The following is a 70,488-nucleotide window of genomic DNA, read 5'->3' on the forward strand; positions in this document are numbered from 1 at the left end:
TATACTGCTGGCTGCCACCCCTGCTGCCCCTCGCCGCGCTGGCACATCAGGGCCTGTCCCAGAAGCCCAGCTTGGGGCCTGGACTGGGCTCAGCAGGACCTGGGCAGGACAGGCACTGAATGAAAGAACCAACACAGGGGAGGTTCCCCTAGGACACGTTTCCTTTGTAAGCCCAGAGACCTTGGAGACTGACCTTCCCACACCTGGCCTGCAGGTGAGCTAGCGGAGCTTCTAGCAGTTGTGAAGAGGATGCTGCTTTATCATCAACAGAAGGGGGAGATCCCAGCGGAGCCGCAAGACTGAGTGAGGAGGAGGCAGACACGCCCAGGGCTCTGAGGCCAGCTCAGGACTGTGATCCTGAGAAACCTGGAGCTCCTACCGCATGACATCAAACCCAGGGGTGCAGGACGTGTCACCCAGCAACCCAGAGCCCTGGAGCTGGGCACCTCCAGATGGATGCGGGGAGAGAACACTTTGGAAAAGTGCCCCATGGATGGGAAAGGCGGGCAGCCTGGCAGGAGACGTGCTGGCAAGAAAACCCATTTCTGGAGCTGGAGGACATGTTCAGGGGCCATACTTTCTGCAGACAAGGCCGTTGGGATTACTTTTACTTCCTTTTAATGTAAACAGAATACACAAACACATTAAAAACCCCCACGTGACACAAGAGAATACACACAGGTTTATACATAGGTATTTACAGACGCTTGCAGATCAAGAGGGATAGGGCACCTCTGGCGAAGGGAAGCTTCTCTTCCCGCCTCACCCTGTCCAAACCCAGTGCTGAGGGAGCCGCAGGAGCCTCTGCAATTGCTTCTGGAGGAAACTCAGCGGGAGGCTGGAATGACATCAGAAACCCCCAAAGCAAAAGCAGGACTCTGACTTTTTGGCCCTGGCCCCAATGCTAAGTGTCCTCCCGGGCAAGCTGGATCTGCCAAGGATCTGTATGTCTCAAGAAGAGTCAGTGTGAGCCCCGAAATTCAGATGCGATGGGATCCCAGCTCTTCCCAGCCTTGGGCTGAATGAGAAATGAGCTGCAACCAACCATGTCCGAGAGAGGAGGGCAGGAGGAATGGAGAGAGGGTGGCAAGCAGAGATGACGCTCCCAGGCAGGATGCTGGGATCAACCAGAGGCCAAGCCCGGAGCCGTCTGGGGAGGGCACAGTGAGGTGGTGCTGCCACCTGGAGGGGGCTGGGCGCACTGCAGTGAACCAGGACAGGCCCTGGGCATCTCGACACATCACCTTTCCTCTTGGGTCCTCTCAAGGAGCCTTATTGCAGCAGCTCTTCCCAGGAAATGGGCTTGGAGAAAACCTCCCTTTCTAACCAGAGGTCATAGTTCATCTGGAAGTCCTCAGGGAGGTCCACCCGCTGGCCCAGGACGCTCTGCAGGCAGTTGTCCACAGGCAGGAAGTCGGGGTTGCTGTGGGCCCGGTCATAGCGCCGGGCGTTGAAGCGTTCAATGTTGGCACGGAGGGCACACTCCTCTGCTTGGAAGTCCCAAGGCCGGGCATCCAGATCTGGGACAAAGCAGGAAGACATGGTCAGGAGCCAAGCCTTCACCGCAGCTCGCCTTACATTCACAAGTTAAGGGCCAGGCCACACCCCCACTTGACATGATGTCAACTTCCAAGCCCCACCCTCAGCAACACTGACAGGACTTCTTTCCTGGATACAAGGGAAAGTCAGGTGAGAGGAGAAAAGCCAGATCTACCAAGGAGCCACAGGGGTGACACACTGCTCTGAAAGCCACCTTGTCCCTGGCTCTCTGGATCAGAGGAGGAGCGTGCAGGTCCCTCCTTAGCTCATTCTCTCGATTCCCTGTCCAGGCACCAAGTCACAGGGTGCTGGGCCAGGAACTGAAATGATGCGGCAGCATGGCCAGGGGACACCTAGAAGAACCCACTTTGCCCAGGAGGCCAAGGCGGCTGCCCAAAGGGGAAGAAACACGTGGACACGGGACAGTTGGGGCCTGTGTGTGCGGGGGAGGCACCCTGCCAGGGGAAGGCACAGAAGAGGGGCACAGGCTATGTGCACAGATTGAGTGCCCCGTGTGCCCAGAGACCCGGAGTGACGGCCTGGGCTGCAGAGAGGCTGGGTCCGGTTAGAGAGGAGGGAGAGAGGGAGAGCAGGAGGGAAGGAGGGAAGGAGGAAGAGGGAAGAATGTGGGCCTCATATGCCACGTTTGAGAGTTTGGCTCTAATTCCAAGGGCAATCGGAGGCCAGTGAAGGCCTTTCCTCGGAGTGCCCGCAGACCCGCACTCCTGAAAGATCACTGGAGCAGAGTCTGAGGCTGGTCAAGAGCTGAGAGAACTTGTGGGCAGCGGGGAGAGAAAAGACAGGAGAGAGACTTATGACAATTTCTGGAAAAGGCAGAACTTCGAGGGAGGGACAGAGGACTGGGGATGACCAGACACCGTGTCTGGACAGCTTCTCAAAGTCCTTCCTCGCGCTCCCACCGGATTCCTCAGGGCGGCCTGGAGCAGAGGGGGGGAGGTCGCCGTTGCCCGACCCCACCGCACCCACTTGCGGGCCTCACCATTGCCGTAGGCCCAGTCGTCGTTGAGCCGGTGCCGCACCTTCTGGTAGATGGCAGACATGGTCTTCATGTTGCTCTTGCGCCACTGCCGCCCCAGGTACTTGGTCTGCACCTTGAGCAGCTTCAGCACGTACAGCTGCATCATGGCCTGCTTCACCTTCAGGGCCCGCTTCAGGATGGGGGCGGACTTGAACACCACCAGCATCTGGAATGGCACGGGCGGGCACAAATAATGCCTGCATCACCAGCCGCTGCTCACCCCGTTTGCGGTCACGGGCAGGGTGACCAACTGTCCCAGCTTTCCCCAGACTAAGGGGCTTGCTGGGACACGGGACTTCACTGCTAAAACCACCAAGTCCCGCTGGCCACCCTAATTATGAGTCGTTTTGGAATCTGAAGAAAGCTATGAATTCCTTTAGAAATACTGCTGTGTGCACGTCCCTACAATTCCCGGCCCTCCCCACCCAAAGGCATCCACAGGCTCGGGGTAAGGTGGACTTCCAGACCCCGGATCGAGAGGAGGCCCTCCTGTGAGTGGAATGGTTCCAGCCCCCAGCTCAACTTGTCAAGGAACCAGGAATCAGTCCTTAAAATACAATGGTGCGGCTGCAGGAAAGTGAGGAGGAAGGATGCAGCCACAGCAGCGAGCCTGCCCCGGACCCCTGCTCCTGCTCAGGGGAGGACGGGCGTGGCACTCTGTCAGCTCCAGGATCCACGCTGACTCACCATCGTCCTTGAATGCTTCCACTTGGTCAGCTTGTTCAAGATCCGGAGGAGATTGATACAAGAGAAGAGGTTCCTCCAGCAAAACTGGTTATTGTCGCCTGCTTCCTGCAGGGAAAGCCCAGGAACCACCACCCTCAGGGCAGGGGCTCAGCAGCTTCCAAGGCCGGCGCATGCATGACCTCAGAACTGCAGGTCTCCCTGCCTGTGCCGGCACCCACTCCTCTCCTCAGCCCCCAGTAAACTCCATCCCTCAGAGCAGTGCCCACAGAGTTCCAGCGAGGGCGAGAGAAGCAACTCGGCCTGGTGAGCTCTGGGTCATCAGCCCCTGAAGACCATGCTACCAACAAAGGAATCCCTACCCCCCAATCTTTCTGCCCTATAAGGTCCTTCGCCACCCTTGTATGCAGTTAGTGTTTTAAAAGCCAGGCACTCGACAGGGACCTCATCTGTGAAGACACCTCCATCCTAGGTGGGGGAGCCAGGCTCTGCACCACCCCGCCTCACACCAAAGGGACAGCCGGTAGAGCCTGGCCACTCACCAGACTCTCGGCAGTCAGCTCTGGCAGCTCGTGCACCACGCAGTGAGGGTAATCCAGGACGGAAATGCTGTGAGGGCAAGGGCAGGCAGGCGCCCACCATGAGCAAAGGCTGGGTCTGGCTCTGCTCTCCTCTCTCACTTGGTGGGATGCAAGCGGGATCTACCTTGTCTGCACCGCCCTGGTTTCCAGCTCTAAGTGAGGAAGCACCTGCTCCCAGAGAATCTGTAGGGTCCCTCTGGCCAGAGACCAGCCTGACATTGTGTAAGGGGGGAGACCCTGCTTTCCCCGCAGCAATGCACCTGGGCTGGGGGAGACTTGTTAAGGCAATGAGTGCATGCCACGCCCCTCGGGAGACAGTGTCGGCTGACAGCTTGCCCTGTGATGTACCACACTGATGAGCAGGCACTGCCAAGTACAGGTGCATCAGGTGAGAGGGATGGGGGCTGGGAGTCAGCAGACAGGGGTGACAGCGCACATGGCTGAGCTCCCTAGGGAGAGCAGGCAGCCTGGCTGGCCTCCTCAAAATAAATAAATTAATTAATTAAACTTAAAAGGCTCGGGACAGCGAGGGCTGTACTGGGGCCCAGGATGAGACCCTTCCCACCCAGGCACAGACTGAGTCACGTGTCACTAGACAGCTAGACTCAGATCGGACACACTGGTGTTTTCCACAGGCAGGGACCATGCTTCATTCATCTCTGAGAAGCCTGGCAGAGTGCTAGCCTGTCGGTGCTGAGTGGGTTCAGTGGGAGCGGCCAGCTGGGAGCCCTGCCATCTGTCCCTGTGCCCCCCTCCTGAGCCCTGGTCCCTGTCACCTGTTCTTGGCAGTGATGTAGGACATGATGTTTTGATTGAAGAACTTTAGAATCAAAGGGATGCAGTTGGCAAACACCAGGTGCTGGGCCATGTATTCAAACTGAAACCAACAGAAGACAATCAGCACGCCCCTGGGGGCCGTGCGTCTCTCCTGTCTTTCCTCACAGGAGAGAAGGCCTCGGCTGCAAGACCGAGTCCGAACGTTTGTGCAGAGCTCAAGGGGTTTGAAGGCCAAGGCCTCCGCTCTTCAGGGCTGGAAGGAGCACTGCCAGGCCGTGGCCAGTGGACAGGAAGAAGGCAGGCCTGGCAGGTACCTGGTAGACGTGGTTCAACTTGAAGTGCTTGAGCAGCAGCAGCAGGACAGCGGAAATGGCTTTAACAATGACCTCTTTGTGGCGGTTCACATCCACGCCCAGCTTCATGCTCTGCAACACCGTGGTGCTGAAACACAACGGCCGGGTGAGCCAGCAGCTTGTTCAGCGCCCTCCTAGGTGCTCACAGGAGATGGGATTCCTGAGCCTTCTCTGGGCAAAGGCTCCCACTCCACCCCCACCCCGTGGACACCTCAGGTCAGGCCCAGGGCTCCTCCCACCCAGCTCCCAAGCTCAGCACAGTTCTCTTCCTGTGATGTCCAAACACATCCTTAGCCTATTTCCCTGCCTTTCCTCCATAGTGAACTTCTCAAGATCCCCCCTAAGCTTCTGCCACTACAGGGACCGTGTTCTCACGCGTGCTCTGTGGAATACTACCACACGGCACGCTTCATGTTATGGGGAAAACTTAGGAAGCATTGAGTTAAATCAGTTTCTTCCTTTTTTTTTAAATTTATTTTTCAGTTACACTTGACACAATATTATACTCATTCCAGGTGTATAACATAGTGATCAGACACTTAAATCGGTTTCTTGATTCAAGACTTCTCACTGTAAGTCTTTTAAGAGGAGGTACAGTATTTGACTCTGGAACCCCCTTTCCAAGGACCATCACAATGGCCCAGTGTTCTGACACCCCCTTTGGTATTAGCCAAGCCCTGCCTCCGGCCTCACCTGCCTTTCACCCCAGACTCAAGGAGCCCCGCCACCAGGGAGCTGGGCGGGATGGGATGAGCGGGCAGGCAGGAGGCCAGGTCAAGGCCTCGTCCCTCTCAAAGGAGAACACGGTCTCGGTTTGTCCTCTCACATCAAACAGAGGCAGTCAGTGCCCCAGGGAAGAAGAGCCCCGAGGATTTCACTGTCACCTGAGACACTCACAAGTGGCCCGCAGGCCAGGTACTGTGAACGGGAAGAACCACCCCAGTGGAGGCTCAGCTGCTGGCTGGCAAGATGTCCAGAAGCTGCATCTCCACGTCCTGATGTCTCAGCCACACAGCTTTGGGGGGTTTTGGGAAATGTCGCCCCAGCCCGACTCACTCTGCAGAGGGGTGAGGACTCTCGCGGTCACTCAGGCATCCACTCAGGGCAGAGTCTACACTAGAATCCAGGTCAGCTGGGCTGACCTTCCCCCCAAGCAGCAAATCGAGATATTTAACCCAGTACTTTTTTTTTTTCTGAGCCAAGAATACCCTCAACTTAACCTGCAGAGAAGTTGAGTCAAAAAAAGGAAGCAACCTCCCAAACCTGGGGACCGAAAGGGAGACACGGCCCCGTTCTGTTGCCCCACCTGCTCCACACACAGGGGTGACAGTACTCACGGCATCTCCTCAGGCAGGACGTCGGCCAGGATGTTGATCGAGTCGGTTTTGGCTTTGGAGGTGGGGGCTGCAGCCAGCAGGATCTTCAGCAGCGCGATCTGGGAGGATAGGGGCGCCCAGGCGCAGGACTCAGCCCGGAGAGGTGGTCCTCCGCAGGGGCCCGGGGCAGGGCCCTCCGGAGGGACTGAAGGCACTGGCAGGGCAGGCTGGAGCCTGAGGAGGGCACTCACCATGTACTGGGGCAGGCTGGGGAGCAGGCCTTGGTAGAGTGTTTCTGCAGGGACTTGCTCGACTTCCTCTTCTCCCTTTGATCACAATGGTAGAGATACAACCCCAGCCCTGACAGTCTCCTGAGCCAGCTGACTTGCTGGCTGGAGGAGGAGCTGTAAGTATTGATGCAAACAATGATGCTGATAGTGACAGCAGACCTGACTGACACAACGTGCAGGCACTTTACTTGTAATAAGTCAATGAATCCTCCCTACACTCTGTGAGGAGGGTATGATTATTATTGCCATCTCCCAGGTGAGGAAACTGAAGCACAAAGACATGCAGTCTCCTGCAAAGTCGTCACCCACGGAGTGGTGGCGTTCGATTCAGAGGTGGTGACTGGCTCAGAGCCTGTGCTCTTAACCCTGCACCAGATAGGCTACCCCTGCAGGAGGAGCAAGATGGGTGTGGGGGGGGGGTGCTCCGAGGTCAGAACCAGGCAGCACCAGGCAGCTTCAAGGTCTAGGCCCAGCACTGCGCCTGGGAAGAGCAGAGGGATCCTGTTGGCTGAGGAAGGCCCCAACTCACCCCTGAAAGAGGAGAGCGAAGGAACTCCTCCTCCATCTGCGCCTGGACCTCCGCGATCGACGTGTACTTGTGCTGGGGAGAAGGGGAGAGGCGCTGGGGAACAGCTCCCACTCTGGCTACACGCCCCATACCCTGGCAAAGACCCGGGCAACTTCTTCAAACTATCTTCTCCAAGAGGGAATCTCCACAAAGATCCCTAACTAACCTCCTGAACCCAAAATACTTTTCTACGTGAGCAATTGCCTCTTTTTTAAAAAAAAATATTTTTATTGATTTCAGAGAGAGAGGGGGGGAGAGAGATAGAAACACCAATGATGTGACAGAATCATTGATCGGTTGCCTCCTCAGCACCCCCTACTAGGACTGAGCCCGCAACTCGGGCATGCGCCCTGACCGGGAATTGAACCATGACCTCCTGGTTCATAGGTTGATGCTCAACCACTGAGCCACATCAGCTGGGCAGCACTTGCCTCTTAAAACCAGTGGAAAAGCCCACAAAAGATTAGGAAAAAAGCAAATTAAGGGAGAGACAGGGGCTTTCACATAGCTATAGTGACAGAAAAATGAGTCCAAGCAGAATCAAGTGCTAAGTATTCAGGATCAAGTACTCAAAAAGCTTAGGTGCATGGGGCCCACTCAGCACTAAACATTTCAGAAATTCATTCCAAAAACATAAACATTTACACTCCAGATGGGTTGTTAGGGAGACACCTCTTTCCCACTCTTGGTGTTCCTTCCCCTGTGGAGGGATGTGGGTGTGCAATACACCCCTGCCCCTCCCACACACCCCGCCTGGCTGGCTGGGCAGAGAACAGGACATTCTAAGCCCACCCCTCTTCTGCTGTTCTCTTTAGCAAAAGCCTGTGCACTCCTCTGCTCCTTGAGCAGGCCTGGCGGGCTCCAGCACTGCCTGGCTCTGGGTGGGTGAGTCTGCCTCATTCGGGAAGTCAGGGCTGGGACCCCTATGGCTGCTGTGTCCTTCGCCTCATTCTCTCATCTCTCTGCCAGCCTTAAAGCTGGTGTTTCTATCTCCACCTGCCTACTCCTCTATCTCAATCGCCTTAGAACTTGAGCAAGGAAAGGGGGCTGTTTAGTGGGGCCTTAAAATTCCAACAACTGTCAGGTAAGATAATCTTGAATGAGCCACCAGTTAAGTCCCCAACAAAGGCTCAGCTGGAGTAAGTAGAATTTACGAAGAACTGCTGAGAGGTACTGCCACCGTCCACCCAGGCCTGCAGCCCAGGCTCCTTCAGGCCGACAACAGTCTAAATGGCTTCTCCCAACGGGCCGATCTCACTTCACTCACTTGGGACCAAACTAGGCCAAAAGCTCACCCACACCACCTACCTGTTTCAGAGTCTTGATGCTTTCGTGGATTGGCCTGGGCAGCCCCACCACTGTGTTCGTGTCGCTGGAGGATAAAGAAGGCCCTGTGTTAAGCCCAGACATCAATCCGCCTGGGTCCCCAAACACCAAAGGCCAAGAGAGTGGATTTCTTGTTAGCTTTCTTCAAAAGGAACTCAGATCACACTCACCTGCCCAGAGTGTAACCTATGAATTTGCTGCGGCTGGACTCGAGGAACATCTCAATGTCTTTCTCTCTGCCCAAGAGAGAGAGCAAGGCTTTTACTAAATGTCATTTCAAGGTGTCATGGTTCATAAAATACAGAACATCCAGAAATTGTGGAGACAGAAGAAAAAGTCTCCCTCAACTGTTTTTCTTTATGGAAAAAAACCCTGAAACCTTCAGACTATTTCAATGTCCTTCATAATGTTGAATCAATGACCTGAAATTATATTATGTGTACTAGTAACTTGTTTACGGTACTTGTAAAATTAGTGATACATTGAATTAAAAGCATACTTTATTCAGATATTAAGACCTTTGCCAACAGAACTCCTCGTTTACAATTTTTACAACGAGAGCTATAAGCTACTGATTTTTTTCATGAGTCACATTTTCCTGTCAAACAATCAGCGTATCCTGCATTTTCTGAAGACTTGTATGCATTCCCAACATGGATCATGGAAAACTGGGGCTTTACCTGGATGGAGAAAATGACCTCTATATCCTCTCACATGTCCATCTAGTTCTTAAGTTGGAGCCATTTCAAACAGACGCCATTTCTATATATCAAGGTGCCTTCCTGCCCACTGATTCATGCACGTACATCTCAATACCCGAATTACGGCCCCAAAGGAGCTCTTCCTTAATCTGTAACTTTTCTGTTAACCATATACAACCCCAGGGGGGTGGAGATGGGGTCACTTAAATGTCCTTGTTCTCATTTTCCCACCTCCTTCCTTCACTAGTTATCATGTCTACCCAAGAGCGAGCTCCGATTACCACTCCAGAGCCACACAAGGGCCTCTTTGTGCAAAGCCAGCCAGGCCAGCCCCCGAGACCCGGGCCAGCACAGGGGACTTTAAGAGAGCCTCATCCCAGAGCCAAGCCCAGCCTGTCCCAGCAGAGGACCTCACGTGACCCAGGCCAGGTGCCAGGCCTGTGGGTGTGAGAGCCCTGGTTTCAGGCCAAGAGCTTTCCGAAGGTCTGAGACTCACCTGACCTTGGGCGCCCATGGGAGCCCCTTTGGGCAGGTAAGCCTGTCGGTCTGGGGGTGCTGTAGTGGGGGAGGCATCACCTCGTCCCGCTCGAGGGGGAACGTCTCCCCCTCCAGGCTGTTGTCGTCATCGTTCTCTTCTTCCTCCTCTCGAGCGTCGTCGGCTTTGTAGGGGTCCCGCTCGTTGAAGGCGTCCAGGTTGTCCTGTTTTATCAGCGCCTGGAGACAGGGGAGAGCAAACGAGAGCCCACTGAGGAACCAGGAAAGGCCGAGGAAGCTACAGAGGTTACGACACAGAAAGGGCAGTGAGAAACCAGACAGGAAGTCAAGGTTGGGACCAGATGACAAATCATGTCTTGCCCTCGTCCCTCCCGGAGTGCCCACTGTAAGCTGGGACCCTGCACCGGGGACAGTGTCCCTGCCTGGAGGTCTTCATCTGACCAGCTGTTCAGAGGCCATTCCCGGCCGAGCTTGTCTAGGGACCAGGCCACTGAGTGCAGAGGACCTTGGGAGCTGCAGGGACCTGTCGCCCTCACCTTGTGCTCCCGCCGGCCCCGTTTCTGCTGCTGCTCGATGAGGTCGGAGGCAGACGCGGGCGGCGAGGCGGCCCTCATGTTGCGGATCACTTTGATGCTGTCCTCAGGCAGCGGGGGCAGGCCCAGCATGGTGCGCTTCTCGGCCTTCATGCTCTGCAGCTCCTCAAAGCCGCCCAGCGTGCACTGCATCGGGGGGGGGGGGGGGGGGGGGGGGCGGGGAGCAGGCCGGGGTCAACACGCCCACAGGCTGTGCCAGGCGCGAGAGCACCATGACATCTTTACGTAGACCCTCACGGCCTCTGAACAAGGGACTAGATCCACCCCCAGGAGAGTTCAGTGAAGCTGGGAAGGGAGAGGAGAAACGGGGCTGACCGAGCCTAGTGCACAGACACGTTCAGCTCTGTATGTTCGCCATGCTCGTCCTGTCAAAAAGGCAGACTGGAGCGCCTCACCTTCACGCTCCACAGGGTTGGCCATTCTGAAAGGGAGGGTGACCCCAGGGGGAGTAGTGGCCCAAGCCCCTCTCCGGTCCTGTCCCCTGGCTTCCCCTTCCAGCAGGTGCTCACCAGTACTGTCTTCCAGAGCAGCAAGAGAACCTTCTTCATGGGGAAGTGAGGGGCGTGGCCACTGCAAAATTTGGTCACCATCCCGAACAGCATGATGGCGAATGGCTCGTTGTTGTACAGCGGGGAACCTGGAGGCGACTACAGGCGTCAGGAGCACACGCAGGAGCAGGACCCTCCCAAGCCCACCAGCCTCAGCTCGAGGAGGGGCCTCAGGACAGGAGCCCCGGGGTCCTACCCAGCTCGGCCCTGAAGGTCTGGCGCATGGTTCTCCACTCGGCCTTATCGCCCTCACACTCCTGGTGAACGGTCTCCACAATCAGGTACATGATGTTGAGCAGGACCCTGGGGGTGCGATAACAGGGCGGAATGGGGGGTCAAGGGAGCACCCTGGCTTCCTCATGCGCTGACACGAGAAAAGCCTGGGCGCAAAGGCTGGCAGATGGAGGGCTGTAACCTCCAGGAAACTGAGCGTCCCACGGAGCACGTGGGCTTCCTTCTGTCCCATGTTGCTAAGGTGGGACCAGATCTGGTCTGTATTTCCACGTCTAGCAAAGTGCTCACTCAAAGCAGGGGCTTGGCAAATGGCTGCTGAATGGATTAATGTGAACAATGGCCACAAGCATTTACTGCCCTGAGCTTCCTGGAATGAAAAAGACCCAGCGGTGGGAGAGAGCTGCGGAAGTGGGGGCTGGATCCACCACAGCAGAGCAGGGTGGAGGTGAGAACAGGATGTATTTACCACGGAGAGGGCAAATCAGGAGCGAGCAGCGTGATGCCCGGGACCCTAACTACAGCGAGGACACCACCAACACCCGGTCTGGAAACTTCCAAAGGCACAGAGACAGGTTCTAATCCTCACAGATCCGGGAGGTGCTCTTGCTCTTGAGCAGCTGCGATTACTTCCTGTGCAGCCACGAGCATCATGAACTCAGGACTAACCCTAAGTAGGTGGGGGCAGCTGTGCACGAGAAGGTGGGAGTGTGAGGAGTGGCATCCAGTGTCCCACCCAACAGAAAAGCCACACGGGGTTCTCAGCAGCACTGCGGTTCTCTCACGATTTCCTCTGGGAGACTCAACCCAGAGCCCCGCTAGAGTGCCCCCAGCAGGGCTGAATAATCCCACCCAAGCCCATCACCCCCACAGGTCAGGGTGTGAGAAGGAACGCGTACACGGCCCACACCGAGAACCTAAGGACGCCCCAAACCCTGCTCTGACCTTGCTCAGGCCAACCGGCCTCACCTGAGGTCCGTGCTGTCAGCCAGGGAGATGGCCGGCTTCCTCACCGCGCTGCTGCAGGCGGCGCTGTTGCTGCAGGAGAGACTGAGTCAGTGCTGTCCCAGAGGGAAAAGGGTCCCTTGACAAGGGCTGCCCCACCGGAGATAAAACACCGCGATGTGTGCTTAGACTCGGGCCTTGGACCAGACTCTCAAGACTAGTTCCATAACCTCCCCCGCCGCCCCCCGCCCCTCCCTGCTCGGGCCCCTCAGGACTCACTCTATTTCCATGTTCAGAAGCTCCACCAGCGCATGGAACGTGCCCACCTCCAGGAGCAGGAAGATGTTGTAGCGCATCCAGGACTGCACCTCCGCCTCTGAGCTGCACTCCCCGAAGGTGCCTGCAGACAGGGCACAGCTCAGAGCCCCTCCCGCATCTGACTGGACCCGGTCACTGAAGGAGGGGCCCACGCCCTGGGGTCCCCTCAGTACCTTGGGCAACGTAGAGAATTGCCCGGGCCACCTTGAGTCTCTTCTCCCTGGCAGTGACTTCCAGGCCGTCCAGGAGCCTCATGGCGTGGGTCCGGTGCTGGTTGGTGTCCAGCTCGGTCCACTTCTTGTCTGTCACTGCAGGGCAAGAGGCCAGTTCCACCGGAGGCCAGACAGCCTCACAACGGCGCGGCACCAGCTAAGCCATCAAATGTAGGCCTGCCTCGGGACAGAGAGCTCAGAGAGCCAGCCACTCTCCCCATCAGGGCTCAGGTCACCCTGCTGCCCGAGGAACCTCCATTTCCAGACTGAAACGATGCTGGTTTTGGTGCAATTTTAATCACATAAAGTTTCTTTTCTTCCTAAGACTCACAGTCTGCAAAGCCACCATCAGAGGACTTACAAGCCCACCCTGAATGGCACACCTGGCCTGGCACAGTCCTGGCTCAGCAGGCTCTGCAGGCCACTCCGGGATGACTGAGGTCACTGGGATAGATGACTAGGAGGAACCCTGCAGCTCTCAGGACTCGGGTGAAGGAACCAAGATGTGGAGGAACCATCTCACCATGGATGTGGAAGTCCTCCTCGAAGCATTTTCGGTTCATCAGGAATTCTGGCCCCTCCGTGTAGCTGTAAAGCTCTGACAAGAACAAAGTCTCATCAGCTCTGTGTCCACATCCCACACCGGGGCTCACACGCAGCACAGGAGGCAAAGCATCTGCTTCCAGGCCCAACTCTGTCCCGAGTCGCAGTCACTCCGGGACTATGTTCTGTAACGACTAGGGTCTTAGTGTTCTGGTGAACAGGACGGGGAGAAAGCTGACTTCCCTTGCAGCCGACACCCAGAATGCCAGTGCAGCCTAGATGCGGGGTCGCCCCACCTGGTGCACATGGATCCCACCAGGCCATGCCAGTGGCTGACTGCCATTACGAACGTGTCTCTCAGTGGGTGCTACCTTTTGAAGAGGCTTGTGGAGCAGCTCAGGGTAACCTCACATTACACAGGAGCAGCAGTGGCAGCGACAGGTGTGCGCAGATGCAGGCACCTCTGCTTGCATTCCTCACCACTCACTGCCCTAAGAGAGACCCGTCAGGGGAGCGCGTATGGCCAAGGAGCACCTCTGTCCACACTGGGACTGGGCCACAGCCAACTGAGCTGACCACCCAGAGATGCTTCATTAAAGAAAGGACAAGCCAAAGTTATGAGACACACAGGCCGGCACCCAGTAATTAACCTATTTTATAAACATCGTTACTAAGACTAACTAGGGGGGAAAGTGGACTCCAAAATGGCATTCACTCTTAATTTTATTAAAGACCAATAGGTAAAAACACCCCCAAACAACACAAGGGTCTATCGTTACCTGAGAGCTCGGCCACCCACTTGTCCGTGTCAGCATACTCAAACTCCAGGTCCGGAGACTCGGAATAGCCCTGTTGAGACAGGAGAGATGGGACACACGGTCGCGGCCTCCCACAGGAAGAAACACGTGCTTCCAGAGACCCCGCCGTGTTAAGGACGCCACTGCCTCCCCTGTGCCGATGTTTATCACATTAGTCTCCCGGGCCCCCTCAGGTCCCCAGCACCTGCTCGTTTCCTTCAGAGCACCTGTCACTCACAACGATACAGGGGCCGGCGTATAGTTAAGTACTGCCTCTCCTTGGCACTGCAAGTTCCTTGAGAGGCGGAACGTTGTCCATTTTGCTCACCATTGATTCCACAATGCCCAGCCCTACTTGCCATGAGTGAGTGAGTGAGTGAGTGAATAGATGACTCAAATAAATGCTTGTTGGATGAATGAACACAAAGCTTCTATGCATTCCATGCAGTGAATGACCATTCACTCCATATGGCGCCAAGATTCCGGCAGCCTCAGTTCTCTCTGGCTAGTGGGCTATCACCAGCCAGGACAGCATGGGTATCGACCCCCTCAGCCTCCCTGCCCTTCTCTCAAATTTCAGTGAGAACTGACAGAGAAGGCAGCAGCTGAACAGAATGGCTTCCCTCCCCCACACAGGAGAGAATGTGACAAAGAGAATCCTTTCATTGCTGGGGACAGGTGATCACTGAGAACACGCCGTCTTGGAGGCCTTCTTCTGGGAAGAGGGACGTGGAGAAACAGGTGAAGTCCTCAGCCCAACTACAAGCTCCTTGGGAAGACAAAGGCCGCCCACCCACGAAACGACATAACGTGCCCACAAACACTGAAGGACACGAAGAACTCCTCTTCCTAGTCAGAGGCGACAGGGTACACGTTCACAAGGTTCTGAACTTCAGTTCTTCATTTACCGAATGGGAGGTGACCCAAATCTACCTGGAAGGTTTTTGTTAATCCTCACTCAAGGAGATTTTTTCAGTCATTTTTAGAGAGAGTGGAAGGGAGGCGGAGAGACAGAGAGAGAGAAACATTGATGTGAGAGAATCGAACCCGGGACCCTTCTTTAAAAAAATTTTTTTTTTTAATTTCAGAGAGGAAAGGAGAGGGAGAGATAGAAACATCCATGATGAGAGAGAATCATTGATCAACTGCCTCCTGCACGCCCCCCACTGGGGACTGACTCTGCAACCCAGGCATGTGCCCTGACTGGGAATCAAGCTCAGGACCCTTCAGTCCACAGACCCACGCTCTATCAGCTGAGCCAAACCGGCTAGGGCTACCAGGAAGGCTTTCAAGCACTCATCAAAATTAGGGAGCACAGGGCGGGCTCCCATCAGGGCCAGCCCCGGTCCTCCAGGCCCTGCCCTGGCTCCCAGCCCTAATTGCAACTGTGACTCGAGAACGAGCCGACACAGCATCCGTATCTCTAAGAACAGGTCTCTCAGCTCAAATGTGCTCACAGACTGCCCTTCCTTGGGTTGCGCCCAAATGGAAATGAAAGGGTAGAAAGAGAAATTTAAACGCGTTGGAGGGTATTTATTTGACCATTTACGGCTGCTTAAGGAAAATGCAAAGCTCTTTGAAACTGTAGTCCTCTCTTGATGAAGGCAGGGTCACCCCACCGCTCTCACACCCTCCATCAGCCAGCCCCCTTCGCAAGGGCTCCTAAGAGGTGGGTTTCTTTGCTTTTTCAAATAATCCCCTGAGAGCTCAGGGGAATGTCTGCTTTGGACCTGCCAAGTTTTGACATGTTTTACTAGTGCCAGAGGTTTGCACTAGCCGATAAAAACCAAGGCCTGCCTTCACATGTCTCAGGATAGTGTTCTCGGTCCCCATAGACGCGGTGCACACGCCGGGACAGCGAGGAGGTCCTCTCATCCTACGTGCCTGCGGGGAGCCCGCACAGAAGGGCTCTGGGAACGCGCCCATGCAGGAGCCCAGGACGCGGCGACGGCAGTGTCTCCATTCATGAATTCTACAACAGGCGGCAGTGGGAGGAACTCCAACGCGGGGTGAGGTGACTAGTCAGCTCCAGGCTATGGTGCCTGCGGAAGGGGAGGCACAGCCCACCAGCCAGAGAGTAGGGGACGCTGAGCCCTCACTCGGGTTTAATAATGGGCATTTCTGATCGTGAACCATTCAGTATGGGGCGCACCGGGCACCCCGACCTCCAGTCACCGTCGCACCGGGGCCGACCCTGCCCGGCTCGGGTCGGATGGAAGGTCCCCCCTCCCGCAACCTCCGGGCGCCGTGGTACTACCGGCGATCACGGGCCCCGTCCGGCTCCGCGGCCCCCGCCCCGCCGCACTCGCCGGCCACAGCGCCGCGCGCCCACGGGACCAGAGACAGAGAGGACTGGGGTCGGGTCGGCCGCCCGGCCCCCCGGAGCGCACGCGAGCCACCGACTCTTCGCCCCCGAGCCGGGGCGGGGGGCGGCTCCCCAGAGGCTGGGGCTCCGAGGGCGCGGCCACAGCTCCGGCGCGGGAGGAGCGAACGAGCAGCTACAAGCTCCCGGCGGTTCTCCCTGGCGGCGGAGCTCGGGGCGCGGACCCGGCTTCACGCCCCCGACCCGGGGTGCCAGCCTTCCGTGCTGGCCCTTTCGATGTGAAATGACAACTCCGCTGCCAGGTCCCGCCGAGCCCTCCGGGAACCCCAGCGTGGACCCGAGAGCTGCCCGGGCCCGCGCCCCCCGCCGCCGGCTAGCCTCGCCCCCCAAGCTCCTGACCTCCGAGTCTTTGCGCTGGTTGCGGTTGAACTCTCGGGCTTTGCCCCCCGGCAGGAGACCCGCGCCGGCCCGCGGTGCCCCGGGCGGCGGCTGCGCGGTGGCGGGCGGCGGAGGTGGCGGCGGCTGAGGCTGCTTGTTGTTCATGATCAGCGGGCCGGGGCTGCCGGCTGCGGGCTCCATCTTGGCTGTTCCACACCCCCAGCTCAATTCCCGGACAAGAGCCGCGATGCCACTCTCGCGAGATTTCTTCCAGGAACGCTCCCCGGTCGCCATATTAAGTGTGGCGGCAAGTGCCGCCGCCATCTTGGCTGCTCTACACCTCGCGAGATTCCCTCCGCTTGACGTCTTATACCTTTTTCGGTCCTTCTAGTTTCCACTTTATTTCAGTCCCAGTTTAGATGTCCTTTTATCCCTTAGTTCCTTTTATCATTTTAGTTGTCCCCCAACTTCCTTTAACATGGCTTTCTTTGCATTTGTCACTTTTATAGTCCTGTTCAACGATTAGGGGGACATGTGAACAAAAGGAACAGTTCCCAGTCTCCAGGGAGTTTACTTCACAAGGGGTCGTATTATTCAGTAAAACAGAGCTGTGACAAGCATTCATTCACCATTTATTTAACAAACACTTTTAATGTCTCCTCTATACTCGGTTAATTGCACCACATAGTGCCTGTGGGAGAGACGAGCACACCTAGATATTAGAGAAATGGGTGCAGAGAAGAAACAAAAGGCAGTGGTGACGGAGGGAGGGGGCGTGGCTGTTAGGGAGGCTGCGGGGCAGGGAAGCCTGAGGGTGTGATCCTGAGAGAGGAGAGGGGGAGAAGGGAGAGAGGGGAGAGAGGGGAGAGTGAGGGGGAGAGGGGAGCCCTGAGGTCAGGGACAGGAACCGAATGAGCCAGGGGAAGTCTTGTAGGAGATGACGGCCAGGTAATGGTGGGGCCAGATAAATGGTGGGCCTTGCAGGGCATGGAAAGGCGTTTGAAATTTATTCTCAGTGAAATGGGAAGCCAGTGGAGTTGTTACCCAGGGAGGTGTTGTGGTCTGATGTCTAAAAGACCAATCTGGCTGCTTTTGGAGAAGAGATTGAAGAGTTGCAAGAGTGGATGAAGGTTGTTGACAGGTTAGGAGATTATACAGCTGGAAATGATGGTGGTCTGCATCAGGGTGGAGCACTGGGTTGATAATTTCTATATTGTGTAGGTATAGAAATATAGACAGGACTTGCTGAAAGGCTGGAGAGAGGAAGAAAGAACGAGACCTAGATTTTTGGCTTGAGAAACTGGGTGTGTGGTTGCATTGCTTATAAAAATAGGGAAATCTGGGAGAAAGAAAAACTGGTTTATGGGGAAGATCAAAATTTCTGTTTTGGACATGTCCAGTTGGAGATGCTCATTAGACATCTTAGAGGTGATGTGTAATAGCTGCGTGACTATGCTGTGGAATCCTTAAAGGCACTCTATCCATCTTGGGCTCTCCAGAACCACACCTTGCTTGGCTCTCCACACCCCCAGCTCAATTCTCAGAAAGTCTCTGTGATGCAACTTTTGTATGATTTCTGCCTGGGTCCCTCCTAGTAGGTACTTTCATGTAAATACGTATTTCATCCGACCTGGGCTGGACCAAGTTCATAGGAAAAACTAAGGAATTTGCAGGAAAAGGACCAATGCTGAGGCTTCTCAGATAAAGTCAGAAAAACCCACATAACTCACACACAACTGACATCTAGTTATAATGACTGTAGTTTGGTCAAGTTCTAAGACTGACCTACCACAATCTCTGTTACCTGGTAGCACAGGGCGGGCTCCCATCAGGACCAGACCTTAAAGACCTTGTACTGTTTTGGCAATATTTAGAATAGAGAAGATTTTGGTTCAGTAATTTCACTCCTAGTAATAGATCCTGAACTGTATCCTTAACAATGCCAACCAAATCCAGAGCACAAAGGCCCAACTGCTCATCAATGAATCTTGGGGCCCAAGCGTGGGTCAAGTGTAAGTGGGCTCTGGCTGTGGGAAGCAGAGCGTGGTGCAGGAGGAGGTAGCAGGTGCTCTGCGTTGTCAGGATTATTCAGGAAGCACGAAGAAAGTCATGGCACCCGCAGTTTGGGTCTTCCTGTCCACACCGTTTCTGCTGCTGTAAGAATTCCTGCTGAGAAACGACATCCTGAAAGTGCCCTTGGGGAGCCTTCAGGTGACTTAGGAGAAGGGCCTGGAGAGCCAGAAAGACATTGGGGTCAAATCCTAGCTCTACCAACTGCACCGTTACTCTGCAGAGACATTTAACTTCCTCACAGCCCTGCGAGTGTCAGACCCACGGCAGGATCCGGGAACGTATTTTAAACCAACCTCACACGTAACTTCAGTACTAGAACCTGGCTTGGGGCCGTTTCCCAGAAGCGATATTGGCCGGTGTGAAGCATGGATCTTGGAGCCTCTCTGGGTTAATCCCAGCTCTACTGACTGAAGAGTTGCGTACCTTTGGGCAAGTTACTCACCCCACCGTCTCAATTTTCCCATCTGTAAAATAGGGATAACAGTAGTAGCTACCTCATGGGATTATTGTGAGGACCAAGTATGCTAATTGTGTAAGGCATGTAGGATGGAGCCAGTCACACACCACCACGTGAGTGTTATACTAATTATTCTAGAGCTACAAGCCTTTATCAAAAACTCCAAAGTTTAAAAAAAAAAAATCTAAAAATCAAAAAACTTTTCCTACTGTTTGGCAAAAATTAATTTGGCAGAAAAACCTGATCTGAACTGATAGGTGGCTATCAATTATTTACCCCTTATTCCGTGAATATTAATTCACTTAATTGAAGAAATAACACACTTGATATGGAATGGTACTCCACATTCCCCTCATAGGTATTATCTAATATATTGTATATTTGTATATTTCCTAAAAGTCTGGAACACTCTCAATTTCAAAACACAGGGGTTCAGAAAAGGGGTTGTGGACTTGTATTTTATTATCATTTGTTGGCCAGAGACCTTGTGTGACAAACCAGACGGGAGAAAATCTGCCACCTGGTGGTTGAAGCAGAGAGCCCTGGTTCAAGCTCAGCAGGAGGAGGGATAAGCAAGATCAGAGGATCACAAAGTCAGTGCCCTCTGGCCCACCATCCAGAACAATTAGAGGACTGGTCCCAGTCTAGAAAACAGGTTCTAATGAAGCTGTGCTGTTCAACCAAGAATGACAGACTTCCAAGGTGGTCTTATCGTTTTAATTGACTTTAATGATTATTGCTCATCTGCAAGGATTAATATTGCATTCATTAAAAATCATTCAATACAAAATAAACTTGTTCCTCCCAAGTTGCTTTCCACATGCTCCCTCTGGGCCAGACATTTGCCCACCGTGTCCTTGTTACATGGCTTGACAGAGACGGAGCCCTTACCTATTGTTCCTATGGACACAGTAATAGATCTGGGAGCAGGGGCGGGCCAGAGGGCAGCAGGACCTGGGCCCCTTCCCTCCAGCAGAGCTGGACACCCCTGTTGGCCAGCTTACTTCCCCTAAAGGATGTGGTGTTCTGATTGGCTGGTTACATGCCCTGGGGGAAAGGGCTGGAACCGTTAGCATCTACAGAGAAGCAAGCATGGTCACACTGGCAAGGAGTGGGAAGAAACAGGAGAGGAAAAGGAAAAGTTTGGCAAGACCATTGTCCCCTGGTATGATATTCCTGTTTTAATGTCTGTCTCCCTGATCAATGGCGCGAGAGACGGCAATTCCTAGCACCTCGCACTAATCCTGGCCCTGTTTTGAAGGGTCACAGGCTAGAGCGAGTTGAGGATTCAGGGTCCTGGGGCGTATATACTTAAAGCGCGTGCCCTAAAGCTCACGTGACCATGCAGAAACGCTGGAGCAGATGCACGGCACAGGGATGCAGCTCTGAGGCTGCGAGAGCCTCTCTGGGGAGCTCAGAGCGTGAACCAGGGCGCTGATCACTTTCTCCCACACAAACTGCCCATTAAGATCTTAGTTCAGAAAGTCTGTGTGACACTTGTCCATCAAAAGTGGTACCACTTCTGCAAAACTAATGCTATGTGGGGCCTAAAGTCCCAGAAAGTTATCTGGGGCTGGCCTTCCCTCACCATGGCCCAATGTGGATGTATCCTTCCTCCTCCCACTCTGTCTCCCTTTAAATATGTTAGGTTGCAGAAGCATAGCTGACCAGAACTTTGCTCGAGGGATAAATCCTAAAGATACAGCTCAGTGCTTTATACTGAGTAACGGTTCAAGAAATTTGCCTTCAGCGCAAGCTGTATAGGGCAGAGCTGGGAGAATTGGCTGTTATGGCCCCAGATCGCTGAAGCTATAAACTGTGGGCTAGAAACAGGGATTTATCAGAGTTTGAGACCCATATTGCTCTAGACTCAACTCTGCCCTCTTAGTGCCAAAGCTTTAAAAGAAACACTGATACCAACTAGCCACCCAAGCAGTTTCTCAGCGTTAACACTAAACATGTGTCTTTTTTTTTTTTTTTTTTTGGTACAACAGAAATATATGCTAGGGGACAGAACTCAACTTAATAGTGTGCGGTCTGGTTAAAAATGTGAAAAATGAGAAAGTCTGGTGGGCGTGGAGGAAGGGCAGTGCTAATCCACGTGGGCCTATTGGATCTTAACAAGCAACACTCACTGTGCACGTATCTGAACCAGACACACCACCTTCACACAGGAGACAGGGCTGGAACATCTAGGGGAGATTGACATGCACCACCTACGACTGGCCTACCTGGCTGGTAGGTCCCATCCCTGCTCCTCTGAAGAAGTCAAAGAGCACTGATTTCAGCAGCTAAGAAGTGGGCTCTTTTAAGGCAATTTAGACATTGCAAATTGTTCCACCTAGAAGGTACCTTACATTTCCTGTGAATAAGGTACCCGATTAAGACTAAAGTCCCCAGAAATGGTAAAGAAAGACTCCCTTTCTGGGCTAGGAGAATAAAATCCTCCTTTACTGACGAGGGTGAGGACCCTGAACCTCAGTTTCACCTAAAGAGCCATGAAGCAAGTTCCTATGTAGTCTGCAGAACTTGGATGATGAGATGAAAAAACAAGAATGAAATTATAGAAAAAAAAACAACACACACCAAGAGGAAAAGGAATAAGAAGAAAATAAAAGTTGCTTAAAAAAGATTTCTTGTAGAGTTGTATGGTTCACGTGGACTGGTCCTTGGTAACATGGTCCATTAGTATCTGTAAAGAGAGATGGATGACTTAGCACTGTGTCTTCCACGTGGGAGCCCTGAAGAATCAGAGCCAAACACATTGCCCGGGTCCCTCCCCGGCCAGGATGGGGTCCCTGCAGTCGCTCCCCAGGGATCACGCTTCCCTGTGCTTCCACCTGTGCTGACAATGCCCTCTCTGGTCTCACCTCCTGCTCCCTGATAATAGGAGTCAGTGGTTTCAACACTGACTGCACATCAGAATAACCTGGGAGCTTTTACGAAACAAGCCCGGCCCCATCGCAGACCAACGGTATCAGGATCTCTAGGGGTGAGACCCAAGCTCCAAATTTTAGGGAACCTTTACTCTTCCCATTTGCTAAGAGATACCGCATTTCTCTGCCTACCCTGTTAGTGCGGGCAGAGTTCTTAAACTCTTCCAAATCAGGTGTGACATTAGCTTTAGTTAAGAAAGCTGGCAGTCGGCTTGGTTTAATATCGGGAAAAAGAGCTTTTTCACTTGCTTTCCCCCCAAGTTACCTGTAATAATTGGGTTTGAATGGCCCGTTTTTGTTGAGTCCCAGATATTTTGCTTGGTCATCCGTCAGCTCTGTCAGGTGGGCATCAAATGATGGCAGGTGCAAGCTGGCAACGTACTCATCTAGGAAGAACAAGGTGGCGGGAGCAGACTCCGTTTCAGACATGTCTCTTGGGGTATGTCCTCCCTATTTCGATCTGAAGCTTTCTGATTACGGACAAGGGATAGAATACCTTTGGGAGAATCTATAACTTGAAAATGTGCTTTCAACCTCGACTGCCTTTTTTTTTTTTTTTTTAAATATATTTTATTAATATTTTACAGAGAGGAAGGGAGAGGGATAGAGAGCTAGAAACATCGATGAGAGAGAAACATCGATCAGCTGCCTCCTGCACACCCCCTGGTGGGGATGTGCCCGCAACCAAGGTACATGCCCTTGACCGGAATCGAACCCGGGACCCTTCAGTCCGCAGGCCGACACTCTATCCACTGAGCCAAACCGGTTTTGGCTCGACTGCCTTTCTAAGCAGGGAACGTCTCCCAGTCTAGCCAGAGTGCGTCTGGAAAGCCATCTGCCAGGATGACAACATGGGAAGACCTTCTCTGGCAAAGCTTTGGCCTCACCTCAGTGGCATGAACCACTCTCCCCTCCCTGCAGCAACTTCCCTAACCGGACTAGAGTCAAGCGATGAATCACAGTGGGCACCGGGACGCTCAAAAGGGCCGTGTCATCAACATTTCCTTAGGGTCCGATCCACCAGGGCCTCTAATCTTAGGGTAGGGGGTTTCTAAGGCAGCTGGCGCAAACATTATTTTTCCACGATAAACTTCCTGGGCTTTACCTTTATGAATATGATTTAAAAAAAAACACACAAATAATCTCAGGTAAGCTATTGGAGGTGAGGAGAACCAGAAGTTTTTTAGCTTTAAGAGGACTGATCAGTTGGGCTGATCAGTTATAGTTGGGGGGATGGGCACCGCAATTCAGGAAGGTAAAGAACTGGAGAGATGTACTATGTCACACGAACACAGCACAGCTGTCCCCTGGATGACAAGAGGCTGTCGCACATCTACACAGAGCACGGACAGTAAAGCCCACCTTTGTTCTCTGCTCTCCCTGTGGTCCAAGCTGCACTCAGCGGCAGAGTGGGAAGGTGACTGGACTTCCTAGGCTGAGGAAGGGCACCTGGCCACACCCTTTGTGCTGAGCACTCTTACTCAGTAGCTGGAATTCTCACTACAGTTCTGCGATGTATGCAGTACTGTTCTCACTTTACTGATTAAAAAACCAACTGCGGCTCATGGAGATTGGAACTTGTCCTGAGGCCCAAAGCCTCAGTGCAAGAACAGGGACTAGAACCTGCCCTGACTCCCATGCCTTTAGGGTGCTCATGTGACCAAACCACGCAACAGGCCGGGACCAACAGGGGTTTCTACTGCTTTAACTCACCCATTTTCTTGGGCAGCAAGTACACGTCCTGCTTGTAGCGTCCCTCGGGTGCATTGTAGAGCTCTATCAGTGCCAGAGCCTAAGTGGGAGGAGAGGGTCAGAAAACACAAACACTTCGCAGACAGAGACACAGCAGGGCCCTCTCCCTGGACCACTGCTCCGGGCCCGTCCACCCGTCTCAGTGCAGGACAAGAGGCATGATGTCACGTACCTGTGTGGTAGCCGTGATGGACAGGACAAAGGTGGGGACTGTGGAGCAGCTCAGGTTGAGCAGGCGGCCCTGGGGAAGGAAAAGGGAGGCCTGGGTGAGGGTGCTGTCCCATCTCACGTGCCAAAGTCAGCCAGTCACGCAAATGCAGGAGGACCCTTTCCGCCCTGGACTCAGCTGGTGGAGGAAGAGTTCCCCTTCCCGGCCAGGTGTGTCTTGCTTTCTGCAAGTCCCGAGTCTGACAAGCCGAAGACTCAGTCACAGTCAGGAAGCAGTAAGTTACTTAGTCAAAATTTGATGTTCTGTGAATGATTCTACTTTGGGGACCAGACCATTTGAGAAATATATCGCTATGCAAAGACAGAGGCCCGGGAAACAGGCTCACTGCTTACCACCCCCCCGCAACCCCCCCAGGTTCTAGCTCCACGCGTGCTCGGCTCTGGCGCAGCCCTGCCGTGCGTACCTCTGCCAGCAGGACGACGCGCTTGCCGTCGGGCCAGATGACATGGTCCACCTGAGAACGCACCCGCTCCCACGTCAGCTCCGGGGTGCGCAGGCTGGTCTGAAAGGCAGACAGCACAGGTGACTGACTGGCTCGCGGGGAAGGAAGAGGGCAAAGGCCCAGTGGGAAATGCGTGAGAAGCCTCACCACGTCAATCTCCGTGTTGGAGTGGCCCATGTTGCACACGATACAGCTGTTTTTCATGCGGTCCAGATGCTCCCGCGTCACTACGTTCTTATTTCCTGAAAGTAAAGGAAGGCGGCTGAAGAGATGCTGAACAAAGGCGCTGGGCGCTGTCAGTGAGAACGTGGAGAGGAGGTTCACTGGCATTAAAGGGCACGTACATGAGAAAAGACATGTATGTTGCATAACTAACATGTATGTTGCAATAGCTCTTCAGGTGACGCTATTGGTGGTAAGACGCGCAGTGCACCAGCCAGGGGGAGAGCTCTTTGTTCTGAGGACGTGCCAAGGCTGAGAGCTCCCTCCAGGTCAGAGCCCTTACACCGAGCGAGCGCGGGCCTCGGTAAGTGAAGTCAGTCTGACCGCCTTGGGGACAGCCCGAGTGAGCACTCCCCGCAGGACAGCACGACACTCACCTGTGCAGGTGATCACCACATCCACTTGCCGGATGACTTCACTGAGCTTTACCACCCTGAACCCGTCCATGCTGGAAGAACAGGAAGGACACTCTGAGCAAAGCCAGGGGGGCAGGGGGCCGGAAGCTGCCACTAAACGAGACTAGAAGTTCCTTTCTGAAGTCAGATCCAGTGCCACCCCTCAGGGACGGTGAGTGACAACTATGCTAAACGACACCCACTGGCCTCCTCAGACTCCCCAAGACTGCACCCAGGAAGTGAAGAGGCCCTGGGATTACACTGGAGGGACAGGGCGATCCCAGCCTCCTCCTCTGAGGGCTCTGCAAGGAATGGTTCATACGATCACTCATGGACTCTCGGAAACAAAGTACATGGCGTGAACGGAGCACCGTGCTTACCAGGCCTGCAGAGCACAGATGGGGTCGATCTCTGTGATGTAGACGATGGCTCCGAGGGCCTTGAGAGCAGCACAGCAGCCCTTCCCCACCTACAGAGCACGAGAAAGAAGTCAGGCATCAGGTCCACCAGGGCCTGGGCACCGGGCAGGGAGGCTCTGTGGGAGGCGGGAACTAACTCCCTGAAGTCATCAATCATCTCGCAAACCCTGGCACAAAGGCTCCAGCCCAGGCAGAGCAGAGACAGGTCCAGACGACGCTGCGACCTTAGTCAGACATTCCCTATTGCATACAAGGGCGGGGCTTGGGACAGTAAATGAGATCAAGGGAATAAAAGTGTTACCAGTAGGAAAACAAGGCCAAGAAGAGCAATTGTAACTCTAGGTTCTTAGTCCAGAAAGACCTGGTCACGCTCATTTGAGATGCATTAAACTCAAGGACAGCCTAGCACACAGGAACTTCTGCGGGCCATCGCGGATGACAATGCCATCCCCTTCGCCCACCCTAGCTCAGAGACAGGCAACTGCGTGCCAGTTGGATTCCACCCTTCACTCCACTGGCAGGCACTTGCGGGGCTAAAATGCGACACAGTCACTTGAATTAAGTCTCAGAAAAGGCTGCTGTTATAAATGAGGGAAATGGTCCTAGCTGGTTTGTCTCAGTGGATAGAGCATTGGCCGGCAGACTGAAGGGTCCTGGGTTCGATTCTGGTCAAGGGTACATGCCCGGGTTTCGGGCTCAATCCCCAGTAGGGGGTGTGCAGGAGGCAGCTGATCAATGGTTCTCTCTCATCATTGATGTTTCTGTCTCTCTCCCTCTCCCTTCCTCTCTGAAATCAATAAAGAAGATTAAAAAAAAAAAATAGTCCGTGAAGAGACAGGCGCTGCGGCCCAGCTAGTTACCTCACCGTAGCCACACACCACCACCTGCTTCCCACCAAACATCACGTCTGTGGTCCTCTTCAGGCTGTGGAGACAGACAGGGCTCAACTCGAACATTATTAGCTCCAACACAGTCCCTCGCACCGAATTCGGAGTGGGGGGCAAGCCCACCAGAACTGGCGGCGGAGAGGCTGGGCTCCCTAAGGAACGGACCCGGAGGAAGAGCAGGGGCGACGACTGGACGACGGACAGAGAGCACTGCGACCCGCCCACCTGCACGCCCGTGAGCCCGATATCCGTGCTCTTCAACCTACCCATCCAGAATGGACTCTCGGCAGCAGTACAAGTTATCAAACTTCTGTTTGGTAACAGAATCATTGACGTTCATGGCTGGAACACAGAGCTTCCCCGCTTTGGAGAGCTGATACAGCCTAAAGGGAGAAGAAGCCACAAAGACAAAGACAGTTAGCAGGTAAACGGGACGCGTGGCAAAATCTGCCTAACCCTCTCCAAGCTCCATGCTGCCCTCCCAGCCTGACATGCCCAAGGATGTTAGTAAACAAGATGATTTCCTCGTCATCCCTCCTCACTTTCCTTGTCATTCCCACCCCTCTCCCCTTTATTTGGAAGGGAAAAAAAATCCTTTCAACTGAAGAAATTTACTTCCCTTCCACAAAAGGGGATGTAGTTCCTTAGGCCAGCATCGTCTCCATCTTTACCATGCCTACTGCTCACAAACAAAGATGATCAAAGATTCTGATTCGGTTCCCTTGTGCGTGAGAGCAACGTGCCACGTGCCCCCATCTGAGAAACGCTTTTGCAAGCATCATTTAGGTACTTTGACAAGCCGAGAATATTTTGCCCAGTTTTTCTTTTTTGTAGCGTATCTGACATCCAGTTTCACAATAGAATTTTTTCCTATTTCAAGTATAAAATTGTAATACAATATTGAATACAGTTTTTCAAGACATACTCACTCCCTACCTCCCGACACTGGTTGAGAATCACAGTGGAATAAGTGGGAGAGAAAAATGTGAACTAGAACCTGGAATAACTTCCTTTTAGGGTCTCCTGGATTTTCCAAAGTAAAAACTCAACACCTACAGGTCTGAAACACGCCCTACAGCCTGAGAGAGCCCAGAAGAACTCGCTGAGCAAGGACACGGGGCGGCTACTCCAGAGTCTGTTACCTGTGCACACCAGTCACGCTCTCTTCCACAATGCCTCGGATCTTCTTAAACACGTTTGGATACTTCTTATAAACCCAGTGGGTTAAGTCTCCCCCATCATCCAGGATCTACAGAACAGCCAGAAGACTTCTATGGGCATTCAGGCTGCTAGAGCTGGGGGGAACTGCGAACCACTTTCTGCGCTAGTGAGAGAGCCCTGAACGTTTTGAACGTTTTGCAGGCCGGGACAGTAAGCAGTACGATTTGTTGGTGTCAAATGGTTAAAAGGATTCTGAAGTTGGTTCTAGACGCTAGTGAAGAGTATTACGCTATTCACACACTCATTTTTAGCTGAGTCTTGAAATATATAGCCTCTTTCAATGCCAAAGGAGTCGGGGCAGGAATGAAGAAACGAGACTCTACTCCGCAGAGGTACCACATCATTTCCTGCTGTCTCCTTCTGCCGTGCTGAGTCTTCCCCTGCCCCCACCTGCTCAGTCAGTACTCAGACCAGTTCTCAGACCCACTCTGAATAGGTAGCAGGCTAAATACTTTGGCAACAAAGTAAGTGTGTCAGACCAAATTTCCAAAACATATTCAGGGAACCATGCTTTGAGGGAAAAAAGGAAACAACTGTCTTGTCATGTGTAGCATGAATGTGCATGATTACCATGTTGGCTTGCCACCCGTCCATGTTCACACAGCGGTCAATGCACCACCAGAAGTCATCTTCCGACTCGCCCTTCCACGCGAACACTGCGACTCCTGCACAGACGGACACAGGTCAGCTGCTTCCTCCTTCGGGGCGTGTCCTATACCAACCTCACTCTCTGGAAGGGCTACAGAAACTATGCTAGAAGGGCAACAACTTAGGAAGGGCAGAAGTCAAAACAACGCCTCTGAGGTAAAACCACCCGTCCACGCGGCTGAGCACGACAAACGGCGCTGTCCAAGTTCTCAGGGACGTGGAGAACCCCTTCTGATAATGTGGTAGTTGGGTTATAAAATTGCATACATACTGAGAGTTAGTTCACCTCTGTAAAAAGTGAATAGAAAAAATTTTTAAATGGTCTAATTGTCTCTGGGTAGCAGGATTATGGTGTTTTACTTTGTTTTGGAACCTCCTAAATTTTTTGCAATAAACACCAGAAAAGAGTAAATAAGGCAAACAAAAGTGTTCTAAAGTTGCTTTCTGAGCATCCTAGGGAGATGCGAGATCCTTAAGGAAACTTCACGGTGATTTTCTTTTGAACATTTTCACGATAACCATCGTCTTACGTTTAACTGAACTCATGAGTGGTCATAGATTCCCACAGTAACAGTGAACACCAACTTAGCTAATGTGCCATCGATGCAGAGGCACTGCTGTGCTCTCCAAAGGGGATGAGACCCTGGGTGAAAGGAGACCTGCTGAGCTCGTACATGTTAACATTCTTCCTCGTTCATTTAACATTAGAATTGGGCACTTCCCCATGTAATTAGTCTTTTCAAAGATCGCTGTTCATGACTATATAATATTCTATCATGGACATGAACATTAATTTTATTATACATTTTCTTCCTGTTGATATTTTTATTGTCCTCCAAATTTTACAGCCCCTAGACAGACATGGCACTGTAGAGACGTTTGTGATACATAAACTTATGTTTGGAAAATTACATTGAGGCAAAGTTGGCAGTAACAATAACAACAAAAGCTGAGACTTACCAGCCTCAGCCAGTGCTGCAGCCACTTCGTTCTGCGTGGAGTAGATGTTGCAGGCAGACCAGCGGCACTGGGCCCCCAGCGCACAGAGCGTCTCAATCAACACCTGCGAAGACGTACAGGAGACCGGGTGAGGACGAGGGCAGGCGGGGCATGTAAGAGAACCTACCCAGAAACTCCGCAGCGACAGTGCCACGAGGGTGTGATCCAGCGAGACAGCACACTGGTATCTAACATTACCCAAAAGCTATGTTCCTAGAAGTCCTCATAACACTTTTATATCAACCCTATTTTTGCAGAACTAGATCTCCCTAACTCAGGGTTGTTAAAAGTAGGCTGCACCCATACAGAGTAGAAAGCCCCATTATTGAGTAACCGCCTAATAGCGTAGCATTTGGAGGCTGGATAGATTGGGAAGGAAAAGTAAGTTTAAAAAAAAGTTGTTATTCCCCCCCCCCATCAGAAGTCCCTCTGTTTTCTCCCAACAAACTCACCGCAGTCTGGGCTGTGATGTGTGTACAGCCCACTATTTTAGCACCAGCCAAGGGCTTCTCCCCCTGAGCGCGTTTCCTGAGTGAAATCAGAGCAGACATGTCTGTGAAAGAACAGAGGATTTGAGCTAGGTCTGCACTGGCAGGCTCACAACTCCTGCCCAGTGACAGCGAGGGCGGGTCTGGATCTGCTGAGATGCGGTGAGACAGGCAGAAAAACGCAGCAGAGTTCTGATCTGATAACTGGCAGCATCAAAACGTCAGTGGGGGGTTGTCATCCAATCACTTGGAATTTCTGCCTTCTACGCACAGGACTGAGCAGAGAATGAAGTAAACTCTCAAAACTGACCAAATGGAGGGTGAGTGTCATCATGCACCTGGGAGAGAGGGCAGCCGTCGTGGCAGTGGCCCTGGGCTCCTGCATATGCCCATCGCACCAGGAAGAGGCCTGCCCCCCGCAGAGCCCCTGGCTTCTGTCTTGCTATGCTGTCTAACCCACCTCAGCCTCTGGTTCCGTACTCCCGCCCCGTACAGAACATGCTTTCAGGGCAGTGGTTCTCAACCTTCCTAATGCCGCGACCCTTTAATACAGTTCCTCATGTTGCGGTGACCCCCAACCCTAAAATTATTTTCGTTGCTACTTCATAACTGTAATGTTGCTACTGTGATGAATCGTAACGTAAAGATCTGTTTTCCAATGGTCTTAGGCGACCTGCTAGCGGTTCTCAACCTGTGGGTCGCGAACTGCTAGCTGTAGAGCCTAAGACCATCGGAAAACACAGATATTTACATTACGATTCATCACAGTAGCAAAATTAGTTATGAAGTAGCAACGAAAATAATTTTATGGTTGGGGTCACTGCAACATGAGGAACTGTATTAAAGGGTCGCGGCATTAGGAAGGCTGAGAACCACTGTTTCAGGGGGAAAGCAACCCAAGAGTGAGGAGGCCTTCCTGGGTGTGGGATGCAGCAAACACGATCTGACCGACTGTTAGTCACTTTCACTCTTGCTCCAGCAGAGGGTGCTCGGACCGAAGACCAACTGAGGCCCTAGCTCCCCACATCCTGCTGAAAACCCTCCCACTCTGCTGCTTCTGGGAAATCTGGGCCCGGAGCTCACGGCTGGGGCAGATCCCGCAGAACCAACCACCTCGCAGCAGTGAGCCCAGACTTGCTGACGCTGCAACCATATCTCTGGACTTGGTGCCACGGAGAGGGGGGAGGGGGGGGAAGAGAAACTACCGTCTATGACCACATGCTGAGAACAGGAAGCAGGACAAGGACAAGAGTCCTGAGGCTCAAGCTCCGTGCAGAGATGCGACTGCACAGAAGTCCAGGATACTGGGTTCCCCCCGAGACGTTCAAGTTAGCTTTCAAGCCTCAAGTTGTGGGGGTCCGATGACCAGAGGTGCTTCTGGTCCCTGCCCACTCCCTTCCTTTACCTTGCTCTGCGATCTCAATCTCCCGGCGTCCAAATTCTGCCTGCTTGATGTTCTTCACACAGAAATTGCTGCTGCCCTTGGAGTTGGTTTGCTGCTTATCCCGGGGGGAGACCTCATCGTCAGAGCTGTCTGTGTAGGACGCAGCTAGAGGCAGAAAGAGAGAAACAAGAACAGAGAAACCTCAATGGCCCCAACTCGACGGGGCCGCCCCACGGACTTGCACTTCAGTTAGGCCAACACTCTTCATTGCCGCCACTTGGTCCTCACTCCCAGGTCTGCTCCCTGGGCCTGACAAATGGGGGAATGAAACTGCTGCGACCTTTCACGGCCAAGGCCCTGTCACCACCCCAGTGATACCCAGCCATTAACGCCTGCGATGAGGAGCCACAGGTCTAGTGAGTCTCAGAGCATCGGCTACTTGGTTCCCACCTGAATGGGAACTAGACATGGCAAAATGGGAGAATAATTTAGGGAACATAGGAATGCTGTTTCCATAGATCACCATCTCAAACCTAAGCACCTAAAGCATCTATCAGAATCTTGTGGAAGGTTTGTTAAATCACAGTTGGCGAGGCCCCGTCACCAGAACCCCCTTCAGAAGGTCTCAGGTGGAACCCAAAGCTAACATTTCTGACAAGTTCCTAGGTGCTGCTGCTGCTGTTCAGAGGGCCACACTGTGAGAATCACAAATATGGACGGAAGTGAGAAGACAATCTTACAAGGGCTTTTATACTAAGTTGTGCACAAGGGGGGGGGGGGGCTGAATGAGGGGCCCCTTGCACCATCCAGTGCTGTGTATCTCCGGCACACAAACCCTCAGCTTCTACATCCTTTTCAAGTGAACCTTCTAGTACCCACTCTAAAGGTGAGAAGGGCACAAAAGACCACAGCCTGGCTGGTGTGGCTCAGTGGTTGAGCACTGATCCATGAACCAAGAAGTCACTGGTTCAATTCCTGGTCAGGGTACATGCCCCGGTTTCAGGCTCAATCTCCAGTAGGGGGAGTGCAGGAGGCAGCCGATAGATGTTACTCGCTCTTCAATGTTTCTATTTATCACTCTCCCTTCCTCTCTCTCTAAAATGAAAAAATAAAAACCGTATTTTTTTAAAAAAGGACTACCTCCAAAGTCAGGAGGGAAGAACTAAGAAGAAACAGAGCTGGAGCCACAGTCGTGTAGTCTTTCCCACTCCAGAGGTTAATGGGGAGGACACTTCAGCAGAGAGGGTAACGCAGTAAATGAAGGGAGCCGGAATATACTAATCCTTACTGGTACAATTCAAGTAGCTCTTGGAGACAAGAACGAAAAAGACAGGAGGCAGGGTATGTTTTATATAAAGATCAGAAATTATGCTTTCAAAGTACACCTCTTTTCAAGGCCAGTTTTGTCAGCCAAAACACCATTGATTTTCTCCTTTGTAATGTGGGCGGATGAACGGATGAACAGACGAACGTGGGAGTGGGAACCCTCCCAGAACTACCAGCCAGGCACAGCCACAGACCACACACCGAGACAGGCTGGGGAAGAAAGCCTCAAGATGACAAAAGCGTCCCCAGCGACAAGGCTGGCTGGGAACATTCCCATTGCCCAACCACTAATGATGGGCTTTCAGCACAAAGACGGGCAGCCTTGACAGGAGGTATCTGCAGATTCTAGATAAGCGCCCTGGGAGGGAACTTGCTTCCGGCTCCAGAACAGGAGAGAGTGGTGCCTGAGGCCCTCACCTACCTGAGCTGTAGCTGTCGGTGGAGGACTGAGAGATGGACCTCGACAGAGAGCGGCGGCCTGTCTTGGTGGGGAATTTGGTGAACTCCTGCATGTCATCAGCAAACTGGATTTGCTGTAGGAGGAAGACAAAAGGGTTGCACGCTTACAAGGATTCTATGAAAGGTTCCATTTTTAAGGCCATACACTGTCCTCCCTAAAAGCTGTTACCATGTAGCTCTAACCACTAAGCCAGCAGCTCCCCCTCATCCCCGCCAGACATGAGGACAGGCAGAGGCTACCTTCTGACGCTTCCTCAAATGCTAATTACTGTCTCTGCCCAATGGTTTCAGCAGAAATTGTTTTTTGGGGGGAGGGGTGGCTAAAGACCCGACTTATTTTGGTTTCTGTCCAATTTCACAAATGTTCCTTCCCATATTCCATGAAGTTTTCTTTCTTCTTATAACCTTGACATATTAAACCCTTTACCCTGACCTCCTAACTCAATAAAAAAACAACAAACATGCCCTAACTGGTGTGGCTCAGTGGATAGAGCGTCGGCCTGCGGACTCAAGGGTCCCAGGTTCGATTCCAGTCAAGGGCATGTACCTGGGTTGCAGGCACATCCCCAGTAGGGGGCGTGCAGGAGGCAGCAGATCGATGTCTCTCTCTCATCGATGTTTCTAACTCTCTATCCCTCTCTCCTCCTCTCTGTAAAAAATCAATAAAATATATTTAAAAAAAAAAAAAAAAAACAACAAACAGGCATAATCTCATATTGCTTCTGCTTGTTTTTTCTTGTTTTCAGAATATTCTCTTGTAACACATTCTTATCCTGAAGTCAGCAATGGTCTTCTCTTTGGAGAGAATCGTGGAGATGCTTGATGGTGCTGAGCACTGGGGTCAGAGGCCAACCGTACACCTACCCTCCACAAAGCCAAGGTAGTATCCCAGACCTCCCAGATCTAGTAAAATACCAGACTATCCGAATGCGAGAGAAATTAAAACACTCATACACACCATAGTCAATGCCAGCTAATTAGGACTAATTTGAAGGAAGGAGAAAATAATGACCTGGTAAACACTGCATTAAAAACTTCCTTAAATGAAATAAACCAGAACTTGGTCATTGCTTAAAGATACTTGGGAAACGGCTTTAATAAACAGCCAATAGCTTATAATTAACAATATTTATAGGCAAATGGGTGTTTCTCAAGTGAATGAGTTTATTCTACAAATGGCTGGCACCGTCCTCCGGAAGTCCTATTCACACCGATAAACCCTTTCTTTAAACTTCAGCTCCTGGAAAGCAGCAGGGGCTGGATTTCCCTCCCAGTCTGACTAAACCTGAAAAGGTTCCCACGGAGAACCCATTCAGCTAAGTCTTCAGCAAACATCTCTGGAAACGTAAGCCTGCCCAGGGTAAGCTCTCCTCTCCAGTTAAATTTAAATGGACGATAAATAGCTCAAATGTCAAAAGCACAACTGCCTTTCTTCAAACAAAAACACACACAGAACCTCCCCTCGTTGACGTGGCCACAGCTCAGCGTGTGCCTTCCGCACAGGGTTCCCACTGCATGTGCACGTGACTGCAGTCAGCACAGCTAGTTTTACTGAAGACACTAATCCAGGGCCAAGGTAACGACTTTCACCCCTTATTCTGGTGGCACGAAAAAAACACAGTCAAGAGGCCATCAAGGGTTTCTGAACACTCCCCGGAGGCAGCCGTCCTCCCTCGGCCTCTGTGCTCCTCTCGTCGCTCCTCCCGCCACAGCCTATTGGGAAGCTGCTCTTGGCCGGGCTGTTATGTAAGGCTTCCTCCCTTGCGCATCTTTTTTCAAAAGGTTCCGGGTGTGTTCCCAGACACCACCTACCAGGGGCGAGGGAGGGAACTGCAGTAACATTTGTAATTTTTTTTTATGAAAAGGAGGGGCAGCTGTGGCAAGACAGAAGTGTGTTTCTTCAGCACCTAAGAATTGAACAGTCATAGTCCACCTTGTATTAGTAGAGTCCATCAGTCGCCTAAAGCTTAGCGAGCCTTTCCCACCTAAAAACATCAGACTGTGGGCAAGTAGCTTACGAAGCAGTGCAAACCCCACCCCTTAAATGATAAATGCGGTCCATCCTTGAAGCGCGCGGAATGTTAACTCAAGTCACGACACGGACTGGGTGGCTGTCTCGTCTTGTAGCTTTTTGATCTGTTTACTGCTTATAAAGATGCATCATGACCTCGGCTCCTCTCCCACCCCAAACCTCCAGGCTGCAGAGAACCTGTATCCCAACTTGGCTGCACAGCTAGGAGCTCGGTCTTTCTCTTGGCGAAGTACCTCCTGGAGTGTTGTTCATCTTCACAGTGTAAATAAAAACACTGTTGTCAAAAGCAACTTTGGGACGTCACAGGTTTTCTCTCCAGTGAAACAGATCTCTAACAGCTTCTAACTGGGTTGGCCTCCCTGTATCGAAGCCAAAGATGATTGCCAAGTTGTTCTGTTTACATTACTTCGCACTATCACGATTTCTTCCAATCATGAAGTCTTCATTGGTGTCCTTCAGTGTTTCTTCAAACCCAGATGTGCAGGGAAATGCTAGGACTAAAGATGACGTAGGGTGGGGAAGTGGGGCAGGAAAAGGAGCTAGGTCAGTGGTTGGCAAACTGCGGCTCTGTTGACTAATGAGTTTGCCGACCACCGCCTTAGGGAAAAACACTTAAAAAACATTTTAATAATGTACTAATGTTTTTAACCTGAAGTCAAAACTTCTGGGTCAGGGTAATGCCTTACGCAGTGGTCGGCAAACTCATTTAGTCAACAGAGCGGCAAACCGCGGCTTGCGAGCCACAGTTTGCCAACCACTGAGCTAGGTAGTTGAAAATCAAAAAAGTCCTGCTACAGAACTATTTTGTGTCTGGATACTCACCACCCCATAAAACAGCCTTACCCACACCACGCACACCAGCATCCATTCTTGAACTACTAAGTACTTCCACATCTGAGACAGCCTAGAAGGTCTGATTGACCCATTCTCCAAATACAGACGTCTGGCTGTGCCTTCAGAACTAATTAAATTCAGGTCAATTTAACGTGCTATATCCAGTGAGCAGAAAGAATTGCTGTACAGAACTCACCAAGAAAAAGGGATCGCAGGCACCCCCAAGAGCTGTAAGCCTCCAGAGAAGATGAATGGTGTACACCACTCGTGCAGTTGATGCTAATAAGAAACTGAGAGGTTTACTTCCACAACCACTTTTCCAACCACAACCAAGTTTACTCAGATGTTCAATAGCTCAGTTATACTCACTTCCCAGGCCCCACCCAATTTTGCCTTTTAGCTCTTGAATGAGAATGAAAAACTACCAAAATTCCACTGTGACTCACTGGCCAAGGGATGGTGAGCGGGATGATACTCACGGAGTATATTCTCTTAGTCAGCACGTTTGGTAGGCACCCACTAAGTGCCCAGTGCCATTCCAGGAAGACTGATGAAAGGAAAGATGGTCCGTTCCAATCTGTAAATGTGCTCTGACCCACAGTGAAATTAAGGATAACACAAATGGTTTTGTCACAGAATTTTACTGCGTCTTTAGGAACATGCACATTTTTATGTTTAAAAATTATAGCCAGCATTATTTCTTAGCTACCACTTAGCAACTGAGCAAAAAGGTGACTATCAGAAGCTAGAAAGCTGGACAAGGTCAATTACTAAGCATTGTGCAATAGCACCTCCCAAGATTCCCAGCACATCCTCTGTAAGCCCTCTCACACATCTTCTGGCCAGCTTACCTTTTCTCTAGAGTCTATAGCAGGGGTGGGCAAACTTTTTGACTCGAGGGCCACAATGGGTTCTTAAACTGGACCGGAGGGCCGGAACAAAAGCATGGATGGAGTGTTTGTGTGAACTAATATAAATTCAAACTAAAGGAGCGGAGGGGAGAGCAAGAGAACCGGATAGAACAGCCGGATCCGGCCCGCGGGCCGTAGTTTGCCCAGGGCTGGTCTATAGGCTCTTTCCTCAGAGGGAAGGAAGAGTGTATGGCTGTCAGCCTAAACCGGTGGAAGAACTTACCAGTGATCAGTCTGACTCCCATTTCAAGTGGATCCAAAGAAACAGTAATCGACAAACACCAACTTCTGGGTCCAAGAACTATGTAAGTCCAAACATCTTTCCGACTTCCAATTGGATAAAAGAAATGTCCCCAAAAAGAAGGGCACCCCCTTCCTGACAAGTTTCAGGTACACCCCTAGGAAACACTTCATATCAAGGGCATCATGCTCAGGCCACGGAGCGATCTACAGCCCCCGTCAGTCACTTCTATTCCCAGAGCAGAAACCAGTCTTCCGAGCAACCAGGTCCTCCAGTCCCGTTTCAAGTTTCTTAAGTTCCCAGTCACCCCAGATGGGGCCTGAGTTTCTGGGGAGCAGGGAATGGGCAAGCTAATCACCGCAGACATGTCTCTCCCCCACTCCACCCGTCTCCGTGTCTCAACAGGAACAGGACATCACACACACTGCTAGAATCCAGTTCCAGTCAGAACACTCCTTTCAGATGGGATTCAACTTGATGCTTCATCAGCATCAGGGGGAGGAAAGGGAGAGGCAACACCAGGGCCCGCACTGCTGAGTCACTTGGTGGTGAGGAAAGAGCATGAAGCTTGCAAACCTGTGCCAAAGAGCCGTTTTACCCTAACAGCCACTCCGCTCTCTTCACGAGACAACACGCTTCACTGCTTCTATTCTCTCCTGACGTGATCTAGTGACAATGAGTGATCTGCGCTGCCAACTGCCAACAGTCAGATAAAGAGGTTACTGGCTACAAGTGGGGCAGGGGAGGGCTTCCTAATCTTTTGAAAAGCACAACGTACAACACAGCATAACACACATCTGGAAGAGGTTTCAATGTCAATTTAGCTATTGACCTGTCCATATTTTCCTCATTCTCAAACCACCATCAATATTATATGAAAACATGTCAGCCATTCTTCTCTGTGCCTGACACTGAATTGTCATCAAGTCTATATTAAAAAAATTTTTTTTTGTACAGGTGACTGAAGAAATCTAGGTTCCTGGAACATACCTGTAACTTTAGCGATACACCAAAGGCACCCCTCACCCCCGCGCCCTGCCAAGCTCACCACCACCACCACTGTTTATTTCTCTGAATTTATTATAACTTTCAATATACAGATTTTTTGAAAAATAGTATAATGAAACCTATATGCCCTCCACCTCGATTGAATCTTTCCATTTTCCACATTAGGTTTCTTTCTCTGAACTGTTTCCTTCCTGTAATCGGGAAGTTCAGTTTTGAGGTTTGATTAGAAAGAGGTTAAAATTTTGGCAGGAATATTTCACAGATGATGTTGTATAAATCACTTTGCATCACCCCAGGACACACAGAATTGGGTTGTTCCACTGAATGTGACACTCAGCTGAAGCCTTGGTTACAGGGAGGCCGTCAGTGTTTGAAAGGTGCATCTTCTCCTTTGCAAGTAAAGGTTAATTTGTGGAGTGAGACTTGTCAGCCTGTGAATATCCTGCTCCCTCGTGACTTTACCATCTGTTCATAATCCTTGCCTGAACGGGTTATATTGGGGGAGGCGGGTGGCTTATAGAGTCATGATTTTTTTTCCCATTATTCCTTCTAAATATATTATTACCTGGCATTCGTTGGTAAAGAAAAGCTTCTCTTCTCCCTCATGTTTTCTTTTTAAGGCATCATTCATATTTTTATTTATTCAAGATTACACTCAATTACAAGCAGTGTAACTGTCCCAAATTGGGCCAGTGGGGGGCTCCTTCCAGCTGATCCTTCTGACCTTTTGACAGTTCCCCATTTGAGCACTTCCTTTTGGACATAAGACCCACCAGGCTCACCTTGTTCTTTCTCTGCTTCAGACCTGGCATCAGCCATTTCTCACGGAGCCCTGACCTCCTCCGGTGGGGAATGGTATTTTGAAACTGACACCTGGCTAGGAGGTTGCTCACTGCCATCGGACGTGTCAGTGCTTCCAGTTCTTTCCGCGGAGAGAGAAATCCACCTTGTTTTACTCATGCGTTCGTATGGATATTTCCATTTCAAATTTCACATGACCATTTTTCTTTAAACTTTAACTTTTCCTATCTGTATCTCTTTTCTCATGTTGACAATCTTGGTCTCTCACAGAGAAGTTCAACTGGCAAGATATGCTGGTATATTCTTTAAGATGAAAACTTGTCAACTGCTTACAAACAGGTCAATCAGTACTCTTCAAATACATCTTTCTGAGGAAAGACGTTCATTCCGAAAGCAAGCGATAGTGGACAGCTCCAGAAGGAAGGTGCAGTCTCTCTGGCATTTGGGAAGGTGGCTACAGACTGAGTACATGCCGTATGTGTAATGCCTTAGCCCACCCAGGAGAAACAAGAGCAGAGGTGGGCAAGAGTAATTCTTTTTTCTTGACCTGGAGGTCTACCTTAGGTGAAATGGAAAGCCAGTTAATCTTACCGATTCAAACCCTCTTCACGTCTGCCTGAGTGAGTGCGTCCCCCCTGCAAGTCAGCGCAGCATCTGGGAAGGCCGCCCCTAACTAGAGGGGAACACGCAAGTCCGTGCCCAACAGCCTACGGCAGAACTGCAGCAGCTCCCAGCCAGAGGCCGTCGAGTCCACGCAGGTCAGCGCTCTGAGCCCTAGACTAACACCCAATAAAGTTAATGAGATGGAAAGCATTTCGGTTGTGCAGTCAGCATCCACCGAGTCCCATCAAGTAGAGGCTCCAGGGAGGAAGAAGCCATCAAAACTCAACACTAAATAAAATAATCGGACTTGAAAGACTTAATGTGAAATAGGAACTCTGCAGTAACAGGCCCTGAGAGTGGAACGGACCTTCCAGAATCCGTTCTGTAGCGACGCTGGATGTTTTCAAGTCCAAGGAGCAAGGCGAAAAAAGTGCTCTGAAGACCAGCTGGCTGCAGCTTCCACAGCTCTCAGAACAAATCACACAAAAAAAACCCCAAAGGAGAGACTACAGACACCATCATGGACAGGAACCCGTCAAAGAGAACTAGTCACGTCAAACACCGTGTTTTTCATTCTAGAGAGGCAATCTTTGCCATCCTTCTTGACTTTCTAAATTGAGATGTACATGTTCAATTTTAGGAAAAAGTCTCAGGAGTAAATCATGATCTTAGCCTGTAAGAAGCAAGCTGGCTGAAAGGAACTGCTGCCTGCAACTTCTTTGAGACTATTTAAAAAGAAGAGCTACCTTTTGCTCCGGAATGAATACCCTCCCCCCCCCCCACCCCCACCCCCAGCCCCAGACCAGAATACGTAAGTCTGGGTTTTCTTCATTTAGACCTTTCTGAACAGCCATTTTTCTAATGAGTAAAGTGGGCAGACACCCAAGGACAAAAATCTCTTGCTTTAGGCTGTATGGCAAACCAAAAGTCAAAATCAAAATTTGTACAGGAAAAGTTATTCAGCAAATTTTTACCAATAAAGAACACTGCTTGAACATCACTGATCTATATATCTTCAAACCATTTTTGCTTAAATCTTGACATAAAAATAACAAGTAAAAACCACCAGTAAATTAGGACTTTTACTTAAAGCTGATCAGAAGTTTGATCAGGTTAAAGGGCTTCTTTAAAAACAAAAAAAGAAAGATAACGGGGTGTGATTATTTCCCCTTAACGCCGCATTGAGCAAAGAACGCCCTTACAGAACAGCAGCTCGGGAGTTTCCTAGCAGAACAGTTTTTCCATACGTTGATGCTGGAGAGCAGTTTCTGGAGCCCCCGGTCCCCCGGGAAAGACCTTGATACTGCGCTGACTCAGCAGTCCCTCCCTGGGGTGTGGAAAGCTTAGACCTGAGGCAGAGAAACAGGAACAGCCCTGTAAAGACCACCTCCTTACACGGAAGGTCCGATTCCTGGGAGGCGAAGGAAGAACTACCACAGGACCCGGCATGCCTGCTGTACTCCAACCTCTAAACCTGGCCGGGTTTGTTCCACAGAATTCTTTCTCACAGTGCCCCAAACCGAATTTCATTCATGCTTCTGTAGTACATGTCACACACTGTCTGAACCCTGCGGCAGGGTTTGGTCGCTCATTCAGGTCAAACACCAATCTTTCCTCGAAGAGAGACATTAAAATTGGTATCTAGAAAGCCCTCCCCTTTTTATCCTTATTTGATAATAAAGCAACAGTGACAGGACTAAAAAGAAATGTTTTTTTGGTCTGGGTCTCAAATCCACTCTTTGGCTTAAGAAGGAACCCGCCTCCTGGGTACCCGTCTCACCCGCTCAGTCAACTGGCTTTCTGAGCCCCGTCCTTCTTCTTTCCCATCATCCTTCTCTAATCTGTACGCTTCGACTGTTTCCTCAGCACCTCAATCAATTCCTTCTGTGCCTTTCTGTTTTGAAGCCAGAATTTCATTAAAATGCCCTCTGCTAAGCTTTATAATTTTACTATCCCTATTAGTCCAGGAATTCATAATATAAATTATCATGTTAAGGAGATCCTCATATTCTGACCTGATTTTTAATCCACGGAGTCCAAAAAGCTCAGCCAACCAGAAACCAGAAGTAGGGAATGGGGACAGGGAGTCAGGTCATTCTTAGGATTTCAAAGAGAACAGACTCAAGGAATGCCACCGGTTTCCTGGAGGTCTAGCCATTCTTCTACTCGCTTCTTCTGGAGATGCCACCAGGATCTTGGCAAATGCCCTGGGCTGTAAGGTGAAGAAACCACAGGCCAAGCCGGTCTGGCTAGGCGCTAACAGTCCTAAGCACCCAGCCCTGGCCTGGCTTTAAGCCAATCACCACATTCTCAATCCCAGGCAAGCATTCTAGGTGTCAGCTGGGGTCCCTGGATGGGCTTCAGGCTGTCAACTCCCCTTTATATGCAGACTGTCATATACATGTCCGTATTTCTGGAAGGCAAACAGCTCTGACAGAGCTCCAAACCCCAAATGATGAACAACCGCTACACTGACTTACGGGAGCCAAATAATAACCTCAGAGGAATGTGAGCCGCACAGGATATGAATCACTGTCCTGCTCACGGATGTACTCTAAGTGCCCATCACAGGCTGGGACCCGGGGCAGTGTGACTTCTGGTCACAGCTCACTCTGAACACCTTGGAAAAGAAGAAAGGTTAAGTATAGGTTATTTTCAGGACCTTTCACATGGGACAAGATTTTTCCTCAAGGCCAAAGTCATCCAAGGTAGGTGGTAGCTGCATCGCTGTGCCAATGTCAGATTTCCTAGCAATTTCGGCCAGCCTTGCTACACAATCTAAAAGAGGGGTTCTAAATCTGGGCTCGTCAAGTTTGAGCTGTTTTAAAATGCACGTACCATCACACATCCTCTACCTGCCCCTTACCCTCAACCCCTCCCCATCCTGGTAAGTAGGTCTGGGTTAGGGCCCTGGTCACACATATTTTGAAAAAGTTCCCTAGATGACTGATAGCCTCCATTCCTTCCCACTCCACAGGAAGTACTGATCTAGGACAATCTCAGCAGGATCTGAAAAAGCAAACTCCGGCACCCCAGTTTACCAGGCTCTTGAGAAAATGACTCAAGGAATGCAGGGAACAAAGGGGTAGCTACATCTCATTCAGAGATAAAATAAGGCAAAGGAAGGAAACAATCTGCCTTTAGCAACTCCTCCGCCTGTCAGGTACGAACCATCTATCAGAGGGACCCGCAGCTTCAGGAGCAGGACAGAGCTGGTGTGAGGGAGGGACTGTTTTCACAATGGCCTCGTCCAAACTCAGTAAAAACTGGCAAGGTGCTCTCATTCCACACATGCCCACACGCAGCTAACCCCCTCCCTGTGGAGTCAGAAAGGAATGTGCAGAATCTGAACCTCTACTCCCCAGATAGGAGGGGTTCCTTCCCCTGAATTCAAGGGGTGAAACGCGTTTCATCAACTCTCCACTCCCAATTACAAACTAGGCAGAGAACTGAGGTGCCTCCCAACACGGATGCTTCCCTTCTAACCTTTATGGTTCGGAAACCCATCTCACTAAAAGCCAAGCCTTTGCCGTCCTCAATTCATCCTCAACTGGCAAATAAGAACGGAAGCACCCCCAGAGTAAGGCGCCCCTCTGGAAAATCCTGGGGAAGGGGTGCAACAGGGTCAGTGCCCCCAGCACGCGTTTTCCTTGGGTTCACAATACAGTTTATTGCTCTCAGAACATCATGTTCCCAACCAGCTTGGTCTCTTTTCTGTTACAAATGTGAAGTAAACAGATTCTAGAGCAGCTACAAGTCTGTTACCAAGGCCACTGTATTGATCAGTGTAATTGACATTCACAATTCATCTAATCCCGCACCACAAGCCAGCTGGGCTGCTCGCCATAAGAACGGAACATTGGGAACCTTCGTGTCTTGCTTCCTAAGAAGTCTGGGCACGAAACTCAAGCACTGAACCGGAAGGTGGAGACCACCTGGCCGCCACAGGAAATTGAATTAGTTACCAGAACAAATGAGTGCGCCTGCCATCCCCACGAAGCACCTGTTTCTATTTCCAAAGCTGCAAAATTCCGGAGGTCTCCCTTTCCCCTGAATCCTGCCGAGGTCAAATACTCTGGGGAAACGTCACACGCAAAATCCTCGGTGCCAACTAGAGTCTGAGTTCCTGGTTAGGACAAGCACTGGCCCCGTTGCCAGACGACTGCAGGTCTGAAGAAGGTGTGTTTCAGACAAGGGCATACACATATAGCTTCTGAACATTCAGCTCAGCCTTGGGTTCAGAAGGGCAGCCAGGGTTGCAGAATGAGAAGGATCAGAAGTTTGCTCAACACCGCCGGGCAGAGCTGTTGTTTATTACATCCAGGACTCAACACACATTCCCAAATGGAACTGTTCAACTCACCACTGGTCCCCAGATCCCAAACACCCTAAGGGTAAGCCTCCATTCCTTAATCAAGAGCATCTGAAAATCAGACTTCCAGTTTCAACTTTGGGCAGAGCCCCTAATGCTAAGGATTTAAAACCTGATGGAAATTTCAAGTTCCTTTCTCTATTGTGCCTAAGGATACCCCTAAGCTTCCGGCCTCCTGCCCTGTGGTTCTCCTGCTACTGAGCTAAGAAGCTGGGGCCACGTATTCTCAAGCTTCCTTCCTACCTTACATGTTAAGGTAGTTCTGGCAGGATCTAGGGATCCGCTAAGATGTTGAAAATGCCCATCACTTTCTCATCTGCAGCTCCTGGTTCTCCACCATCGTCCATTTGGGAGGTCTAAAGAAGGAAAACCACCCAGCCCACTGAAGGGGAAAGTAAGCCAGAGCCAACGAGTAAGCCCAACACTTTCTCTGGGGACAATCATGTCACAGCATTCTACCCAATAAACAAGCACGGTCGGTATGTGCGCAGGCACTGCACACTACACGTATGTGCGAGGTATGGTCAACGAGGGCAGAGCAGAATCTCTGTCCTCCAACTTCTCTGAAGGGTCCCTTTTTGAGTTCAGGAGCCTAAGATCATGAATGGGAACAGGTCACAGCCCAAAAACTTTGGCTTGAGGTCAAGCCAGTGCTGTGGGAAAAGGATAAAGTACTTCCCATTAAGTCCGTGGAAACTTGTGTCCCAGAGATTCACCTTAATACAATCAAAGACGAGGAGAGTGGGAGACATTTATTAAACATTCTCCAAATCCTGACAGTACTCAAAGCACAGTGGTATGAGACATGGTTACACTCGTCCCCTCCAGGCCGTAACCCCTTCCTCCTGCTGCTCACCAATTCACCGTCCAGCTCAGAGCTGCGCACCACGCCGAGCACGGGAACCTTGCCCTTGGCCCCGAGCACACAGCTCCGTGGGATCCCACTGGCGCCACTGCACACACGCAGGGTCAGGAGAAGGGCACTGTATCAGCAGGGCTTGCTCTGGCTGGGCAGCTCTTCAGACTGTCAAGAACTAAACCTGCGACAGTACGTATATAATGACGAGCAGCATGGACGTGAGCAGAGCAGTCCCAGCCCCTGCTGTTTAAGCCTCAGTCTAGCACACAGCTGAGCACCGGGTGCCCATTATATAAAAGAAGTGAACTGGTCAAGGAGAACATGTTAAGCCCATTCAGCCCTACAGGTTGAACATGGAGACACGTTAGCTGAGGCACTGGGGCATTCATGACAAGAAAGACAAATAGCATGTGATATGCCTTATGTATGGAATCAAAAACAGAAACATTTATAGATACAGAGAACGAACTACTGGTTGCCGGGGGGGGGGGGGGGTGAGGTGGGAGTAGAGGATGGGGGCTGGGGGGAATGGACAAGAAAGGTGAAGGGGATTGAGAGGTACAGTTATGAAATAAGTAAGTCACAAGGATGTCATGTACAGCACAGAGAAAACAGTCAATAATATAACTTTGTACAGTGACAGATGGTTACTAGACTTGGGATCATTTTGTAAGGTATTTAATGTCAAATCACTATGTTGTACACCTGAAACTAATATATAACATTGTATGTCACCTATACTTTAATTAAATAAAAGCAAGCAGGAACATGCTTGGACAGTCCTAGCTGTGTGGTTCTGTCAACGTTCTTTCCACTCTACCCCAGCGCTCCAAATACTACCTTTTACCAGTTCATTAAGCTTTTTCACTTTGTGTCCTGTTTGAGCAGTAAATGATTAAGGCCCATTGTATAGTGTTAAACAGTACCAATCATTATATACATTCTGAGATTTACACCTGGGCTGACTCCCCTAGAAAAAATGAACAGAGATAAGAACAAAAATGAAACCAGTCTGAGTGTCAACCAAGGCCAGCGTGTTCCACCCCGGTTCTGTAATTGCTGTGGAGCAAAGGCCACGCATTTCTGCGGGAGAAACTCAGTTACACACAATTAGGAGCAGGCTGTCTGGAGCAGAGAAACAGTGCCTGGAGGAGGACCGTGCAGGCAGAGAGATGAGATCTGAGGTGATTACATAAGAAGATAAAGTCAGAGCTCAGAGGAGTATTTGCAATGGTTTCACAGAATTCTGGGATTCTAGTTTGGGAAGATTCCCAAACTACTGCAGAATGAAGGAATAGCTTCCTGGACTCAGCCAGCCCAATGCCTGACAGACACCCACATTCTATGCGGTCGTTGGGTAGCTCGGATCCCACTTCCATCACAAGCTCTAAGTTCTCCCATTGTCTATCTGCCTCCGGGAAATCAACAACTACTCTAGTGCTCAATAGGTGTCAGCTCTACATAAAATAACATTTTTGTCAGGAAAAAATTTCTTCCTGTTGAAAAGATGTCCCAATAGAAACAGCTTTGTTTTAGCTTTTTAAGAATATTATATATATATATATCACACACACACACACACACACACACACACACACATATATGAATATTTCAAATAAACTAGGTGGAAGAAGGTACTTATTGAAGAACATGCTGGGATAAGAGGCATAAACCAGTACCAGGCAAACCAGGATATATGGTCACCCTAGTTATAAAAGAGTAAATACACTGAGATTTACTAAATGCTATTCCCCTTGACAATCCTGTGGTGCTATCACTATTCCCCATTTTACAGATAGAAAAATGGAGGCTCAAAGTCCATGCCCTTAACCACAGTCATATGCAGTTGTAAAAAACACCTTAAAAGCAGCTTTAAAAAGGGGAGGGGGTAAGGGACAGATCCCCTGCAAATAAATAATTAGAAGGACAACTTTTATTTAGTGATCCTTTAGGCCAGGAGGTAATGGAATCATACCTTCAAGGTGTTGAGAAAAAGAAATGTCAACCTAAAATTGTGTACCTAAAAAAACTATCTCTCAAGAATGAGAGTGAAATAAAGTCATTTACAGATGAAGAAAGAAAAAAAGAAAAGAAAAAAAATGACAGAAAGAAAATGAGGCTCAGACAGCTTAAGTCACTGGTCCAAAGTTCCAAGTCTATTACATGGTAGAGACTGAAGGTAAACCTGACTCTCAAAGTCAAGTGCTTGCCTTACATTGCACCACTACTCAGTTTTAGGAACAAAAATGGAAAGTTCAACACATTTCATGCAACAGGCAAGCAACAGTGGGAGAGCAAGAAAACTTCCTGAATGAGTCAAAGGGAAATACGGAATCAGAAGAGAAAACGTGACAATTCTATATGAAATTTTAACTGCTACCATACGCAAGGCACTGATAGTGTTGATAAGAGTCTTGTGGTAAGAATCTGCCCATAAGTTTGGGTTCTCAGATTTCAGGTTGGGAGAAAACTCTGGTCAGTGCAAAATGTCGTTCTTCATACATGAGGGGATGCTTCTGACCCACCTCACTAGGACATGTTCTAATATTATACCCAGAAAAATAAGGGTGGCCCTTCTTAATAAAATCCTAATATTCAGATTCCCAAATTAGAGAAACAGATTGGGATAAATGACTCTCCTTTACTGGCCAGTTCCTTTATATGTCAGGGTCAAGAAAGCACTAAAATACTTGTTTACAGATCAGAACTACATCAGGTAACAAAGTAAACTTACTCGGTGTCACAGGCAACTAAAGATGTACACTGCATGTATCAAAATACATTAAAAACTTCGTAAACACCGTCAGAAGGATGTCACATTGGATAACACACACTGGATCCAATCTGTGTCCTCCTGATAAAACAAATGGCCCACATTTGTAATCTTGCCACAAGCTAAAAGTTTAATGAACTTAGAACAAAGTGATAACAGAAACCAGTGCTGAACTAACTCAACAGAATCAAGTAAGAAAAAGGAGGTGAACCATATCTGTGGAGAAATCTAAACAAGATAGGATCTTACACATCTGATGCCTGTTCAGAGACTGCCATGAAAGAGAATCAAGAGACACTAATGATGTCTGGAGAAGACAGAGGTCAACCTATTAAATCTCTTCTCAGTGGCTTGAAGTACTGGTGTAAATGCTGTAAAGCCGCACTAAGATACCACCGAATAGGTTAACATCTAACTAGTACTCACTGGGGTTCTACCTGGTATGTTTCCTAGGTGCAGCTGACTCCTTTGATATATGTGCTTTATTTAAAAAGAAACTATCTGCCGAAACCAGTTTGGCTCAGTGGATAGAGCGTGGGCCTGCGGACTGAAGGGTCCCGGGTTCGATTCCGGTCAAGGGCATGTACCTTGGTTGCGGGCACATCCCCAGTGGGAGGCGTGCAGGAGGCAGCTGATCGATGTTTCTCTCTCATCGATGTTTCTAGCTCTCTATCCCTCTCCCTTCCTCTCTGTAAAATAGCAATAAAATATATTAAAAAAAAAAAAAAAGAGACTATCCTACAAGCAAAAGTAACTTCTTTTGTGTCCTTTCTCTTCTTGCCCCTATTGCACTGTGTGGTAAAGTCTGACTGCAAAACTCCTAGGGCAAGTGGCTCATGTGTCACCCCCGAGTCCCTCCAAATGTTCAGAAGTGCAGAGAAGAGCAAGCGTCCTGCTAGGCCTTCCAGAGAAACGTATCTATTTGAGTTTCATCAACAAGCTGGAGACTTGGGCTTACCCTTTGGGGGGGGAATCGACTTGATACAATGTCAATTTCTAAAAGCCGAAGAACTGCTATTACCTCTGCAACACCAAGTGGCAGAAACAGGATAAACACCCAGTGATGATGGGCAACCCGCTGACTTGTTTGGTGTGACTGATAACTGCCAATATTAAACAAGGATCCTCTTTGGTTGTGACAGTTGTGATTATTGTTGAAGAATCTCAATACCTATGCTTTTTGATGGACATCCACTCTTTCCCAAAAAAAGTGTTTAAAACTTCACGGGTTACACTAGAATCTGAGCTGAGGACCATCAAGGTCACCCTGAAGTGACCTACAGCCTCTGACTGGCACCAGAAATGTCCTCATTTCCTGAGGGGCCTCAGGGCTTGGAATGATCCAAAATTACTTAGTCTCTCTAGAGCCACATTGGAATCCTCACGGGGTAAGGACAGCACCCTTTGAAGAAGCCTTTTTCTCACACTTTTCAGTACAACTAAAGGACTCCTTTCTCACCCCAAATGCCCTGGTTATACCATCTGAAATCACCAGTGACCATCGTGAACGAGCCTTACTACTGAATCACACTATAGCTATTAACGTCCTACAAGAATCTCCATTGGATCTAAGTGTCGGCACAGTTGTCTTCCTCAGGAATTGGTACGTATTCTTTCCTCTGTCTGCTAGGAAGACTGTAACTCTGGGATTCCCTTTATCCCCGGGCTCCTAGGAAGCTCTGAGTTACATGTGATGATCAGCCTCACCAACCATCTTAGCCCTCAGGGTTAACAATTTGGCTAATTTCTATAGTTCTGACCTCCTCTCTATATTGTATGAGAGCTGTATTATAAACAGCTCAAATGCTCACTAAAAAGAGGGAGTGTAACATACTAACAGACTTCTTAAAAGTCTTTATTGTTGCAAGTATTACAAATGTTCCCCGATGTTCCCCACTGACCCCCTCCACCCCACTGCAGCCCCCTAATAGACTTCTTTAAAAAAACAAACAAAACCCCACTTTGCTTGGTTCCAACCTGTGCCTATTTCCCCTGCTGCAAACAAAAAGCACTTGGTTGGCCGACAAGGAAACTGAGGCACAGAAGTTCACTTGCTTAAGGTGGTAGACACCCAGGTCCACAATCAAACCAACAAGTCCTATTATCTGCACAGCACTGGGGGAGCCCCAAGGCATGTACAACTGAATGATTGTAGTAGAAGAATCTCAATACCTATGCTTTTAATTGATGGACATCCACTCTACCTCAAATAAAGCGAATAAAACTTCACCAGTTACACTGGAATCTGAGCTGAGGACCAGCAAGGTCACCCTGAAGTGACCTACAGCCTCTGACTGGCACCAAAAATGTCCTCATTTCCCAAGGGGCCTCAGGGCTTGGAATGATCCAAAATTACTTGGTCTACAGCCACATCGGAATCCTCACAGGTGAAGGACAGCACCCTCTGAAGAGGCCTTTTTCTCACACCATTCAGTTCCGCCAAGCTACATTTTTCTCTTACTTTTCTCATACTTTCTCACAGTATGCACACATGGCAGAGGCACAAAAGTGCGTTGCGTCATACTGTCCAAATCAGCTGAAAAAACGATCACCTAGGACTTGCTGCTACGTGACCTTGACTAGTCCTCAACCAACTCATGAACTAAATAAATGCCTTTTATAGTCACTAGCGGGAGGGTAATTAGTTATCATAAAGCACTTTAATATCGTACTGTGTAAGTGCTACACAATAAAGCTCACAGAGAGCAAGATTAATCAGAAACACGGGGATACATTTACCAGCAAATGGAAATTCACACGGGGTCTTCCCACGTTCCTGGCCCAGGCTGCTTCTGTCAGCTAATGGAATGAGTCTTTAAAGTCATTAGCACTTGGCCTGACAATAATACACATTAGCAATATTCCTCCAGGGAAGAAACGGGGAGAAGGGGCACCTATTCCTGGTAGGCAGCCATGTAGACATCTGGAGTACCAGTTAGCCAGGTGGGTATTAATACTGAGTACCTACTATACGCTAGGGACAGAGCCACACAGTGCGTTCAAGGGCGCACAAGAGTCCCTGCCTTTATGCAGTTTACGATCTACGATCTAGGATACAAACTTTGTCGTATGAATAGTGGCACTTGCGAGAATAAAGGCTTGGTAAAATAAAGGCAGGTACGAATAGAGGTGCCTAATGCGGAGACAAAAGACAGGCTGGCCCGGAGAGGAAGGGGTGGGGGAGTTAGGGTACCAGGGCTTTCCCAGCCTTTCCCCTCACTTGTCGAAGGTACTATCCTTAAGCATTCTGCTCAGCACGCTGTGGCTGTCTCTAAACAGTGCCAATTACAAAGGGTTACTGCCCCAGCCAAACAGTCAGCTGAACCCAGAGCACTAAAAAGTAGGGTCGATGGGCTCCTTAGAATCAAGGGGTCTTCCCCGACCTTCTAAAAGGCATTCTATTATAAGACCTTAAGTTCGTGGGGGAAATGGAGCTAAAGCACACAACAATGAACTGTCTTTTCAACCCTGCATTTGATTTCTGGAGTGTTAGATTCCTTACCAAAAAAAAAAAAAGATTAAAAAAAGGAATGACAGCGTAACCAGTTCAGGTGGAGGAGCCTCAAGCGCTGTAACTGCTCCTGCGAGCCCAGCCTGCAAGCCCGGCCGGTCCGCTTACACAAGCGCTGCGCCCAGGGAACACTGCAGGCCTCGGCCACTCTGTGTTGACAACGGTGGGAAATGTTTATCCGGCTTCCCCCGGGGCCTGCAAAGGTTCTCCGGTCTCCTGCTAGCTGGGCGCCAGGTATGTGGAAAGTCAGGATGTGGTTGGCAGCAAACGCTCAGGAAATGCTAGGGATCCCGGTTCCACCGCTCCCAGAGCTAGTTAGACGCAGAGCCCCAAAGGCTGCCGCTTAACCTTCCACGGCCAGAGGGTTAGACGGACATCCTCTGGGCTCAACCCGCAGCACAACAGAGGAAACTTGCTCTGCCTCCCCGAGAGCCGTCAAGCATGAGCAATCCTGTCTGCCCACCCACCCGTCCGACCCACCCCAGCTCCCAGCTCCAGGGAAGCCTAAGGGATCGACTGTTCGCATGACTCGACGATCAACGTGTACCCAAGACGGTGTCTGCTGTCACCAACCTCCCAATGCTCATTTCTCACGTGCGTGGAAGAAGTGGACCAGCGAAGGAGGTGAAAATCAGTTTTCTCTTCAACCTTACGCTGCCCTCATTGCTTCCACCTGCATAACCGAGCTGGCTGGCCCCGCGCGTGTGGGGCTCTGGCCTCCCAGCGAGCACGCAGCTGTGCTCCCAGCGGCGCTACCTGGTTCACCCACTCACCTGCGGGGGGGGGGGCTTCCTGTGCACTCCCACCCCCTGGGGCCGGTCACAGGGCTCAGCCAGTGGGTTCACCTCCCTCGCACTCTCCCGTCTCCGAGGCCCTTCATCCGGGAAAGGCCAGGGACGCATTTCAGAAAGATCCCGGAGGACCAGGGCCCAGGGACAAAGGAAAGGGAGGTCAGGGGCGGCCTGGCCAGCTCGGGACGGGCCTGGGGCGGTTCCCCCGCCACCCCTCCACCCTCTCGGCCGTCGCGATCCCCTCCAACCTCGGCCCTGGAGTCGCGGACCGGCTGGAGCGCGGGGCCCGCTCGCGCCCCTCCCGCGAGGCCCGAGTCCGGGCCCCGCCGCCACCCGAGCCCCCGCACCTTCTTGGGCGCCTTGGTGACGGTGGCCATGAAGGAGTACTTCTCGGCGTCCTCGATCTCCTTGGCCTGCTTCCGCTCCTCCCCGACCCCGGGCAGCGGCATCGCGTCAGGCATCGACATTCCCCGGCCGGCCGGGCCCGCTGCTGCTCCGCCGCCCCCGCCTCGCCCGCTCCCGAGCGCTCGCCCGACCGCCCGCGCGGCGCCCTCCGACACGCGCTCGCCCACCCTCTCGCCGGGCCCGCGCAGAGCCGCGACCGGGGCCGAGGAGCTGGGGCGGACGCCGGGTCCGCTGGGCCGTCCGAGGCAGCGGGACCGCGACGGCAGCGACAGGAGCCCCAGGAGCAGCAGCGCGGGGCTCCGACTGGCCCGCGCCGCCACCTCCGCCGCACGCACACACGCACGCAAAGTAAGGGTAGAGGGCGGTGACGCCACGTCGGGTACTGGCAGCTCCGGGGCGGGGAAAGGGGCGGGGCGAAAAGGCGCTCGGTCGTGACGTCACCGCGCTGGGCCGGGCCGCCGAAGACTCCCCCGCGGCTTCCCAGCTCGCAGGGTGAATCGGACCCTCTGCGCCGCCAGGTGGCGCCATCAGCCCTGCGAGCAGCGCGTGGTTCCTGCAGGGAAGCCGCAGAACTGGGGGGTCTTTGGCATGTGGGGTTCGAGGCAAGGCCTCAGAACAGCGTAAGGCGGATGCTTGGGAGCAAAGAGCAGACCCCCCACGAGACACATCCTGCAGCTGGTACTAGGAAACATCTGCGGCCCCAAACAGCTCACTAATTCAATGCCCCCGCCCCAGGACCTTTGGACCTGAAGCCCGAACCAAGGGGCAGTGTTTACCTCCCTGGATCTATAAGGGTGGGCAGACACAGAGCAGTGTGATTTCTGCACAACCTTTGTGACCTCCTCCACCACCGTCTCCCCTGGGCCTTGCCCTTTTACAGACCTACAGGCCACAGAGCTGATGTTATCTAGCCATTGGGATAGGGCTGCTAACAGGTCAGATGATGGAGGTAGGGGGAGAAGTTTCCAGACTGAATGGCTTTCCTGCTTCAGTGCCACTTTCCCCCGACCCCCAAATATTAAACTCTACCAGTTCTCAGTGAGGCACCCAGGGCGTCCAGGGACCATTCACATGCTTTTACTGGGCCCTACTGTGTGCTGTCCCCACTCTTGCCCTGGATAGCAAAGGCCCTAGTGATACAGTCTATGTTTTGCAAGGCTTAGTCCAGCTGGAGAGGCAAAGCCTATTTGCAACCTAATGTCAGCTGAGGTAGCGTGTCCTTTGAGATTCAGATGACATTGGCTCGATCTCCCACGTCCTGTGGAAGTCCAATGCCCTCCCAGGGTTTCTGTGAGTTACTGGGGGGACTTTGAGTTCGTGGTTACCTCTGGCTCTAGTTTTCTGCCTCGTCAAAACTTTGCTCAGTATTCTGGTCTTGTGGCTGTTTCTTTAGCTCCTGCCATCAATTCGCATAGGGAACGCAGCCCCTGTTCCTCCCAGCCCCCACCCCGATTCCAAAACAACCACAAAAATAGTGCTGTAACATGGAGCAGAACTTTTAATGAAAATTTGTTGGCCACAGGGGAGAGATTACATCACACAGCAAACAATTTAAAGTCACATTTCCGAAATGTTCTGAGAAGTTATTTTGGCTCTCCAGTCACCTGGGATTTCTCACTGGGCACACCACGCCACGAAGATCCCTGGCCCGCTGCGTCCCACCTAGCTTCCCCCTGGTACACCCTTCCGACCCTCCACCTCACCTCCCTTCCTTGATCGACTCCGGGAAGCCAGATTCCTCTCTACTGTGCTGAGCGTTCAAGTCTTTCCATTGTTTTTTCCTAAATCGCCACCCCCACCCGCCAGACACACACACACACACACACACACACACTCTGCCCCCCAAGTCCCCCTCTTTATATCCAGAATCTCACTAGGTCTCTCATTCAAGAAAGAAGTTGTGGTTTGAAGCCACCCTTTCCCCACTGGTTTATGTTCAAGGTTGGGGAGAGTGTGAAATACTGGCCTCTGGGCCCCAGAAGTCTTAGTCAGAGAAGCCCGTGTTCTCACCACCCAGCCCCAGGAGGCCTCTGTTTGAAGCGGCCCGGCCCGTGGAAGTGCCTGGGAGGGTGCGCGCCTCTGTGCATCCTGGTCGTGAGCTGCTAAGGGTTCTCTCATCTGCCCGCTCTTTCAAGCCCCTCGACTTCCCTCTCAGGGCTGTTCCATAGCAGAAGGGACAGAGAGGTGGGGGCCCAGCATGCCAGATCTGTGCACCTTTCCCTCACCTCCCGCCTGGGGCCAGAAGCCACGCCTGCCCACCCAGGACACTGGCGTGCGGCCCGAAGTAGCTTTCCTTCTGTGCGTTTGCCCGGACTGTCGTCAGAGGCCAGAGAGCAGAGGCAGAGCCAGTTGGAACGGAGGCAAAACTCCACATCCTTTAAAGAGGAAAGCACGTGGCTTAAGTTAGCTTATTTCAAAAAATAAATAAAAGCATCGGTGAGCCTGCCCTTTGGATTTGATTTTTTAAATTCCCATTGTCGCCCGGGCAGCGTGGCTCAATGGTTGAGCATAGACCCGTGAACCAGGAGGTCAGGGTTTGATTCCCTGTCAAGGCACATACCTGCGTTGCGGGCTCAAACCCCAGTGGGGGGCCTGCACGAGGCAGCAGATCCATGAATGATTCTCTCTCATCATTGATGTTTCTCTTCTCTCTCTCCCTCTCCCTTCCTCTCTGAAATAGGTAAAAAATGTATATATATATTTTTAAATTCCCATTGTCAGAGAGGTTAGCAGTCAGACAGCGAGATCCAGCCTCTCTTTTACCCCCGAACTCAAGTCCCGGGTTTCCCCACCCCCAGGCCCACAGTGAGGCTGCTGCTGAGGACGGGCGACAGGGCCAGCCTATCGGAAGCAGCAGCGCCTTCACCATCTGAGCCAAGAAGGTGACCAACAGGTTTGACTCCACTTTCCTGAGTGCCTGGCGGGGGCGGGGACGGGGGCGGGGAGGGGGGGAGGCTGGGGCGGCTGACCTAGGGCATGGGTAGTGCTCTCTCACTGGAAGGCGGGAGGGGCACAGGCCAGGGCCAAGGGCATTCCTGGAAACCAGCCTGCTGCGGAGGACATGGGTGGCTGCCCCCCCGCCCCCCCAGCCACATGTGGGCCGGAGATCAAAGGGCTCGCCCAGCCTGACAGCGGGATGACATAACACCCGTGAGAAGCATTTCATGCCACCGCCACGACTCCTGGATGACCCCGCGCCGCCAGCGAACGGGCTGCACACGGATCAGAGACCAGGGGCCCGAGAGGGTCGGTGCGCCGGTGGGGTGTGTGTGTGTGGCGGGGGTGCTCCGCAGACCAGAGGGGACCCTACTCTAGGAAGGAGAAGGCTGAGGGTAGAGGTGACTCGGGAAATGTCACCAGAAATGTGGTGGCACATGCGGGCTTGGTTTCCTTAATCAAATTCACTCTTTTATCTCCCCCCAAAATGCCCTTCACATTATTTATTATTATTATTATTATTGATTTCAGAGAGGAAGGGAGAGGGAGAGAGAGAGAAACATCAATGATGAGAATCGTTGATCTGCTGCGCGCTGCATGCCCCACACTGGGGATGGAGCCCGCAACCCAGATGTGCGCCCTGACCAGGAATCAGGCCATGACCTCCTGGTTCACAGGTCGACGCTCAATCACTGGGCCACGCCGGCTGGGCCACGTTTTGTTTTTTTACTTCATGAAATATGTATCCAATGCTGACGCTGTGCAGGAGCAGCACTGGATGTGGGGCTGCGGGGACCAATGAGGTGGTGCTGTCTGTCTGCCTGGGCACAGAGGGCGGGCAGGGCAGGGCGGGCGGGGCGGGGAGGAGGGGATGAGCAGAAAGGGTTCGAAGAGGGTGACGCTGCTTAAGCTGACTCTTGACAGAGAAGCAGCCGGACAAGGTAGAGAAGGACTCTGGGCGGAAGGAAGAGCATGGGAAAAGGCAGGGCAGCGGAACGGCTTGGCCTGTGACGGGAACTGCGACTATCTCCGTGCGGGTGCGGCACCGGGCGCGAAGCAGGGTGGAGTGAGAGCCGGTGCCAGGGCCAGGGCCCGCAGCCTAGTAAGCCGAGGTGAGTGGTGGTGCCAGCCCCTAGGACGGAAAGCATGGGAGGGAGCAGGGCAGGGTGGAGGGCCACTGAGATAAGGAGCCAGCGGAGACGCCTGCAGTATGGTCTGTCTGTGAAGTGCACTGTTCCCAGGTCCCAGGGGAGCCTCGGTGGCGCCTTGCACACCCGCCTGCTCCCTGCAGGCTGGCATCCCCCAGAGCAAGGCTGCCTCTCTCTGTAGGCCGCCCCCTCCTGTAGGCCAGGTCCCACCTTGGTCCTCTGAGATGCAAGGTGTCCCGGAACCGCCACGATGCACAGCTCCGGGGGGCACCATCCACACTGCTCTTCTGGCCCACGGCCCCGGGGTTCCAGGGGCGATGCTCCCAGCTGCACCTCTGCGGCTCTGGGTGTGCCTGCCTCCTCCTTCCACAGCTCCTGACTCCCCACTTCCAGGCTCCCCCACCTCCCATCTGCACCCTGCCACTCCAGCCCTTTCCAGAAGATGGGTGGCCCTCTGGGGACCGAGACTCACTCCTTCTCCGCTCATTATGAGCGCATTTATTTATTTGCTGCTTCTTGTTGTTTTGAGCATAATCTTTATAGGAAAAGAAAGCTCATGCACCCCTATGTTCACAGCAGCACAATCCACCACAGCTAAGACTTGGAAACAGCCTAAGTTTTCATCAGCAGATGAGTGGATTAGAAAACTACGGTACGTCTACACAATGGAATACTACGCTGCGGTAAAAAAGAAGGAGTTCTTACCATTTGCAGCAGCATGGATGGACCTGGCGAGCATCATGCTAAGTGAAATAAGCCAGGCAGAGAAAGATAAATATCACATGATCTCCTCATGTATGGAAAATAAAGAACATTATAACCCGATGAACAAAAAGATAGATACAGAGGCAGTAAAGCATCGAACAGACTGTCAAATTACAGCGGGGAGGCTGGGGAGTGTTGGGGAGGGAGGGAAAGAGATCAACCAAGGGACATGTGTGCATGCATATACGCACACCAATGGACACAAGACACGGGGAGGGGGGTGGGATGAGGGCATGCGACAGGAGGTAGGGGAGGCTGGGGGAAGGTCAATGGGGAAAAAAAAGGAGATATATGTACTACTGCATGTAATACTTTAAACAATAAAAAAAAAATGTAAATAAATAAATAAAGTGCCCTAACTGGTTTGGCTCAGTGGATAGAGCGTCGGCCTGCGGACTGAAGGGTCCCAGGTTCGATTCCAGTCAAGGGCATGTACCTTGGTTGCGGGCACATCCCCAGTGGGGGGTGTGCAGGAGGCAGCTGATCGATGTTTCTCTCCCATCGATGTTTCTGACTCTCTATTCCTCTCCCTTCCTCTCTGTAAAAAATCAATAAAATATATTAAATAAATAAATAAATAAATAAATAAAGCAAAAAAAAAGAAAAAGAAAAAGAAAAGAAAAGAAAGCCCGACGTAGATAACAACCTCTTTACGTCTCTCGGGGCACTTCTGGCTCTGACCAGCTCGCAGGCGCGCACTTCGACACGCCCGTGATGAGCGTGTCGTTTGTGCTCTGCTTTAATCAAATCGACGTTTCAAAACACAGCGTCCCGCACCGCGGTCCGCACATGCCTGCTGCCAGCATGTCCCGAGCGTCCGCCCGTGTTGCCGTGGGAGTTTGCTTAGCCGTCTTTCCTTGGTTGCGCGTCTGAGTTGTTTCCCGCTTAGTGCGATCTGAACAGAGTGTGTGTTGGGGTGGGCATCAGAGGGGAGTGGCTCTCAGGGAAAGAGCGCCAGGTTCCGGCAGAGAGAAGCAGCAACGTATGAATCGTGGGGCCGCTTGTCCTGGTTGTACTCAGGGTCCGGGGAGAAGGCACTTTGTGGCTGTGAGGGGACGGGAGGTGCAGGGCCCAGCACCCGTGACAGCTGACTCCCGGGGAGGCCGCATGCTGTGGGGGGGAAGCCGGGCATCCGAGTCCTGACTCTGCTACCAACTTGGCCTCTGGAAGCCAGGACCTCGCTGGGTCTGTGTTTCCTCAAGCAGAACGGGGTGACGGCCTTCCTCTGGGGCTTGCGATGATCCATCCAACACGATAATGAACAGAAAGGAGCTTTGCACAGGTCACAAGTGTTGTGCAAACGTCAGTTCCCGAGATGTGAGTCCAGGTGCAGAATCTGGACGGGAAGGGGGTTATTGTTGCGCATTTGGAATCCCCTCTGCGCCCTGCTTCCCAGGACAGGAAGCAGAGCCCTGCTCGCTGCGGGAGGGAGGGGGCTGGCCGTGCGGGTGTGGCGCTCGCTCACGCTGGGATTGTCCTGCCTGGAAGGAGGCTGCAGTTGCCCACCTTGCATGAGCTAGCCCTGGCCTAGCCCCGGTCCGGCTACTTCGCGCCCAGCAGCCCCTCGAGCATCCTACATGCTTTATGCTGGTTTGCACCAAAAAAACCTGATGTATCCGCTGCAGCCCGTGCAAGTTAAGGCTGAGAAGCATCCAGAAATTGTAAACAACGTTCAAGGCAATCTTCTTCTGATGATTCTTTGTGCTACTTTGTGTATTATTCTGTGCCTGTGAGTGTGTGCGTGTGTGGGTGTGAGTGTGTGTGTGTGTGAGTGTGTGTGTGTGTGTGTGCTGAGGAGTTGACCAACAGCAGGCTGCAGGAATTGTAAAACTGACTGGACTTCAGCCTGCCCGCTCTCTGCGGGTCCGTTACTTACTCAGCGCAGGCTTCTTGCCAGGAGCTGTGCTGGGTGCCAGGGAGCCTGCGGTCAGCAAGAGAGACACCGTGCCTGTCCTCGTGGGACTTAGAGTCAGCGGCAGGACTTGGTCACGAAATCTGGGCCCTCTCATGCCTTCTCAGAGAAGGGCTCTCTCCTTACTCCCTCCTGGGTCCCCAGCCTGCAAAGTCCTTCTCAGAAATACATGGCATCCTCTCCCTGCCCCTGAGACTGTGCCAGACCCCAAGGCGGGGACACCAGTCCATCTCGAGTTCAGATCAGCCTACCCACCCTTGGAACAGCCCTGAGTCATTGGAAGTGTCTGGAATACTGTGATCCTGGCAGATACCCTGTGCCAAGGCAATGGAGAGTAGGCTGGTCAGGAGGAGGTGCCAGGTTGCCGGGATCAGGTGCTGCAAGGCCTGTCTGCTTCTCACAGGCCCAGCCTCTCCGCCCCTGCCTGCCACCTGCCCGGGGCTGGAACCGGTCCTGGAATTGGCAGAGGGGGGTTGGCTGCGCTGATGAGGCACCCTGTTGACTGCAAAGCCACCAGGGCCACATGGAATGGGACAGGCAGAAGCGGCAACTTCCCAAGTCTGGGGTGGCCAGAGTTTTGCCCACTTTGCCCCAAAGGCCCTGCCCTGCGTCTGGTGTGGGGGCTGGAGGCGAGGGGTCCGCCGTGGGCCGTGGGCTGTGCAGCGGCTGCTGGGCGGAGCCGCCTCCTCACCCTCTCTGGTGTGCAGGGCGGGTCCATTGCATCACCCCTGGAGCCTCTGTTCCTGGCTTTGCAGCCAGCTGGGCCCCTGGAGGAGGGACTCTCCTTGTTTTTCAACAAGCCATTAACCATTTCACCTCCCAGGCCTCCCCATGGCCGCCCTGGGTCCCCGAGGCTGTCCCCCTGCCTGTCTGTCCGACCTTGGAACTGCCCTTCTGCTTCTGCCCCGGCAGCTAGGTGAGGGGCTCCCAGCGCCTGACCCCATCCCAGCCTGGCCGCTTCCCCAGGAAAAGAGTTAAGCTCCCTCATCCCCACCCTCGGCGCTGTCCGTTCTGCAGAATGAGGGAGGCTCAGCCTGCAGCATGAGCTCACGCCCTGTCCACACTCCAAACAGCCCAGACCAAGGGGCAGCTCTGTAGTTTAGACCCAGAGCAAGCACGAAGGGGCGGGGGGCGGGGGGCAAGCCAGGGACCAGGCTTTGCCCCACGGCCCCTCTGACCCTTCCCTGTGGACCCACTTGGGCCTCTGCCCTCTTTGGAGGGACCCAGAGATGGAGTGGGTGGGGCTAGGGTCCTAAGGGGCCCAAGTCTGATGGAAGAGAGTCCCAAGTACACAGTGTTTCCTGCTCCTGGAGGGGCTGGCCGAGGGGGTGGGGCCGGGCGAGGGGGCGGGGCCGGGCAAGCAGGAGGGTAGAGAGTCCCAGTCACTGAGGTCGCCTGGCCCAGCACTCCCGTCACCCCCCTCAGGCTGCAGGGCCTGAAGGAGACTCCATCCCGGCCGAGGCCCAGGGCCCACTTTCAGTTCCACTAGTTCGGCTGCACGTGAACTTGCAGAATCCTGGGCTGGGTCCCGTCGGGGACACAGAGATGAATGAGGCCCAGCCTGTGCCTCCAGGGAGCTTGCAAAGTGTCCCCTGATGGCTGCCTCCATCAAAGGCATGTGCCGCCTGCCCTCCCGTGGAAGGAGAGAGAGAGCCGGCCTCCCAGAGCCGGGATGGCAGTCCATGAGGAGTGTGGTGATTGTTGAAGCTTTAAGGACCATTAGGATGTCAAGAGGCAGAATCGAGGGGCACTCATTGTAGGGGAACAGCGAGAGCCAAACTATGGAGGTACCAGCAAGTTCTGGAACGTTGCCTGCAGCCTGGTTTGACTGGTGCATACGGGGAAATATTGACCTACTCACTGTTCCTGGGTAAGTCATTGAATGTGCCAGTGACTTCATCTAGACTTTTCCTAGGCCCAGGGCTCCCCAGGGCAAAGACCTACAGGTTCATAGACCCGGACAGACCAGAGCAGGGAGGCCAGAGCGCTGCAGAGACCTGCTGGGAACCACAAAGGACATTAGTGATTCAAATGAGTGATTGGTGGTTAGTGACTCAGGACCCGAACCAGGGGCCTCACCCCTATTTATCGTGGCCCAGGTCAGGCCCCTTATCCACGGAGCTGGCTGACCCAGCGGAACCTGAACCCCTGAAGGGCATAGAAGACGCCGGGACCGGACAGCCAGCGACCCAGGAGGAAGACACTGAGCCGCACGAACGTTCCTTGAGGTGCTGCATCTGCGGGAGGAATAGCTCCATGTCACTCTGTGGGGGAGAAATGCCAACATTCTCTATTTCCCCAAGCTGGCGAGAAGTTTCCCATCATTGGGGCTCCCTCCTTTGGCTCACTGAATTTCACAAACAAACCAAACCCCCAGAGCCTGACCCATGTGGCTCAGGGGTCGAGTGTCAACCTATGAACCAGGAGGTCACGGTTCGATTCCCGGTCAGGGCACAGGCCCGGGTTGCAGGCTCGATCCCCAGTAGGGGCTGTGCAGGAGGCAGCCGATCCATGATTCTCTCTCATCATTGATGTTTCTCTCTCTCGCCCTCTCCCTTCCTCTCTGAAATCAATAGGAATATATATTTAAAAACAAAACAAAACCCAGAAATCCCCAGATAAGCAAAGAGAGGGCTGGATCTTGGGGGAGTGGGGCCGCTGGCCCGCCATCGGTAGAGGTGGGCACGGTTATGGCTGCTCCTTGCGCCACGTGTTGAATGCTGGTCCTGCCTGTGTGTGGCACCACTTCTCCAGGCAAGCTGCTAAGCTGCCCACGCACACTGGCCCCTCCCAGCAGCTGGCCACCTAGGGGTATTTTTTCCAGCCTCCTCACAGACATCTCCGTACCAGGTTTTGGCGTCCTGTGACGTGGGCGGATGCTTGCATTCCAGTGGGACCTCAACTTCTGCAGTGCATGCGGCCCCCTCTTCTGCGGTCCTGGGAGCCACGCCCCACAGGTGAGGCGGCCCCCACTGCCCCAGGGAGAACCAGCTCCCCCCCCTCTTAGACCTCCAGGGCCGGGAGCTCTGGCCGCCTGGCTGGGAGGATGTGGGGAAAATACTTCACATTCTTTCCTGAAGGATTCACAGCCAAGAAAACCAGATATGGCTGATTTAGCCATCAGGCTATTCTGCCACCTTCAGCAGAGGTGAGCGAGTCCCCCTGTTCCACTTCCCACCGTGAAAGGAGGCCACCGAAAATACGGCAAAGGCCACGCTGTGCCCCAGGGGAAGACCACACAGTGACATGGAAAGATGGCCACGATGAAATCCCATCATCCGCTGAAAAGGCAGCTTTTAGAGCAGTTTCACAGTGTCAGCCAGGCTTTTCACAAACATCAAGTGATACAGTTAGCCAGGGGTCCTCAAACTTTTTAAACAGGGGGCCAGTTCACTGTCCCTCCGACTGTTGGAGGGCCGGACTGTAGTTTAAAAAAAAAAAAAACTATGAACAAATTCCTATGCGCACTGTGGGCCCGGGACGAGTTGGCTGCTAAGCAGGACAGGCAGCGGCACCCGGCGGGCCGGATCCATGTCCTCGGCGGGCCGCATGTGGCCCGCGGGCCGTAGTCTGAGGACCCCTGATTTTAGACAAAGAAAAGACCTGAGGCGGTAAACACCAAAATCCGAATGTCCTCTACGTGGTGCGGTGACGGGTCATGTGTCTTTACTCACTGGGGCTTGGTTTCACATCCTAACAATGCTACAGTGAGTGCAATGACCTTTTCTTGGAGAGTATTTGGAGAAAAATTACTTTTCCATGATAAAAGTAACGCATGCTCATAAAAAAAAAAAAAAAAAATCTAAGCCAACAGAGGTATGTTCCCCCAAAGTGAAAAGCCTCTTCCTTGATTCTACTGGTACACCCCTCCTGTCACAGTTTCCCAGTAAAACCCAGACAATGGCGATGCCCGCCTTGTTGGGGGTTCGTCCCAATCAAGTGAGTTAATATATGCAAAGCGATTAGAGCAGCGCCTGGCAGATAAAAAGCATACGTGAGTTTTAAGCCTTTGAATGCATTTATTACTTAATTTCCCATTCTGCTTCATAGGCATCCCTTTATACTTCAACTGAATACGCAGAAACATTTTTAAGTCGTTTTTTAAAAAGGAAACAAAAGAAATGACTCACCAACTTCTCATCTGTTCCCCCCATCCGACGGAGAGGGGCTGCCTGGTGGAAACCCCCACTTTGTCTGCTTGCACCCCAGTGACCTGGGCTGGCCTCCCCCGGGGTCTCAGATGGGCTGCCTATTCAGCTACTGTCTGAACTACAGTCATCCCCCCTTATCTGCAGGGAGTACATTCCAAGGCCCCTAGTGGATGCCTGAAACGGATCGTAACAAGCCCTATACAGACTATGCTTTTGCCTATACATACTTACCTTTTCACTGAAAGGAAGCACTTTACAGTCTGTCTTTGGCGTATTCCAGTGCTACTTGCATTTTATTTTTTGTGAATCCTCACCCGAGGATATTTTTCCATTGGTTTTTAGGGAGAGTGGAAGAGAGAGGGAAAGACTGAGAGAAACATCGATGTGAGAGAAACACATTGATTGGTTGTCTCTTGCACGGGCCCCAACCTGGGGCCGGGCTGAGGAGGAGCCCGCAACCAAGGTACGTGCCTTTGACCAGAATCGAACCCGGGACCCTTCGGTCTGCAGGCCGCGGCTCTATTCACTGAGCCAAACCAGCTAGGGCCCAATTCTACTTTAACTTGGCATATTCCGAGCCAGCATCGCTACTCTTACCCTTTGGGGCCATTATGAGGGGAAATAAGGGTGACTTGGGAACAAGCACAGCGATACTGTGACCGTCGATCTGATGGTGGAGACAGCTGCTGAGTGACGGTCGGCCCGGCCGGTAGCACAGACAGCGCAGACACGCCGGACAAAGGGATGAATCACGCGCTAGGCAGGATGGAGCCGGAGGGCGGGAGATTTCATCACAGTTACTCGGAACAGCACGCGGTGTAAAGCTTCATTTCTGGAATTTTCCTTCATGTTTTTGGACCACAGTGGACGGCAGCCAACTGAAACCACAGAAAGTGAAACCGCGGGCTAGGGGGGACTCCTGCCTTTATGGCTTTCTGGGGGAAAAGGAGGCAGAAACGCGCCAGTCCCCTAGAAATCGACCTCATTCTGAAGCGCACAGCAGCCCTAGCTCACCTGGTGGGTAGATTTCGTCTTGTTCTAGGTGTGGCTGCAAAACAGGAGAAGAAAGAGTTCAGGCTGACTGCAGCTGTGGGAAAACGTCAGTACTGATTGCAGCAATCGCGGGAGTGTGTCAACAGGGAAGACTAGTTTTCATAATTGGCAATAAGATAGTGATAGTACAAAAGCTGGTTATCACTGCACTCAACATGACCACCATCTGCATTTTAGATTCCGGAGCAAAGCATAAACGAGTCACAAGGCGTCTTCTTGGTGCATGAGACAACACTCAACCCACTGAGCCACACTGGCCAGGGCCATCGATGATTTTAAAAACAAAACAAAAAGGCATGTGAATTAAAAAGGAGGAAATAAAACTGTCCCTATTCACAGAGAAGCCCAAACAATTCATTTACACACACACACACACACATACAAATCACCTATAACTAATAAGTGAGTTTAGCAAGATGGCAGAATGTAAGGCCAACACATAAAAATATATCATGTTTCTATATACTAGCAATAAAAATTGGAAACCAGAATTTTAAAAAAGATATCATTTACAATAGCTTAAAAATGAAGATTTAGGTATAAATCTCCTAAAACATATGTAGAAACGCTGTGTTGAAAAGCACAGAACATTGATGGAAGAAATCAAAACTACAAAACACTGATGAGAGAACGCTCGTAAATAAAAGGGGAGACATACCATGTTTGTGGATTACATGGCTCAAGAGAGGATAGCCTGGACTCTCTCCAAATTGATAAACTGAACTCAATTCAAACAAAAACGTTAACAGATTTTTAGTAGATAATACACAAACTGATTCTAAAATTTATACAGAAAGGCAAGGGAATTAGAATAGCTAAAATAATTTTTTAAAAAGAAGCACAAAGTTGGAGGAATCACACTACCTGATTATAAGACTTACTAAAAAGCTACAGTGAAAAAAAAAATGGTGTGGTATTGGCAACAGGAGAGACACATAGATCAGTGAAACAAACATAGACACACAAACATGGCCAACTGATATTTATCAAAGGCAATTCATTGCCGAAAGGGATAGTATTTTCCCCCAACAAATTGTGTTGGAACAGTTGCATATCCATATGCAAAAAAGCAAACCTCACACCTTATACAAAAGTTAACTCAGAATAGACCATGGATTAAAAACATAAAACTATAGCCTGACCCACATGGCTCAGTGGTTGAGCATCGACCTATGAACCAGGAGGTCTCAGGTCACAGTTTGATTCCCGGTCAGGGCACATGACCAGGTTATGGGCTCAACCTCTAGTAGGAGTCGTGCAGGAGGCAGCCGATCAATGATTCTCTCTCATCAATGATGTTTCTATCTCTCTCTCCCTCTCTGAAATCAATAAAAAAATATATTTTAAAAACCATAAAACTACAAAACTTTTAGAGAAAAATATAGAAGAAAAGCTTAATGATCTGGGTTAGGCAAAGAGCTCTAAGACTTGGCCAAAAAGCACGATCCATAACAGAAAAATATGGGTACATTGTACTTCATCAAAGTTAAAAACTTTTGCTGTAAAGGAAACAAGAAGAATGAAAAGATAAGCTATAGGCTGGGAGAAACATTTGCAAATCATATGTTCAACAAAGGATTTGTATCAGGAATATATATAAAGAACTCGGCCCTGGGCAGTGTGGCTCAATTAGTCGGGCATCATTTCTAGTGCATCAAATGGTTGATGGCTCAATTCCCAGTCAGGACATGTGCCCTAGTTTTGGGTTTGATCCCCTGTAGGGGGAGTGCAGGAGGCAGCTGATGACCTGGGACCTTTCGGTGTATGGGACAACGCTCCTACTGACTGAGTCACACTGGCCAGGGCTGGCTGCTGTGATTTTAATTGAGTGTTTTATATGATTCCACTTTTTCTCCTTTCTTAGCATAGCAATTATACTTTTTTAACTTTTTATAGTGGTTACCCTAGAATTTGCAATACACATTTACAACTAATCCAAGTCCACTTTCAAATAACGCTGTACACTGCAGAAGTAGTGAAGCATCCGATCATAACAAAATATTCCCAATTTCTCCCTCTTGTTCATCATATTTTTACTGTCATTCATTTCACTTATACATAAACATATACACTGAGTGGCCAGATTATTATGATCTCTGAACACATAATAATCTGGCCACTCAGTGTATATCCTATATAATAAAAGGCTAATATGCAAATTGTCCCCTTGACCAGGAGTTCGACCAGCAGGCAGGCCAGCCAACCGCCCATGTCCCCTTCCCTTGGCCAGGCTGGCCGGACCCCACCCATGCATGAATTCATGCACCAGGTCTCTAACATATATATATATATATATATATATATATATATATATACACACACACACACTGAGTGGCCAGATTATTATGAGTTCAGAGATCATAATAATCTGGCCACTCAGTGTATGTGTGTGTATATATATATTATAGGTAGATGTATTACATATTTATACATAATCAAATACATTGTTGCTATTATTTTTGAACAAACTTATCTGCTAGATCCATTAGAAGAAGACAGGCTTTAATTTTACCTTTACTTATTCCTTCTCCAATGCTCTCCCTTTTTAAAAATGTAGATTTGACTTCTCTCTGAAGAACTTCTTTTAACATTTCTTGCAAGTCAGATCTACTTGCAACAAATGTCCTCAATTTTTGTTTGAGAAAGTCTTTTTTTCTTCTTCACTTTTGAAGGATCATTTCACAAGGTACAGAACTCGAGGTGGCTTTTTCTCTCAACACTTCAAATATTTCACTTCACTGTCTTCTTGCGTGCACGGTTTCTGAGAAGTCCAATTAATTCCTACCTTTAGTCCTCTATAGACAGGGTGTTTTTTGCTCTGGCTTCTTGCAAGATTTTTTGCATCTTTGAATTTTATGCAGTTTGAATACGATATGCTTAGGTGTGGGTTTGGGGGCATTTACCTTCCTTGGTATTCTCTGAGCTTTCTAGATCAGTGGTTTGATTTGGCATCTGACATTGATTTGGGGGAAGTTCTCAGTCCTGACTGCTTCAAATATTTCTTCTGTTCTTTTCTCTTTTCCTTCATTTGGTATTCCATACATTATGCAAATGTGGCGCTTTTAAAGTTGTCCCACAGTTCTTGGGTATTCTGTTCTTCCCCCCCCTCCCCACCCCCATGTCTTTTTTTCTCTTTGATTTTTAATGTTGGAAGTTTCTCTTGACACAGTTTCCATCTCAGAGATCTTTCCTCAGCCATGTCCCGTCTACTAACAAAGCCATCAAGAGCATGCCTTGTTCCTGTGCATTTGACCTGTAGCGTTTAAAAAATTCCTTCTTAGACTCTCCATATCTTTGTTTACGTTACCCATCTGTTCTCGCATGTTGTCTACTTTATTCATTAGCACCCTTAGCATATTCATCACAGTTGTTTTAAATTCCTGGTCTGAGAATTCCGACATTCCCTGCCATACACGAGTCTGGTTCCCACGCTTGTTCTGTCTCTTCAAACCGTAATTTTTGCCTTTGGTATGCCTTGTAAATGTCTGTGATTGTTGGTGAAAGCCAGACCTGGTATATGGGGGGACAGGAGCCCTGGTGAGTAGGCCGCTGCTGGTGTGGCGGTGAGGTGTGGGGGAAGGGGGAGTGTCCCCCGGGCCTATGATCAGGTCTCCGTCCTTTAGCGAGTCTGTGTCCCTGGGCTGTGACCTCCACGAGCGCTTCTCCGGTTTCTCTCCCTTAAGTGGGACAAGATGGCTAGAGAGGGCTGGTGGATGAAACTCCACTAAAACCCCAACAGGTTGGGCTCTGGGGAAACAGCTTCTCGGGAAGGCAGGCCTGGTGAAGAGCAGAGGGCTCTGGCATGTTTCACCCCGTCACTTCCGCCTCCCCCTGCTGGCAGCCCAAGGGCATTTTCTCTGGGAGAACGTAGGTGAGAGCTTCTGGAGCCACAGCTCAGCAAGAGCATGCGGATCCCCTGGAACTCAGACGCCTGCCCCGCTGAGCCCCAGCAACCTGTCCCTTAGAGTTCAGGTTTCCCTCCCCTGCTGCTGGGCCCGCGGAGGTCTCTGCGCATGAGTGTCTGCTCCAGTAAGCTGTGACTCTGTGTCTGCGTGTCTGTTCTCCCATGTCCAGGGCAGCACTTTGCCCCCTGTGACCTCCACTTTTCTGCTGAATCTGGGAAGGGTGGGTGAATTTTCAGCTTGTTTAGCTTTTGACTTGTTAGAATCCGGTGATGATTTACAAGCTCCTCACATACGCTGGGAGGGAAACCAGAAGTCAACTTTATGCTCCTTGAAAAACCGCAAGACTCTTAAAAATGGTTAAAAGGTAAATTTTATAGTATGCATATTTTACCCCAATAAAAATGTTCATTTAAAAAATGAGAAATTATAAATGGGGAACGGGGTGCAAGGAATAAGATGATTTTCCCAAATGCTTGCAAGATAGCCCTACTTGATAATGCCACCCACACATCAAATTAAACATATTTTGAATCCCTTTAACTTACTTTGCCTATGTTTTTTTTTTTAAAAAAAATATATTTTTATTGATTTCAGAGAGGAAGGGAAAGAGAAAGTGATAGAAACATCAATGATAAGAGAGGATCATTGATTGGCTGCCTCCTGCACGCCCCACACTGGGAATCAAGCCTGCAGCCTGGGCATGAGCCCTGAGTGGGAATCGAACCCTGACCTCCTGGTTCATAGGTCCTCGCTCAACCACTGAGCCACACCAGCTGGGCTTGTTTTATTCCCCAAGCCTATGTTCTTGCTTTTCATTACGATGGCCCCTTTCTGTGGGCCGCCCATGCTCTACCCCGGGAGCTAGCTTGAACCGGCTCTCTCCCAGCCCGTCTGTCTATTGCCTCGTATGTCCATTAGGTGTCCGTAAGTCAGTGGTACGTCCATTTTCTCTGTCCCCTCTCTCCTGCTTCTCCCCTTTTCGTTACCAATTGTCAGGACGTTTGCAATTGCTTCCTACATCTCCCTCCCTTAGGAGTCAGCTTTGGAGTCAGACCAACGTGAATTTAAATCCTGGCTCTGCCGCTGATCGCCATTTGACTTCAGATTTAATATTTCATCCCTTTGAACCTCAGGCCTCATTTGCGAAACTGAGGCAATAACACCACTCGGCTCACAGGGTGACGGTGAGGACCGGAAAGCGCCACGTTCCAGGCACTTAGTCTTAAATGCACTGTCCATCACTCTCACGGAATGAGACACTGTGTCTAAAGGGCTTGGCGTGGTGCTGGGTGCGCGGTAAGCGCTCAGTCATTGCCGGCTGCTTCACACGGCGGTGTCTCCGTCCATTCTAGGCACCACTGCCTGTCAAATCAGTGTTCCTAACGAGCAGTTTTGATGATGTCTATCTCTTGCTCAAAATCTTTCTTGGACTCCCTCTTGCCTGCAGAAGTAAACCGGAACTCCTTTGCCAAGAATCCAAGGACATCTTGATGGGTTTCCTGTTATCTTCCAGATTTTATCTCCTGAATTCCACTACTCACAGGACGGCACACATCTCTGGGCTTCCTTCCTCTTTAGCTTTGTTTAAACTGCGCTCTCTCCCTGGAAGGCCCTTCCCCCTCCCTTTGCTCGGTAAATATTTGCTGAGTTAAGAGATGTCCTCTGGAAAAGCTCCCCCCCCTCCCCCACCGCAGAAGCCAGTTCTTATCCCTGCCATATACCCGTCCTGCGGCGGGGAGACACACGGGGCAAAATACTAGTATACACTAGTATTCTTAAGAATGGGGAAAATAACATGGCTATCTCATGCTTGAAGGGGTGATAATTATTTTTTTTTAATATATTTTATTGATTTTTTACAGAGAGGAAGTAAGAGGGATAGAGAGTTAGAAACATCGATGAGAGAGAAACATCGATCAGCTGCCTTCTGCACACCCCCTATTGGGGATGTGACCGCAGCCAAGTTACGTGCCCTTGACCGGAATCAAACCCGGGACCCTTCAGTCCACAGGCTGACGCTCTATCCACTGAGCCAAACCGGTTTTGGCTTAAATATGTTTTTTTTTTTTTTAAATATATTTTATTGATATTTCACAGAGAGGAAGGGAGAGGGATAGAGAGCCAGAAACATCGATGAGAGAGAGACATCGATCAGCTGCCTCCTGCACACCCCCCACTGGGGATGTGCCCGCAACCAAGGTACATGCCCTTGACCGGAATCGAACCCGGGACCCTTCAGTCCACAGGCCAACGCTCTATCCACTGAGCCAAACCGGTTTTGGCTGGCTTAAATATGTTTTATTGATTTTTTACAGAGAGGAAGGGAGAGGGATAGAGAGTTAGAAACATCGATGAGAGAGAAACATCGATCAGCTGCCTCCTGCACACCTCCCACTGGGGATATGCCCACAACCAAGGTACATGCCCTTGACTGGAATCGAACCCGGGACCCCCCAGTCCGCAGGCCGACGCTCTATCCACTGAGCCAAACCGGTTACGGTGAAGGGGTGATAATTATTGAAGAAATGAAAAATATTGTTAAAGTCAAGATACGAATATTAGTATATAAAGATTATTCTAAA

The 70,488-nt window shown here is 51.1% G+C and overlaps 2 protein-coding genes across 4 annotated transcripts; both read right to left on the minus strand.

Moving 5' to 3' along the window:
- Positions 1-663: 663 nt before the first annotated feature.
- On the minus strand, positions 664-16,788 carry STRIP1 (striatin interacting protein 1). The gene is made up of 21 exons (XM_080648795.1): positions 16,579-16,788; positions 13,839-13,908; positions 13,040-13,114; positions 12,478-12,612; positions 12,266-12,386; positions 12,011-12,079; positions 11,007-11,113; positions 10,772-10,899; positions 10,206-10,388; positions 9,671-9,888; positions 8,644-8,709; positions 8,456-8,519; positions 7,109-7,180; positions 6,541-6,615; positions 6,311-6,408; positions 4,935-5,061; positions 4,620-4,720; positions 3,805-3,871; positions 3,266-3,370; positions 2,540-2,744; positions 664-1,520 (listed from the first exon to the last, which is right to left on the minus strand). Exons 1-21 carry the CDS (start codon positions 16,756-16,758, stop codon positions 1,273-1,275), a joined length of 2,514 nt encoding a protein of 837 aa, XP_080504921.1. The 5' UTR covers positions 16,759-16,788; the 3' UTR covers positions 664-1,272.
- A 3,007-nt stretch (positions 16,789-19,795) lies between these two features.
- Positions 19,796-52,379, minus strand: AHCYL1 (adenosylhomocysteinase like 1; the record flags this gene model as incomplete). 3 transcript variants are annotated; one of them, XM_080647682.1, is made up of 17 exons in its annotated part: positions 51,978-52,379; positions 32,857-32,968; positions 31,131-31,274; positions 29,690-29,790; positions 29,199-29,301; positions 28,161-28,255; positions 27,512-27,618; positions 26,636-26,752; positions 26,343-26,406; positions 25,444-25,532; positions 25,046-25,116; positions 24,594-24,688; positions 24,408-24,506; positions 23,948-24,016; positions 23,737-23,815; positions 22,289-22,409; positions 19,796-21,779 (listed from the first exon to the last, which is right to left on the minus strand). In XM_080647682.1, exons 1-17 carry the CDS (start codon positions 52,095-52,097, stop codon positions 21,773-21,775), a joined length of 1,593 nt encoding a protein of 530 aa, XP_080503808.1. In that variant the 5' UTR covers positions 52,098-52,379. The 3 variants fall into 3 exon arrangements, with proteins under 3 accessions (XP_080503808.1, XP_080503809.1, XP_080503810.1); XM_080647683.1 differs by lacking the exon at positions 19,796-21,779 and having other exon boundaries at positions 22,285-22,409; positions 51,978-52,231; XM_080647684.1 differs by lacking the exon at positions 19,796-21,779 and having other exon boundaries at positions 22,285-22,409; positions 24,408-24,688; positions 51,978-52,370.
- Positions 52,380-70,488: the final 18,109 nt, after the last annotated feature.

This window comes from Plecotus auritus (assembly GCF_963455305.1).
Source record: "Plecotus auritus genome assembly, chromosome: 12".
Lineage (NCBI taxonomy): Eukaryota > Metazoa > Chordata > Mammalia > Chiroptera > Vespertilionidae > Plecotus > Plecotus auritus.

Bases quoted from the DNA above. Each gene is read 5' to 3' on its own strand.
- STRIP1 (XM_080648795.1), bottom strand. From the start codon at position 16,758: ATGGAGCCCGCAGCCGGCAGCCCCGGCCCGCTGATCATGAACAACAAG. The intron at 11,114-12,010 runs GTGAGGCCGGTT...TCGCACCCCCAG, and splicing joins GCTGACAGCACGGACCTCAG to GGTCCTGCTCAACATCATGT. The intron at 8,520-8,643 runs GTGAGTGTGATC...TTTATCCTCCAG, and splicing joins ATAGGTTACACTCTGGGCAG to CGACACGAACACAGTGGTGG.